This window comes from Gasterosteus aculeatus, chromosome 5 (assembly GCF_964276395.1).
Source record: "Gasterosteus aculeatus chromosome 5, fGasAcu3.hap1.1, whole genome shotgun sequence".
Classification (NCBI taxonomy): Eukaryota; Metazoa; Chordata; class Actinopteri; order Perciformes; family Gasterosteidae; genus Gasterosteus; species Gasterosteus aculeatus.
Window position 1 is genome coordinate 13,778,451 of NC_135692.1, and position 65,109 is coordinate 13,843,559.

Consider the following 65,109-nt stretch of genomic DNA (forward strand, 5'->3'; position numbering starts at 1 on the left):
ACGCTCTGCCACGTCCCGCCTCAACAGGGCGTCTAAGCACCTGCCCGACCTGCCAATCACATGCTGAAACACGCTGGTTTGGCTGTTAGCAAGTGTCCACTTGGTGGCTTTTTAAGGGGTTTGATTTTTAACGCCCGTTGTTGAAGCCGTTTGCGCTGTTTAGTTTTACTCGTCGGGCCTCTTGCCTGCGTTTCGCCCTCGTTTGTTGTGACGTCCCGACAATCCTGTTCACTTTCACTCCGGCAGTGAGCACTCGGGCTCTCAGCGCTGTCAGGTTTGAAAGGCGACGTTGATGGAAAGCCGCCGTGTGCCCGACGTGCATGCGCATACTTTTAAAAAAACGAAAGCGTGGGTCAGCGTTGGATCCTGGCTGGACATGGAAGGCCCATGCATAATTCACGCATTGCTGCCGCGTAAGTGGTTAATGCACCTATTGATTGTCACAATAACGTGATTTGAAAACGCTGACTGCGCTCACATTGGACAATAATGGGCAGTTCAACTCACATGCATGCGCGCACACAGGCAATGACACACACACACACACATACACACAAAGACTGGATTCATCCCGTCGCACCTGCCAGCAGTCATAATCACATACGCTCACTCATCGCTAAGCCACAAACCCACTCACACTGACACACTTACCGTTTTAATCTTCTATTTCATTTCTTACTTTCATTCTGCTTCATTAGCGCATTATTAATGCTCTTCTGGTATGTTTAACTACCATGAAAATTATATCAAAATAGAGATTTAGTAGAAGAAGCGGGATTTCATTCAAAATCTACGCAGTCAAGACCCAATTATTTCAACACCGTGTCTCTTGTCCCAAACTAAACAAGGTGTAAGCCAGGATTAGAAGGACTAAACCGTCCGCGCATGCAAAGGAAACCTCCACAAAGTCCCCAAAGGGATTTAAATGCATTTGTGTTGCTTTACAGAACTTATGCTAGTCAGTGTGTGTAGATTAAGTCGCAGCGGCGGCATGTTGGGGGCTCCGGGCCGCGGAACAAAACGCCCCCATGCGTTCATTTCGTTTCACTGGGTGAGTTACAATTTCGTTTAGAATTCTTCCACCTGCGAAGTCACGTAGGAGTTGAGACCAAGTGGACCATAAAAGCGCCATATCCATATATGAATGAATGGACACATGGATGGAAAAGTGGATGAATCCATTTAGTAACCGCGTTGCTAAAACAAAGTTGGTTCTTTACCACAGCGTTACCACAGCGTGGAATTTTTTATTATTTATTCATTTCATTACGTTATTATTATGGATGCTTTGGGATTTAGGATTGTTCTGAAACCTTATTTGGCGCGGCTTCAGCTTATCGCCGGGTCCACAGATGTTGAGGAGCACGGGGGCATTAAAGCGTCGGCACAAAAAACCCTTTTCTGCTGCTCGTTGCTGCAGTGCGCTCCAAGATTTTACCATTAATACCACTTTCAATTACTGTACCCAACAGTCCCTCATGCCAAGTCAAAGACAGAGCAAAACACCTTTAAAAAAGCTGTTGCCCTCGCACACACACACACACACACACACACAGACACACAATGCTTAGTCAGACTGAATATGTTTAATCATTCATGAGTCTGTGGAACTGCTAATGCAAACTGCACACCGATACCCACTCAATAATTGAAGCCTGTTATTGATGGGGGAGTTGCTGGTGTTGAGGGACGTTATTCAGTCCGGCTGCTGATAATAAGACCGTTGATTCGCTCCAATAAAACCAGCTGTAATTTAAAGGGTAAATGAAGAGGAAGGAGGAGGAAAAAGGAGGGAATGAAAGGACGCCGGCAGGGAGCTGGAAGACAGCGGACGTCGGGGGGATCGACGGGGAGCCTGCGACAGAGAGACGGAGTGAGACAAATTTTAATGGCACACGGTTTGATCACACACCAAACGTCATAGAGACATTCGGGAAGCTCAACGTGCAGGAGGAGGCCGCCGTGCTACGCGGTGGTTTTTGGATCGGTTCTAAGAACAAAGTTCTTTGTGGTTTCAGCATGACATTTATTTGATCTTCAAGTGTAATATAACTGTTGACAATTTAAACAGAAATGTAATGGTTTGAATAAAGTGTCATTTGAGTGAAGATAATTGGAACCTAATGGTGGGAAGCCATGTGAAAGCATCCCTTTAAACATTCTATCTTATATCCATTTTGACCACCGTTGTTTTATTTAAAGTCTCTCAAGACATTAAGTACTAATGCGAAATACATCTGCTTAAGTATTCATGGCTGCTTAGGATGAAAGCAATCAGACCAGAACAGATGAAACTGATCACATTCGGGCAAACATTGGAAAACAATGTAAGCTTCAACGCAAACGGCTGTTTTAACTTGATGCTAAACCATCTGAATCTTTTTCTAGCCCTTAGTACAAATTTAAAATTCGAAACAATTTAGCCTTTTTAATTACATTTACATTTTGAGAGGACCGTTACAAAACAGTTAACATTGTTCAGATATTTGATATTAACGTATGCGTGAATGCCAGTTCTGACTATTTGTCGCCACATGAAACAGATTACATCTGCCCAAATTCCCAGTGCACTGATCCAAATACAGTACCTCCTCCTGTGTTCAGGCCAGCCGGCTGGTGTGACGTGTTCACATGCACTAATATAAAGCAGCAACGTGAAAAGCTCAGACTGCAACACACTACACACAATAAACTGGGACTGACCTCACCATCCACAAGGTGTTTAGATGTGTGCATCCAGTCTTAAATACTCATCTTAAATAGACATTTTTCCATCTTGTTGCATCTTCTCCAAGGAGGCCGGTCAGTTAAAATATTCAGAGAGAACGTCTGACTCCAGATGTGACATGCACAGCGTCATCACGTGGCCCTGATGCTGACGTTTGCAGATGTGTTATCACATTAAAACACCCACTGAGCTACTGTGCACAATAACGGTTCCTTTAACATGACATGATATCAGCGGCATCAACATCCGTGCTCTTAAATCAAGCAATCAATAAACGTAATTTGGTTTTAATTAAACAGGCCATCTTGCAATGGCATCACATCAGACCAGAGGTGCAACGGACCAGTGCACCTCTGGTCCAGTGTCGATCCGCACGGATCCTTCCTCATGGGACTCTTACATCGATAACACTACAGATAAGTGTAACAAAGTAACAGCACTACATTCCAAATGTGTCTGTTGCTTTTGCAGAATTTGGAACCGTTGGATTGATCTTTAGGACAATGACAAAATCAAATGACTTCCTGCTTATAGACCAGCTGTGGAAATTAAACAACAAGTGGTCCAGATCTGCCAATATCATTCATTCTTCCATTCGGCACAAACCACACCCATCTTTAAACTCTGCAACCCTAATAAAAAAAAGAAAAAAAAGAAAACGTCTAAAATGTGTTGTTCTAAAGTTCCATCTGAGGCTTCTGCTTCCCGGCAAAGACGTCGTCCATCAGCATTGTTGACTCACCGTATTGGAGGATATCATTTACCCAGAACTGCTCTCCTTGACTGCACGCACTCGGTTGAAAGTGTTTCTTTAGGGGGCCTTTTCTTGGTCGTGAAGTTGACTCCGCCGCCCCGGTTCGGTTCCCGAGTGCAAACTGAAATAACGGAGCGCCGCCTGGACGATTCTCACCCGGCCGCGTCGCACAATTTGTCACTTCCCACTTCGTTTACACATGTGGGCGCACACAATGTATAGATCACGCAGCGCTGACACATATAGCTGCACCTCTGGAAGTGACATCACTCACGTTCGGCCCTTAACGGCCCCTCTTCATCATCTGAGACCTCCTTGTCTTTTCCCGTCGCCGCTCGAGTGTCGAGGAGCCGTCGGTCAGTTACACACACGCGGAAAACACAAATGTGGCAGAAAAGACGTGGCCGGATATAAATCTGCTGATGTTATTAAGAAAGACATTTGGGTGGACAGACTGCATGTGGATGGGAAAAAATGTTCTTTTGCCAAACAGACAGACAGACGTATTGTGAGAATGTGAGAGTAAACGTGTGTGTGTGTGTGTGTGGGTGTGTGTGTGTGTGTGCGTGTGCCTGGTGGCATTAAAATCAAAGCAGAACTCATGAAACCAGTCTGTTTGCCTTCAAGTCAAAAGAAGATGAGGTTATAGATTTTCGTCGACTGGGCCATCTGTCTCCAAAATATCAAGGCCACATGTGCAAGCCTGCGCACACACACACACACACAGAGACACACACACACTTTTTTGTTTGGTTCAGCCACAATAAAATAAAAAAATGACTAATAGGAAGGTGTAACTGACTTCGACTGAGTAATTGATCAGGATCATGGAGAGCACACAGTGTAAAATACAAAGCCGCCGGGGTAAAACCTCCTTTTTGTAGATTTCCGACAAACAAATTGAATGTCAATCCACTACAACGACTAACGGTACCGGTATGGCAAATATTATAAACATTTATAATTCAGGCCAAGCATTTGGTCGAAGTGGCAACGTAATTACACATTTTCATACATTTGCAGTCGCAGTTAACATAAATCCACCAATCCAAAGCAATCCGGGTTCACTCTGGGAAACGTATTGGATTGAAGACCTGTTTCGACCCGTTCACCGTCTGAGCTTTTGATCCCGATACGCTGGGTATCAGGAAGGCGGGGGGCCCGGCCGCGGTCTAAGGCCTGCTGGATCACTGTCACCGCAGATATTCAGCGTCCGGGATCTCGCTGAGGTGCTGGAGACGCTCTGACCTTTCGGTGGCCACTTAAAACTTTTAGCCGAGGAGCTTATACGCTGTCAGCGGTGATTTATGTTAGAAAAAATGGAGTGGGGAGGAGGAGAGGAGCTGAGGAAAAGGTAATGACAAATTGACATGTTGTCGCTTTTCTTTTATGGTAAAAAGAAAAAGGAAATAAAGCGTTAAAGCTGCGTTAAAATGGGTTCTCATGGTGGCCTTCAACATCGAGGCAGTTCAAAGTATGCAACACATGACAGACAGGCATTAAGAAAGTATTCAAAGTATACAAAAGAGAAAATTCTGTGCGAAAACAAAAAAGTGGGAGGAGCAAGAGAGTAAACTAAAACCAATAAGAAGACAAATTATGAAATAGAACAGAATGAAAATAATCAAAAAGTAGAATACAACTAACATTTCAGCTGGAGTGCCAAATATGAATATATATATATATATTCCCAAGTTAATTGCTAGGAAGAAGCAGAATTTTTTAAGCGGTAATGAGCAGATCTCCAGCAATTGTTTGTTTGTTACATGTTTGGTTCTGACTCCAGGGACAGTAAACAGACCTGTCACCGACCATCACCTCTCCCTGTAATTACTTTTCACAAGTAGCCTAATGGCCGACATGTGGGAAATGACTTGAGTGAAGAAATGTTGAAGATTTGCAGAAGATCTGAGGCAGTGCAGCAGGGGAGGGATTTCCGATGCAACCCGTTCTCCCTCCGAATGCAGCGACTCTGACACCCGGGGAAACGTGTTTGCCATCGGCCTGCCTCCACGTCCGATGCCAAACACAGTAGTGTCCTCATCACACGCTCAGAGCACATGACGTAGTTCACACTGGCCGGTGGTTTATGGGTCAAACAAACACAGTTTGTGTCCTGCGCTGCACTAAAAGTGTCCGCTGATGATTTCTAGTGACGAACACGAACGTTCAACCATTCGTTTATTCAATTTTGGTATTCTGATGTGCGTTTTGCTTGTTGTTGTTTTCTTTCTTGAAACCCTTCCGGGATAAGAAACTTAACTTACTTCCATAAAACCCACCGGACCTTTTGAAAGGCTTTGCAGTAGAGCGAACTGCTGCGGCCGTTAAAGGGGAAACATGACGCACAAACAAATCTTTAAAAACGACTTCCCGTGGACTTATTTTTGGGGCGGGAGGGGGGGGATACATCTTCGTGAAAAAGAGAAACATAAACGTGCCGCTTTAATGTCTGTGTGAGTCCTGCACGTGCTGCAGGTGAAGGTTTTCTCCTCTTCATCTTTCCCTTCAGGGGGCAGCAGAGAGCAGAACGGCCTTTGGATTGAGTTTTCTTTATGAGACAGACGAGGCCCGACTGACGCAACGCGCTAACAGAAGGTTAGTCATGAACGCAAAGTGAAGCTTTATTGCTGCGGCTGTCGGCCTCTCTCTCTCTCTCTCTCTCTCTCTCTGACTCCAGGTCCAGGTTTCTATGCGATGCACTAAGAAGTCCACCAAAGAGCAACTTCCTTCCCTTTGCCTCAGATGTTGTGCTCGTTGCAACACACTGTAAGCCGGGGCTTTTTCCTTAGATGTCGTCTCATAGCTCCGGCGTGTAGAAAGACTTTGATTGCAACATCAGAAATTCAGCAGGGACATTTTTTGTTTGGTTGTATCCTTAAAGTTATGCTGTTGAAATGGGTCGTAAACTACATTTGTCACAGTCTCCTGTCTTCCTCTCATCCTCCGGGTTGCTGACTGATTTTTATCTGTCATATATGTTTACCTACCTTTTTGGTTGCAATTATTCTCTTTCATTAATCTTTAATGAAACTTTCCTGAAGGCATTGAAACAGGTTTTATCTCATCTCTTCGTCTCTTTGACCCCAGTGAAGGGATTTCCTGAGCCAATATACTAAGGATCACTATCAGGGCCGATTTGGGTTTAACGGATCGGTACCGGCTTAATGTCTGGCCTGAATGTCTGACTGTTTCAGGTGGGTATGGTGTTGCCGATGTGTTCGGGAGAAAGAAGGAGAACAAATCAATGCAACGTGCATAGCTGCACAAATAAATAGGATCTTACCAGTGGCAGCTGGAGACGGGAGGACGGCAGTCAGGCTGGCGTCATGGTGTTTTTACACTTGTTGGCTAATTGACACTACTTTCTTTAAGTGCAATGAAAAGTTAAGCCTGCAAAACCACGGCTTTACAGGATTTATTGAAAAGGATCCCAGTGGGCTCTGAACATTGAATTAAATTGCTAAAATCCCCAAATTCCAACAATTTTCAGAGCAGGAAAAAGTCACAGACCCCTGAAATGATAAAAGCCGTGTTTGCAACCACTGCCTTCCCCGACGTGTCGGCTCCAAGCAGCGTCGTGTCTCTCTTCGTGTCGGCAGCTTCTCTCCAACCGTTTCCACCTCGTCTGACTCACTCGGTATTTTCCAGAACCTTTCAGAGTCTCTTTAATTCTCTTTCTTGCCGCGTCCCCATTGAGATTAGTCTCCTCCCACTTATTCTCTCTGTTCTGGTGGTGATTGTTCTACACTTGTCTGAACCTTCCCTGAGACTCCCCGCAGGATGGGCGGTGGGTAAACGTGTGCACAAACACACCCTCGACACACACACACACATGCATTTCCGCGGATGCTTTGTGTACGTAGTAAACACAATAAAACACAAGCGCTGGTGCTCTCACATGCACTCTCAAGCTTACTTAAACTTTCAGGAGTGCAGGTCTTTACGGATGACACACACAAACATTCAATAACACACACACACACACACACACACACAAAGATGCGCCTGAAGTTGTCCTGACATTTGTAATAAATGGCATAATGGAATTTCCTGTCCTGGTCAGAAATGGATTGAAATGCCACTGAAGGCATGATTACAAATCAATAAACTATTCTAAAAGCTGCCATTTGTGTGTGTGTGTGTGTGTGTGTGTGTGTGTGTGTGTGTGTGTGTGTGTGTGTGTGTGTGTGTGTGTGTGTGTGAGTGTGTGTGTGTGTGTGTGTGTGTGTGTGTGTGTGTGTATGTGTGTGTGTGTGTGTTTGCACCTTTTTTTCAGGTCACAACTTTGGAAATGTTCTTCTACCTTTCATTTTGTTTCTTGTTCCCTTAAATGGACCCACACTCTGCTAATGAGATGAAATGTGTTGATCCGGGGTCGGGGAAACTGCAGCGGCAAAGAAAAATCTTAAAAATTAAATTAAAATGCATTGAAGTGTCTTCCCTGGTTCCCCACGTGTTAGCATTGTAAATTCTTAAATCCTCGTAGGACAATGCCATCCAATTGTTAAAGTGAGATATATATTGACTTCCAGTGAAGCCTGAAAGATGCAGCCTATAAAATAAAACCCATGTTTGCTGTTACATTTCCACCCGCGTGCCGGCTATAATCTCGCTCCAATTTTGTTCTTTTACGCATTCTCACCCGTATCATGTTGTGAGAATGAGTGTTATCGTCGTCTGGAGACAGGAATAAATAAGTGAGGGAATTCAGAAAGATCAGTAATGATACGGTAGAAATGTGCAGCGGGGCCAAGGATTACGGCGGTAATCTGATTTATTTAAGGTAAATCCGCACCGCTTTACTGCCTTCGCGATGCCTTTCTGGCTTAAATGTTTGACCCTCTTAAATTTCCACACGCTTAGTCCACGTTGTGGTGATTCTCCTGTGATCACGGTTATTATGCAAGACACTAAACCCTTTCTTAACATTATCTTCATGTTATGAGGTTGATTTATTTGCGGTGTTAAGTCATCCATAAATGGGTCTGGTCAATGTGATAAATTACTGATACTATCATTTACATTTCTTTAACTAATTGTTTACGTGGATAACCTTATCGCATGTGTTTTACTAAACAGCCTTTATTCCTTAATCATTTCATTTAAATATTAGTTTTGTCTCAGAGCTAACTGTATCTTTTACATTTTACATTTTTGGAGCCAGAATTGCTTTTTTTTTTTTGTTGGGCTCAGTTTCGTTTTTTAACAGCTGTGGGTCTTTTTCTTGCCATTCAATTAGACCTTTTCACATCCAGCATCCCGCACACTACGTGTAACTCTGACACGCGTTGCGTACGGAGCAATCGTCCACAGAGCCGCGTTTGCATCATTACGCTACAACCCGACTTCCTCCCGCTGAAGAGTCGGGATGTTTCTAGAATGTTGAACCCGCCCGATCCATTCAAAACCACTTGAGTGCACAGGTGACGTAACAGTAATGGCTTTCGGATGCTCCTGCCAGCAGAATTAGGCAGGAGCGAAGCCCTTTGGGCAACTTCCTGAGTGTGTGGGTTGTAATGTGGGAATCCTTTGTGCAAAATGTTACAACGGAATGGTGAAAATGTACTTCTTTTCAGCGGGCGGAAGCGGCTCCGTGAGTGAGATGTCAGGAGCGAGACGAGGCCGAGCAGGAGAGGAAAGAGAATCAAGCGCTCGAGGGGGAAAAGGCAGAGGAGGAATCTGCTCGGCCTGCCCACCTTTTTTCTACATCAACAACCGCACGCACACACTGAATGTCCAACTCATTTTAAGTTCATGGCCGAAAAGTTTGTGGAAGAGTGATTCACGTGTTTCACACACACACACACACACACACACACACACACACAGCCGTGCACGCCGTAACAAGCCGCTCACTGACCCCGTTTCAATCGCTGGTAGGAAAAACCAATCGGGTCCGATGACTATTCAAAACTCTCTCCCTTTGCCGGCACCACAAACGCCGGCCTGCTCCTCTCCGCTGTTGGAGGTCGCCTCCACCAGCCATGTGCATTACGTCTTTTCAGAATACAGTTCAATCTTCTCAAAGTTTAGGAGTGGAGGATGTTTGACAAATATGGAGCAGGATTCACGCGACTACGACTTACCGGACTTATGACTGTGGTAAAACTTTTTATTCATCGTTTTTTTGCTCGGGAACCAAGTGTCAATCAGTTACTGTCCTTGATGGCCGACAACAACGACTCAGGCCTCACAGCATGAGGCGAACCAGCCTAATGTTGAGTAAAATCCTCTCTGCCAAATGTAGATGTCTAAAGTGTCCAACCTGCAATGCGATGTGGCTCATTTTCTTCACTGCTGCAGCCGGCAACCTTTCAGATTTGTAACCTTCTCGGGGGTGACATGTCTTTTGAAACTCTTCTGTGCCGTTCTCAGAGGAGGCCAGTGAGACCTGTCGGATCTCCGTCTGTGGGCTTTCCAGTGACCTCAACGTCTTTTCAGGTGTTTCCGCCGTGCAAGTGTTGTTTTTTTTAAACTGCACGTTTTATTCAGTGTGAATCCTTTAACTCTTGGAGATGCTTCATGGCTCCGTTTGTGCTGCCAGAGGCAAACTGCAGCTTTATATGCAAAAGCATTCCACTCAAAATCATCTTGCATTGACTATGAAAAAAAACCTTGAGGCCTTGAGAAATATTTCCGTAGTAATTCATCTGAGTAAGGTCTTCATCTCTTGAGTCATGAATGAAGCTGATTTAAGAGGCAAAGTCAATTGGGGATTGGAGCCTTGACCCCGATTGACATTTGTAAATCTACTTCACGGTGAGGAGGATGTACGCCATTTGATATTATGAACAAATGCACATGCCGATTTCTGTCCAGCCCTCGCTCTTACACTGTGTGTCTGTCGCGCACGAGCACCAACCTGCCTAACTCGCAGTCAATTATCTGTGTGTGCGGGTGTTTGCGTGTTTCTGCTGGTGAGTTGGAAAGAGTGAACACCCGCTGACAAATGGCACTGTCAACCATTTCCCATCTGCGGCTTTGTTTTTTGAAAACGTGGGTGCGTTTGTCAGCCCTGTTATACGTCTAATACTGTATTTCTGTATCTTCCCACATCATTTTGTGTATTATGTAGGTTCCGGCGGATGTTGCTGCACGTGTGTGTGTGTGTGTGAATACATCCTGTTGTCTGCTGGGATAAAAAAGGATGAAAAAGTAAAGACCTCAGGACCAGCTTTATTCTCGGTAAGAAGTAGTTGTATTACTATATATCACGGTGTGTTATTCAGGTTATCTATGTCCTTATATCTGATTTTGAGACCAAAATGCAGAGCAAGCCGAGTTCATTCGTTTCTCACCAATAGATTACAGTGATTCTATTTTCCTCAATATGCTTTTCTTTCAATCACTGATGCAATTGCTTTTGATACACAACCGCAATCACACCAACAAGCATTCTGTTCTGTACATGAAAAAATACTTATTTTCTCACTGGTGGTCACTTGGCTACTACGTTTCCCAATGAAAGCGGAAACAAGTTTACACAACTGGCATTTATACAACTCTATTCGCTGCGGATCAGGCAGCCTGGGACGCAACGACCCCAATCAATCGTCGTCCATTTGCTACGCTACGCACCGTGCACGTTTTCATTTTAAGTTGGCCTTTTATTTCCACGTTGTAACACACGCACACACACGCACACACTTAGTTATATTCATACACATAGTATACAATGATACAGAAAGGCCATTGTATAGATATGAGATTCACAACAGGTGGTCCTTCATTGTGATGCAGAGCACTCTACAAATGCTCGGCGGGAAAGCTTTGGCGTCCAACCTGATTCACAGTATGAAGTCATTTTCCTCTGCTCCCCCCCCCCCCCCTCTAGAATAATGCCTTAGAAACCAATCTCTCATTTCTATGGCGACGCATTAATCAATCGCCTTACTCCAATCCCATCGTCTCTGCCAGCCGGCCTACCGAGCGTTGCCAGTCTCCCCATGCACAGTGCGTGTGCGTCTTTCCTGTACCTGTTCACATCCACATGCGCGCGTGTGCACGCCTTTGTGTTCGCGTGTATGCATGTGTGCTATTGCGTGCCATTTCATCCTCTCACCCAGACACTGAGCGCTCTTTTAAAAGGGGTGGTAACATTGCAAGTCTGTCAGTCCATCAGTCGTTCTGCTGTCTCAATTACTGGATTGTCATGAAATGTTCGACAGAAATAAAAAAAAAAAGGCCCCAAAGTGTGATTCCTAATGACCGTGGTGACATTTTCATCGGCAAATTTTCCCCGTGATCGACACCTCGGTTCATAACAAGACACTCAAAACACTGATAAGCATGTTCCCATTAGAAATTAGTACCAAGTTAAAGGTTTGACTTGACTTGACTTGACTTTACCATTAGCATGATAGTAGCGTCCCAATATGCACACCTCAGAATGTGTATTAAGATGCATCCTTTGGATTTGAATGACCTCCAGCACTAACAGAGAAAACCGCCACATTACGTCTGAATATATTCATTCGTTTGATGAGAAAATCAGGTCTGTTTTGTTTATTTTCTTAAACTCTTTCATGGACTCACCTTTTCTATTGGCGGCATTTATGAAAAGCATTGAAAAAAACAACAATAGAAAACATTTTACAAGAACATGTCATTCTCGACAAGAAGCCATTCATTTGGATTGAATGTGCCATTTGAACACATTTTCTTTGACCGCCTCCTCCAGATTCAATCATATCAACTTCAGTTTTGGAAAGTAAAATTAAAGACAATTAAAATGCGATGCATTTCCATTCAACGCTGTTGTTTTCCTTTGAAAGAGTGCCTTTGTTTGCCTCGGGGATTTCCGCGTACGTTGTTCAGTCTGGAGCAAAGTCTTTCGTTAGTTCTCTTTTCACAAAGTCGCGCTACATGTCGAAGCTAAAAAATGCTAAAAGCTAATGTTCTGGCCAACCAAAAGAATGCAATGTGAGCTCCTCTGCTGGCCGTGGTGTTCAGATGTGCAGAGCTCTGTCTGTCACTACGTGGTGGTTTCCTCCGCCCCCATTTCCTGCAGCTCCACCTCCTCCAGAACTCAATAACAAGCGTCCCGCCGGGGCCCCCGAAGTGCTTGAAGGAGCGAGGGCCCAATCATTGCTGCTTGCAGCTTTAATATCTATCTGTTTGTTCTGACCTCCCCGCTCTCTCCGTTTCTCCCCCGTGTGGGAAACTGAGCTGATGTCTCTTCACCGCCACCTGTCTTTGTGTGTGTTGCTTGTCTCCCCCCCCCCCCCCAATTGCAGTAAGTATGTTTGCATCCACAAATAAACAATAACAAGAAGCTCTCATTGAGGTGGGCGCATTTAGGCATACAAACCGACGCACACAGTGATGTGTGGAAGGACATGCAGAGTACTGCAGAATCATTTGTGCTTCACACACACACACACACACACACACACGCAAAACCAACAGGATCCTGTTAATTGTCTTATTATTTTCCAAAAAAAGGAAAATGGAATTGTAAAGCTCGGCTGGTGAGTGACTTGAGCATCACAGCTAATGATTTTAAAACTCTTTTATTGATTCCTCTCTTCAACTCCTGTCTTTATTTATTCAGTTCCAAAAAGTACATCTTGGGTGAAATTCAAACGTAAGAACCACGCAATCCAAACGAGATCAAACCCACGTTGTTATCTTAAACAAACTTGTGCGTCTGGCCCCGAGGTTTCCCTGAAGGATGCGATCATGCTTAGTTTTTCAACCGAGATTGAAGGTTGATGTAAGAACAGATTTTGGCAAGTAACAGATTGACAGGATTACAGTAAACTTTTGAAAAAAGAGGATTAATTGTGGTGATCTGTGGGATGGTTTTTGAAAAAACTGGGCGGCGAAAATGGCAACAAAAGGGGGGGAAAGAGGAATTTCTTAAGCGTTGCATCTTATGTCAAGACTGGTTGTGATGAAATATGGATGAAATAGTGTCCCAACTGGAGCCAAACTGTTTTCTGAACCAACAGATTGACCTGCTGTCAGAGTGAAAATTGATTTCCTTCAAGCCTCAACTTTTCTTCCTTCACACCCGTCAAAAACGGACTCCTCATCCTCAGTTTGCTCACCAGCTCATTTAAATGAGTTAGAAAATGATTCTGGAGGTATTGGTGTATTTATAACACCCTTCCCATAAACAGACTTGTCACAAAGTTTTGGAGAACAAAGGATTGCAAGTGAAGGTTTGTATGCAGAGACGGGAGGGACAGCACAAGAAATAGAACAATACCGAATGCGAAAATGGGATGGAACGATGTTGCTGGCCGGTTTTAGTTTGCACAGCGATCGAATGAAGTAAGTGCCTGTTTTTGCATTTATTCCAATTCCATTCCACATGAAGTGCATTGCAAACAATCAGCTCGGGAAAGTAATTACAGCCAACAGCCAATAAATGCTAGCAAATGTGACGGCGGTTGTTAAGCTTTGTCTACTTCTTCTATACCCTCATCAGCATATGTAAGGTTGACTTAACGCACAAAATTAGTCGGGCTGCTAGAATAATGGATGTGTCTGATGAAGATTGGGATGCACAGACCACGGGGAGAACGGGGACAATCCAAAAGAGGATTTGCTTTCCGCACCGAACACAACCGAGTGGAGAGTTTCGTTGCATAAATAGGAACAGCGTATGCATGCTATACGGTGGTTTGGTCTCACAATGAAAACGTTGCAGGGGAGTTTTTAGCCTTGAAAACAAAGTGGGGACTCACACAAATGAATGCAAAAGTAAATGACCATCTGGACAGATATGAGACATCAAACTTTTCATCAAGCTTTTGGCAAGAAAGCTAAAAAGTGTATTTCCATGAATGCCAGATGTTTGGAAGTCAGTGCACTAAATTGTGCACTGCTTTTCTTTCGTTAACTTTCGTCACTGACTGACCGAGCTGCCATAAGGATCAACGTGATTTAGAAGCGGAAAATACAGAATTTTAAATGCATTTGGAGTGAAATGTGTATTTCGGATCACAGTCAAACGTATGTACTGTACTTGCAAGTGACCAAATATTTAGGACGTCTCTGAGCTCAAAGGAAGCCCATGAGTGTTTATAGGCGTTGCACTCTGAAGACGTTCCTGGGCTCTTCTTTTCTTCTTGACAGCAGTTTGGATGCGAAAAAAAAAAAATATCAATCCACACGTCTCAGTCGTTTAATGTGAAAACACAGCGGTGCCCTCTCATTGTACCGTGATTTATTGTGGCCTCATTCCTTGGCAGTGTTTTTTTTCTTTTTTTTTTAAACGATACACGATTGTGTTCTGCAGCTGTCAGGAAGGCGGCACCAGCGGGCCTGAAGTGACAGGCCACGTTCCCCCGTGAGAGAACATAAAAACCCGGCTCTCACATGGGGGCTCTGATTCAGGGTGCCATGAGATCCCCAGATGTTTCCATGAAATCCCCTGATACCAAACACCTGCCCTGTCCCAGTTAAGTCCTCCTTATTTAAGCCAAAAACCTGTGTTTGATGCCCTCAGTTTGTGCTTTATATTTACATGTTGGGTAGGCTCCTCCCACAGGCGGCGTCAGGCTTTCATCTCAGTAATTGTATCTATGGGTGAAATGTTACTTAGATCAAATAGGCATTGAAGCTCTTTCCCGTTATAATTTCCTAATCGGCTTATTTCTTGAATGTCAATATTAATCATTGCGTGGTCTTTCCGTTTATTTTTATTCCATTCATTTCATGTCAAATGCTAAAATGTTGAATTTACTTGATGCACAAGAGGTTGGTATTGAATACCACAATATGCCGTAAAACTGCTCCCATAAATACACGTCACTCAAACTTAGGAAGGCAATGCATTCACTTATATCTTCAGTCAATACTCAACCCCCGACTCCAGTGGAGTTAAGCCCAAACCGTGAGTCCTTGAAGATGTCCTAAAGATGGATTTCAGTGCAGAGTTTCATTTTGTGAGAGATTTTTGGAGGTTTAAAAATAGCCTTATTTTTACAATATGTGTATTGATAAATTGATAAACAGTTTCAGGAATTGCGTTCAAACTATTTGAAACTTTGAAACTGCTCAGTACAACATAGTGAGCTTCACGTGTTCTGTAACCGGCCACAAGGGGGCGACAGACATGTTCTGTCTTTGCTTCTGGGAAGCTGTAACGTCTCCAGGGGTTTTAAACATGTGGAGTGTAACATTTGGCGGCATCTTACGTTAATGTTGGACGTTACGACAAACACAAACAAACGTTCATTTCCACGCCGATAAACCTCCCAAAATGCAACACACTGCCCCTTCGAGAGCAGTCAAGGATGACGAAGTAACTACGTGTTTCATTTGATTGCTGTGCCCTGCTTGTCCTTGATGGGATTTATTTTTTTCTCAGCTGAGGTCATTGTCGTTTTTTGAAAGATAAAAGATGGATAAAGTGTGCCGGTGGATTATTTTCTGTTACATTCCTTTGCAGGAATTGATCAAGCGATCGAGGCAGAGCGGCACGTAGAAAAGGGTGAGATTGAGAGGTAATGATTATTATTGTAAACTCAGTGTTTTGAAAGTGCAAACGTATGGTGGACAGAACGACGGACAGAAATGACAGGTTGGCAACAACACAGCCGGCCAGCTTCTGTACGGAAAGCTAGACCTCTTCAACAAAATCAACATCCAAGCAGCATCTGGGATTCTTCTGTTGAAAGGATTTTGATTAGGACCCAGAAGGACCAGGAATGCGCTAATCCCACAGTGAGGGAAGAGACTGGCGCCGCCTCGTAATGCTACAGCATGAAGTTCTTTCGCTGTCAAAACAACAAGGAGTGCAATGGTTGTTTTACTGATACATAGAAGACTGTGTGTTCATGTGAAAATCTAAAGTTTTTAAAGTTGTGAGCCCATCAAGGTGAGTGACATGTGACGGACTGTGTACCTCCTCCCCCCCAGTGTTGAAGTGTCTCCTCAACCTATTCGACCAACAAGTACTTTGTGATTCTTTTCTTCTGTGTTGTCCTTTATTGTCCTCATGGTAAATAAGAAACAACTAGATGGAGAAACAGAAGAAAAAAAGGAAACAAACTGGCCCATTAACAACGGGAGCTTTGCAGTTATTATTTGGACCAAATGTAAAAGAGGAAACATCTTTGTTGATGGGCTGATCCCTCTTATGCACTCATTAAAAATATTATATAAATTGAGATTGTGACATTATTTGTCAGTCACGACTGTCGAGAAGAATCAAGGTTGGTTCGCGCGCATTAAGTGAGGGGGAAGGAGACAAGGACGCGACAACAGGCTGAAAGAGAAATCTGAGACACAGCGAGTTGAGAGAGACGGAAAGACAAGAGTCGGCAGAGGGGGGAGAGAGAGAGAGAGAGAGAGAGAGATGCAGAGACCCTCTCTCATTCATCCAATCTCACAAACAACAGAGTCAGCGGCACCGAGACAGACGAGGGAGACGGGGGAAGAAGAAGAAGAGAAAGCCAGGAGGATCTCGTTCAGTAGCGGGATCACAGTGACACAGATCTATTTACAGATTAGTAATGGTTCTGTCGGTTGGTGTGTGGAGGGCGATGGAGGGTGAGGTGGGGGCAGCAGAACATAATCACACTCACAATTACACACACAGGGCCTCACATGCCCTGAGCAGCATGCAACACGTTTCATCTACAAAATGACATGCATGAAGATGTTGGCGAGGTAAAGAGAAATGCATCCCGTGAACCGATGAGTAACGTTCTGTCTCCTCGGCCTCTTCAATCTCTATCTGCTCCTCACATCGGGGAGCTTTAATGTCGCTTTATTCTGAAGAATGAGGGAATCTCAGAGATCCCAATTGCACACAGGACCCTGATTGATTAGCTCTGGATCACACGGCTAAAGCCTATTTAGAGGGTTTTTAACAAGGTGCCGTCAGAGGAAACATCAGAGAAAACCATTAGAGAACGCAGAGAAAACCTGATGCCCTCCTTTGTGTAATGGATGCAGCCAGGAGCTTAACCAGCTCCTCTGTTTGTTCATAAAATCCTCTCTTCTTGGTGATGAGGATGTTTTCAATACCCCAAAATGCTGGAGTCCGATCCATGATTTACATAAAATAATGACGTGTCATCAAATAAATTCTCACCCTTTCTTGGCCAAACAACTGCAACTGCTGGAAACAAACAGCACCGAGCATTTTGAACACTTTCATCTAGTATGAAGTCTGTTTAAGAGTTGTATTGATTCACCCAAGTATTTCAATATTAGCCAATATTTGTCCAAATTCTACGCTGGCGGCCATAGAATAACACAATGATGAAAATAGTTCAACTAGATTCCTATGATTCATATGATTAATCGCGATACATATGATACAAGTATCAAAGTATCGCGATTAATCACACTATGTTGACATATATTCAGTTTCTCTGACACGACCAGATAGCAGTGTGGAGCATGACAGTAATCAGTTGGACTGAAACCTTGGATACGTTCAAAATGAATTCCCTACCTTCACAACAAATGGGTGAACACTTTTCCCCCCACAAGCTAACATGTGGAACATTGAGGTCTTTTTAGAAGTAAAAATACAGATAAAACATAAGAGAAATAAATACTAAATATCGAGATGGACTCATCTGGTATTTGAGGCTGCATCATCTTACCAGAGAATGTACATGATGCTCAATGCAAGAACAATTAATACAGCCGGGCAAAAGCTACTGGACCTGATTTCTGTAACACGTGATCCTGATTTCATGCAAATCTGCTTATTTACTTACAGTAATAAATAGATGCCTGGATGATCAAAGGGCTAAAGATGCAACCTTTTAGCCATCATGCATCATGCAAAAGTAGCCAGCATGACAAGATAACAGTGGGATTATCTGTGAAAATGAATGAAATGTGTCCGTTTAACAACAGCTCTGTCATTCCGATGTACATAAAAATGGACAAAAACGTGACAATAAACCTGTGCTCAAACTGCGTGGTCAGTGTGAACATACTGCGCATTGCACTGAACACAGCCGATGATTATCAAGTCCACTAGAGACACAAAGTTCTGGACCAAGTGCTGACTTTTAAGTGGAAGACTTTATGGGAACTCTGCAATTAGAAAACTTCAACCAATTAAATCTGCTGCTGGGATCAAGCTGCTGTACCGCTTTAATCTGCTGCAGTGCTCCATCCAGCAGTTGCCTGACAAATGAAGACCGTGAGAAGTTTGTTTAATTGTTTGGTTTTATTATCTGTCTAACTGGGTGTGGAGCGGGGTTGGGTGACTGAGGCGGCAGCTCTCCTCCCAGCGCTGCTCGCCGAGATAAGAGCTGAAAAAACCCACAGACGCGCTGGAAAACCCCCCGATTCACCTTCCAAGGACTCACTCGCACTCATTCACGATGGCCGACTCCAACCTGCTGTAAGTACGACAGTATCCGCAGTGCTCGGCTTCTTCACTTGGTAGGAAACCAGCATACAACAACGAAAATGTCTTCCAGTGATAAGGAGCTGACAGAGGACGAGAGACTAAAAGGGGGCAAAAAGAAGCAAAAGAAGGAGGATGCTTGGAAACCGGAGGGCCCCAAGGATCCGTTTGCTCTGGTTCGTATCTTCTCAAGTGTGAGTGCATACAGTGTGCGCTCATGTACGATGTATGTGTGCTGGTTTCAGTTTGTCACAACGAGAATACCGATAAAATTCGCCTGTGAATTCTGGCTGGTGTTGGTGTTCGCGTCATGGGGGTCAAAACGCCAAACTCCTTGAGGCAGAGGTGGTAGTAATCTGTCCTCGCTGGTCTGGTTCGGCTGCAGCTGAAGAGCCTTCCAGAGACAAAGCAGCAGGAGATCCAGAGGGCCCTCCATCTCTTCTCCGTCGGCCCGAGTCTCCCAAAGACCCTGCAGCAGGCCAGAACACACACTTACCGCTTCTGGGACTCGCAGCCGGTCCCCAAACTGGGTAAGACGTTATTTCTTTTAACAAAGCACTCTTTCTACAGGAGATTACCGCTCATGCAATAAATACAGGCCCTGCGTAGCTAGCAGACGGTCAGCATAGCTTAGCATAAAGGCTGGAAACGTGCCAGCTAGCCGGGCTCAGTACAATCCACCAGCACCTCTAAAGCTCATCAGCTGACAGATTAACAAAGTCGAAGGGCATCAGAAACCCAGAGGACCCCTTGAGCGTCTGTCTACGTCGTACCAGACCATCAACGACTGCCACAACCCTCCCGCACACAGGCTGTGGTGTACTGACGTAGAGTAACGCTCCTGAGGGACTGGTATGGGTGGATGGTATGGACGGTGTAAAGGTCAATTTACTGATTTACTTGTGATGGGATATAATTGACGAGATTATTAAATGGCCCTGAGCAGACACTTTCCACACGCTATGATGTATTAGCATGCATATTTACCAAAAGACTGAACCCTTCATTTTAATATCAAAAATATGTGCTTCTCACTCCGCAGGAAGTCAAAAGAATCCTGCGTTTCATCGTTTTATTACCGCCATTGTTTACGGAAACACTCAAGCTGCTTCCACCCATTTATTGGCACAACCCTGCGTTTTACAGCACATTAGCACCGAGATCTGTGGGCAGACGTGTGATCTTATTCCCCCTCGGGTTGTGCGTGTCTGCACGGCACCTGAGGGTATAAAGCTGGCAAGAGAACCTGACGTGAAAAATAGATGCTCATCAAAACATTCCTCCGGATACTTTTAACTCCGCCGGTGATTACAGCCTCTCTGCCGCTTCACTAATTTCATGGACTTTAAATAGATACATAGATGCACGCCTAATTTATACTCAGAAATGAAGCTCTGTAATCCTATTTCGTCGTGTGATTGTTACACAGCTTCCATTTAAACGAGCTGCCTCACCGTATTTGCGACACGGCTCGACGTATTGAGCTTCTATTTGTATCCTCAGGTGACAGTTCGGTGACTCACGGGCCAATAGTCGAGGGCGAAGCCGCTGTGCGGAAGGAACCCTACTCTTTACCATCGGGCTTCGTCTGGGACACTCCGGACCTCAGCAGCCCGACTGTGGTGAGTCACTTAACTGTGGGTTAATCTATGGACATTATTAGAAACTCAATTCCCTTTTCAGAGGTGAGGAACGGCGCTTTTAATAGTGTGAATCTCATGGAAACGCTTCCTCGCATCCAGGCGAAAATACCCAGTTTCCGTTTATCGTTGCAGATGAAAGAGCTTTGCACTCTGCTCAGCGAGAACTTCGAGGACGAGGACGACAACACCGTCAGGCGCGACTTCTCGCCGGAGTATCTGCAATGGTATAAGCGTCGCACCTGCACATTTAGTCGCTTTTGCTGTTGTTTTGTTAACCCCACATCCATTCGAGGCCCCCGGAGCTGCACCGCGGGAATGACAAAAAAAAGGGACGACAGCGTTTTCCACTTTTCAGCCTGACCCTCCGACAAAACCATTATCAGTTACAAGCCGGGCCGCTCTAATCACTTCCCCCTTTTTGCTGCCTTTTCCCTTTGTGAGGCATAAACGGTCTGCGGTGTGGTTAACTCACTTTGATGTGAATAGTTACCATTTGCATTCAAGGAACTTCCTCGGCCTTGAGGTTAAAGGAAGCTGTGGTATTTCCTCAGCTGAGTCATCTCACGCTCAATTCTTTCATCAAACATTTTCCTCAATCGGGGTTTATTGAACCACCCTGGCATGTCTCTTCACAAAGCCACATTGCAGATCATATCCTTCTCTTCCTCTTAAGGGCTCTGCAGCCACCTAACTGGCTGCCCCAGTGGAACTGTGGCGTGCGAGTGCACAGCAACAACAAGTTGGTCGGCTTCATTGCCGCACTTCCCGCCGATGTCCGCGTGTATGAGACGTGAGTAGCTCATGAGCGTGGATGTGTGTTTGTGTAAAGTCTGATGAGCTGCATTGAACTGTCCTGTGCAATTCTCTCAAAGTAAACCCGCTGCCTTGCAGGCAGAAGCGGATGGCAGCGGTCAAGTTCCTGTGCGTCCATAAGAAGCTCCGCCTCAAGCGGATGACTCCGGTCCTGATCCGAGAGCTCACCAGACGGGTCCACCAGCAGGGCCTCAGCCAGGCGGTCTACTCAGCTGGAATAGTGCTGCCCACACCGATAAGCTCCTGCAGGTAGAAGACGGGGTTGATTCTCATTTGTTTTAAAGGCAAAGAGAGAAGCCACAAGTGCTGCTGTAAAAATGAGGGATGGGTTCTGCCACTTTGGTCATTTTGACAGGAGTTTTGTTTTTGTCTTTGCTTTGTTCACTCGTTGGGAGCAGCAGATTGCATTTGGAGGAAGGTGCCAGACGACAGTTAATCAAACATGATCAAACCACAGAAGCAGATTGGCTTAGTTTTTGAGTGTGAAACCCAAACTTTGACTTGGTATTAATGGAATATTTAGTCATGAATGTCCCGTTATGGCAAAAATACACTTTCAGGGACAGGGACACCATGAATAGTTTAACGTAGTATTCAACTTTTGGTCCAACTATCGTTTCTGTAATTGGCAAACATGCAGTCTTTGTTTATCGGCACAGTTCGATTGCGATTTCCTCAAAACAAGCGTGTTATAATGGGGAGTCTTATCTTATCGTGGGAATTTCTCTTATTTCCCCCTCCGGTATCCTTACCAAATTCACAATATAAATATTTCAGGTACTGGCATCGCCCTCTGAGTCCCCGAAAGCTGACAGAGGTGAGCTACCCGGGTCTGAGACAGAACATGAACCTGCCGAGAGCTCTCAAATTCTACCGTTTGCCCGAGGTTAGTTTGTGCCGCCACCTTGAGGCTCAAACCCATCAGTGACATTATAATCTGATGTGGCATACCTGACCAAAAGGATGCATCAAAAATGTTTATATGCTCCCTCCTCTCTCTCCCTCTCTCTCCCCCCGACCCAGACCACAAAGACCCCGGGTCTGCGCCCTCTGACTGAAGCCGACGTGGTGGGGGTGCACTCGCTCCTGCAGGCAAACCAGCTCAGGTTTCACCTCAGCTCCGCGATGTCTCTGCAGGAAGCAGAGCACTGGCTGTCACCCAGAGAGAATGTGGTCGACACCTACGTGGTAGAGGTGTGGCCCAGCTGATCACTTACCGCAGATGTTTTCATTTCTCTTGACAGAGGAGAGGAAGTGCTCCTCGCCCTTTTACGTTGAGAGTTCACTCCCTTCCTCACACGCAGGGTGAAGCTGGCACCCTGACGGACGTGGTGAGTTTCTACAGCGTCTCCTCCAGCGTGCTGAACCACCCGGTCCACACGGGCCTCAGGGCTGCTCGTCTGCTTTACGCAGCCGGCACTGCCACAGACCCAGCTGACCTCATGGAGGACACACTGGTCCTGGCTAAATCTGTGAGTAAAGAAAACATCGGACGACTTAAGACCTTTCCCTCCTACATGCAGGCAGTTGCATAGTCTACGTACCTGAGTTATATGCATATCTTTTGTTTTAAATGTGCAGTTAGATAATAACACGTATGCTCCCTTTCCGCACTGACAGAAAGGTTTTGACGTCTTCTGTGCCCTCGACGTGATGGATAACAAGAGTTTCTTTGAAAACCTCAAGTTCAACATCATGGACAAGAGTGTTCGTTATTACCTGTACAACTGGATGTGTCCTGACATGAGCCCGGACAAGGTAAGGAATACTTTAATATCTCCTCCATGCGCTGACATGCACTGCCCAAAGTCACCCACAGCGTTCCTCTGTGCAGAAAAACATCTGAAGTTCATCATATGGTATTTCATAAAAGCAGAATTAAATTCTTGTCTATCAATATTTCTTATACATAAATATGTGTCATTAAGGTATTATTGAGTGCTTATACTATAGATTGGAGAATGGTAATACACACATTGAATCATTTGTCGTTGAAGCAGTTATTTTAATTGCAACAAACTAAAGCATACAGAGAATTACCTTGCAGAAAACACGTTTAAGAGTTTGAGCCATTATTACTTTATTATTTTCTAGTGGAAATGATTTCATCACAGCAGTGAACCTCACTCTGACATTAGCAGCAAATTCTGTATTTCAAATCTGTAACGCTTTGGGGGTCAAATGAATATGAATACGAATACGAATATGAATACATAAATACAAAAACAAGCAGATACAGTTCTGCATAATAAGTCCTTGATTCCACACTTGTAGCTTAATATACAGGTGAGGGTTATAGGTAGTACAGGTATATAAGTAGAGATGATGGATGTGTTGGCTGTGTGTTCTACAGGTGGGCCTGGTGTTCCCCAGCTAACCTAAGAAGTGTCGAGGATGAAGATGCCATAGTGGTTGGCAGCATCGAACTTCATCAGCACCAGCACACATTTAGATGAAAATACATTAAAAGTGACAACCAGCACACTCACAAACCCATAAAAAAATTTAGACAGTTTCAGCCATCGTCTGGATGTCCTTTCTTTCATTCAGCGTTTCTACAGGAAATTATGGATATGGAGGATGTGTGTGTGTGTGTGTGTGTGTGTATGTATGTGTGCGTGTGTGTGTGCTTGTGTGTGTGACTATGTGAGTTTATGTCTTCTGGTACTTCAACAGGGAGTTTTCCATAATCTCTGGTGACATCAGATGGATTTTCTAGGAACATTGTTTTCAAATGAAAGACAGAAACATGTAAACGTGCCACTTAAAGGCGAATCAATCATACAAATTTAAGTCCACAAACCCCATGAGCAGCTTCTTAAGGGTGTACGGAGACACAGTTTCAATGTTCAGAAAGGGATTATTGATTGGTTAATGGTAACAATATGTGTAGACCATGCAGCATCTTCTGATAAGTAGATTTACAATCGCAAGGTACATGCAATGTCTAAATATGAACAGCAGGGGGCACTGCGACATTAACATTACAGTGAGCCTTCTCTCGTGACCAAACGTTAGGGAGTGCATGTGCAGACATCAACTGCCTTGCATTTAATTGTTAAAATCTCACATAAAACTCAGATGTGTGTTTACGTGGTTTTAGGTGTGATAAGTATCACACCCAAAGATACAGAGAAGCACAGAGGATGTCAACGGAGCTGTGTGATGCATTCATGTGCAGTAAACCAATAATAAGCACAAGGTTAGCGGGATGTTACAATGAGGAAAAATACCCAACCTCAGTGCTAGTAACACAATTATATATAATTGCAAGAACAAAAGAAAATATAAACAATTTCCTGTTTAGTTTTTGGCTACACGCTAACTTCATTACTTCACAAAACTAAAAAAAATAAGTTTCTGGTCCGAGGAGCCCACATTCACCGGAGGTACGTGAAAGCATCACGGCGCTGACTCACCGGCCAATCAGAGTCGAGTGAGCATTTTGAGTTTTTAAAGCCAGACCTCCTGACAGCGACCGTCGCCGCCGCCGCCTCTTCTGCACCCTGCTCGGGCATGACAAGAGTCCCCCCCCCCCTGCTCTCCCCCCGTCAGCTCGCGGTGGAGGACGAGCGCAGGAAGCACAACTTCTTTTTTACTCGTCGGTCGAACGTCGCTGCGGTGACCTGCTTGACGGTTACCGTTAGCATCGTCGGAAACATCTCCACCCCCCCAAAAAAAAAACACCCCAGCCAGCGTGCACGCGCAGCGGTGCGGGTCCTGTTTGCACAGCTGCTTCTCGAGAGGTCCCTCTGCCAACACGTCTCCAGCAGGTAAAGGTAAGGCATGTTGTAGCCGTTGCATTCCACGTCGAGTTACGCAGTTTCATTTGGTCGCACTCAGCGTAGTTTCCTTCCTTTTTTTAAATCCTAAAACTCAGGTTGTCACGGTGACAGAACCCCCCCCCCCCCCCCCCCCCCCGGCAGGGGAAGTGTGTTTTAACGTCGCACTTTAAAAACCGGCACGTTCAAAAACCACCTGTAAAGACAACGGAATCAGAAAGCCTGTGTGTCACTTTTTTATTATCCGTTGCAGCCTTCCTGTGGGGTTACCATGGTTACGTCATTGATCACGCACAACGTGGTTTGTAATCAAAGTCATGTTTATCTGTGTCAGGCTGCCATGGCTGTGCAAATACCTGCGAGCTGCCTGCTGCAATGTGTGTGTGTTTGTGTGTGTGTGTGTGTGTGTGTGTGTGTGTGTGTGTGTGTGTGTGTGTGTGTGTGTGTGTGTGCGTGTGTACTTTGGGATGGATAAGACCTGCCGCTGTTTATTTCAGTGAGCATTACTTGTCACCAGGCAGTGACTCCAGAAGTTTTTGCATGTATCTTAAATACGTCAATATGCAGTTCAATTGTTGAACGTATTCTCCTCTAGTTCCTCCCAGAATTCAACCAAATGGAGGCTCCGTATCCGACGGCGATGGTATTCGAAGCATTCCGGGTTGTACATGTTTCCCCCTGTGCGGCGTCCCGGGGGGGGGGGGGGGGGGGGGGGCTCTGTCCCAACAGGTTCGCCGAGACGTGGCTCAGCCAGCTGGTGTTGAGCAACGCAGAAAGGCAACGGGTGTGTAAGCGGTCCCGCTTCTCGAGGCTGCACATTTGCTCGGGGGTCCTTTTTTGACTAATTAACAACGGCCGCTTCGCATCACTGATGTTCTGTTGAGAAAGCATACTGCAGTGAAAGTTGTCCGGGCGGCGGAGTGGCACCTGAGGGGCCCCGAACAAAGAGACAGAGCCTCCATAGTTGTTAAGCAGGTGTGTGTGGTTGTGGTAAGTTTAAACATTCACCTGAAGGCCCCGTATCGGCCTGTTGGGGACTGTGGCGTTTCTCCTGCGGGGATCTCATTACTCAACAATGGGGCCGAGGGCTTCAGGCTTCCTGCTGCAGAGGCCTGTCTGGTTCTGCGCCGTAACATCAACCTGTGATTCTTTTGCTCTACGGGAGTGAAACTTGTAACTTTCAATTCCTCAATAGCTCACGTTCTCACACACACGCGCACAAAAAAAAGCGTAGTTGATGGTCTCACCGGGCTTTTATTTTGTTAAAATGTTCTGTTTTTGCCCAAGCTTGTCATGAAGGTGTAAGATGGAGTGTGCCTCCCACACACAGCTGCTTGGCCGAGAAGTAATTTAAGGGGTGTAAACAACCCCCCTGTTGAATCAGGATCGTAATTCGGGTTTTCAACTAGGATTGACGAGGGAAAGACGGCACAACGGTTCACTCGTGGGCCCGGATCGCTTCGATATGGACATTTTTTTTTTAACACTGTCAGTAAGTATTTTCAGCCTTAAGCTTCACCTACTTGTGTTACCCAACAGTTAAATATCCCCCCCGCCCCACCCATCTGAAGGGTTTGATGCCGGCTGCACAGCCAAGAACTTCTGCTGTCCAAATATTTACACGAGGCAGAGCGGCTCCGCGACAAAGTGAGCAACAGTAACCGTTCCCCCCCCCCCCCCCACGCTGATCTCCCCCCGAGACATATTTATAAACGCAGCCAGCAGTTTGGGTGGACGGCGTCCAGCTCCGTCACCGAGACGCTAACTGTGTTTGTCCTGCGGCAGCGCAGCCGAAGGCCCACTTCACCGACCGTCCCCTATTAACCGGCGTGATGTTTGCGCTGCGCACGAAACACATGGTTGTACTTCGGGCTTTCGTTCGGGGTCTGCGCTCCGGTAATAGTTTCCATGTGCGTCGCTTCTCTCCGAGGCTACATCTTTGTTTTAGCTTCGACACCATCGTCAGCTGGGGGGGGGGAGGAAAAAAAAGGGAAAATCCTTGAAGGAAAGTTTTGAGTCTGCGTTCAAAACGAGTGAGTCCACGGGCAGCCTTTCGTGCGCGGGGCCACCGGGGTTTTATTGCCTTTGTGTGGGAGAGCGTGGGCGATAGTCGCCACGTGACGTCCATTAATAAACGGCCACAAGGAAATTAATCTTTCTCAACCATGTGGAGGGGTACAGTCCACGCAAATGCATCTTTTAAAGGACGAGTTTGCAAAGAGTGTTTACATAATAATCCCTTTGTTCAGCTTATTATGCCGGTAAATGGGGTATTTTAGCATGTTTTTAAGCACCGTGGAATGTGATATTTCCATTATGACGACACTAGAAGCCAATGATCCCTCCAACGGCCACCTCTTCACCTGAAAGGGTTTAGCTGGCATTACAGGGTCCATACCAGTACCCCTTAACGCGCCATTTCTCAACCATAGAGGCCCATCCGCCCTGCCCCCTGCAAGGACCCCTTCAACCCCCCCACACCCCTCCCGCTTAGGGGCATTCCAGCTGGCCAGATGGTGTCTGCTCTGCACAGTGGACACCAGAGAGAGAGAGAAACCCCACTGGCAGGATCCACCGGATGAGACGTCCCAACCCGCTTAACGCAAAACTCAAGCCACCGTCAGAACAAGCATGTAAACTACATGCATGCATGGAAACTACATGCATGGAAACTACATGCATGCATGGAAACTGCATGCACGTTATCATGAGGGGAAATAAATGATGAACTACACATACGCGTTGAACAGCGCAGCAGCAGCTCTGCTCGAGGTAACCGGCCTCGTTCAAGCTTTTCAAATAGTTGGAATCACCTTTTTTGAGTGAAGGAATTGGCAACTTTAAGGCCCCCGCGGGCTGCTCGGGTGAGGCAATGCTTTGGGCATGCGAGAGTGCAACAAAGGGTAGCGATCGGTCTGAGGGGGGGGAGGCTTTAACTTTAGCTAGTACAGTACATCTGTCCCATTAAAAACCCTGTGTGGGTGTTGGTTTGAGGCCGACTTTAACTCCTGAAAGGGATCCAACGTAGCGGCGTGTGTGCGTGTGTGCGTGTGTGCGTGTGTGTGTGTGTGTGTGTGTGTGTGTGTGTGTGTGTGTGTGTGTGCGCAGCCATGCATGCGATCCCCAAGGAAGATAAAGCCCCGCCCTTCCCTCTCCAGCTTCCATTATTGCAGCCTCGTTGTCTGCGTGTGTGTGTGTCCGTCGGCCTGTGATTCTCCAGTTGTGTGTGTGTTTCTGTGTGTGCTTGTTTGCCTTCCCGTACGTCACGTTTAATGGCCCCTTTTTGAATGCGGCCGATGGAGCCGGAAGGCTCGGACAAAGAGCTCGCCTGTAGAAGTACAAAGTAAAGGGAGGAAAACGCAGAATGTCCTCCGCGGTAAAGGGAATTGCTTCATGGTGTTTGAAGGACACGTGCTGTCGTTGTCCCCCTTGAGATAATAAAAGGTCTCGGGCAGGGACGGCAGCACGCTGTCTTTGCCAAACGGGGACAATGGCCGCTCCGCCTCAAGCGGGTCAGTACAGTTTGTACAGTGTCAGTTACTCAGGCAAAGCAGAGGGCAGACACGAGTACCCGGGGGGGGGGTGTTATGTCAACTGCCTCTCGGGCGACTGGCTACACTCAGCGGGACTTCTGGTAAAAGGGATTTGAGGGAGTCTGTGTGAGAAAGACGGGGGGGTGGGGAGGGATGGATTAGTCTCCGGCCCAGGCATTTGCCCCATCCTCCTCCTCCCCCTCCACCCCCCTACCACGAGACTGGGGCCCCTCGGCACCCCGGAGACACTTGCCCTACAAAGCGATCACATCCACCCCCACAAAAGCCCGTTCAGCCCCCGAATCCTTTCAATCTTCTCTCCTCTTTTCCCCGTCCGCTGGTCTTTGCACTTCTTTGTCGTATACCCACCTTTCTCTTTCCTTCCTCTGGTCGTCCTCCATCCTTCTCCACGGTGCTCTACGGCAGTGTTTACAAAACCTTTTTTTCTGGGGATCCGGTTTTTAAGAATGACAAACCACCGCGACGCAATTCTCTTTGTAACCGGAGAGTGGCAGATCTGTGTTTGAATAAATGATGATGATCTGGAACCAGTAAACCAGATATTTGCATGTATTGATGAAAACATTTAAACCAAATAAATAAAGGTGTGCCAGCTTTTCATTATGTTTTCAATGTTAGACAAGGGATACAATACAAAACTTGTATGCTCCCCCTTGTGGCTCAAAGTTGTACTGCAAATATAAAGCTTCACAAAAAACAATGGAAGAAAATCTGCCAATCCTGCAACCCAAATGTGGGTCCCGACTCAGCTTACGGGACTGACTGGAACTGGTATTGTTAATTACCCCCCCCCCCCCCCCCCCCCGCCTCCCTCCTCTCCCTCCCTCGCAGTTCAAATTCAGGGAGAGTTGAGTCATGTGAATGAGGGGCTTTGGCGGCGTTCGGCAAACACGCCCCTCCTGTCGGAATCATCCTTTTTAAAGCTCTCGGTCAGGCGAGGCGAGGCCCACGTCGAGCGGACGGAAGGCCGCCGCCATTGCAATTAAAACTTCACTCTGCCAGAGTGTTCGGCCAAAGCACTTAAACCATGTGATGAATGATTGCTTTTTAATGCGAAACACTCTGGCCACTCAGTATGTGGTTGATTGCTCTATGATGGTGGCTTAAAGACTGGGTGACACGCCCCGGTGGGCTGCAACAGAAACCGGCCCCTCGGAGGGGGTGGGCGAACCGCTGTCTGGATTGTAACCTTTTCGGATGCACAGATATTCCCCCCGACCAAACCTCAAAGCAAGCGAACAACTCTTTTCTCCGGGCCCTGACCTCGCGGGTGAAACACGTTTTCACTCCGCACCCTCTTCCCTTCCGACTGAATGCGTTCTGTCTTAAACCTCCTCCCCTCTGTTTGCAGAGCGCATGAAGGAAAGCCGATGTTTGCTGGAAGTTAATGTGGATTTTATTTCCATTGAGTTATTCAACACGCAAGCTTTCATGCACATTCCTTTTGGGCCGGGCCGACGAGGTGACCGGGCCGTCGCTTTTTGTCTGTCCAGGCTTCCCCTGAAGAGAAAGCGTTTTCATTCAGTCAAAAGAAAGCCCCCCCCCCCGCTTTCAATGCAACTCCACCGTCGGGTGTTCCTGCCTGCATTCCTGCTCTGTCCTCCTGTGTGGACATGTGAATTCTGAGGACAGGCCTCAGAGGACCTCTGCTCTGTGTGTGACAGGTGCTCCCTTCCCATAATAAGCCTGTCACTGGGTGGATAAGGACATCAGTGGGCTGTGGGTAGATATGGAGGCAACGGACGTTTTGAGCCGACTCACCTTTTTGCAAATGTTCCTATGAATTGAGACACAGAACATGAGGACACCAGAGAGGTGTGAGACGGGAAACCGCAAGGTTCACAACACGTCAACGATCCTCCTCGCGCATTTCAGAATGTCTTCCAACTGCCGGTGGCGAACTTCTGCTTTTGTGGTGCACTGCGTTTGTCAGCAGGCCTGTTATGTAATCCAAAGGAACCGCTTATAATCACTGGAGGTCTTTGCGGAGAAGTAAATATTTAAAAAGGGGGCCCTTATGGAGCGCTTAGGCTTATTAGAGGAAACGAGGACACTAAATCTACTGTTTTGATAGCAAACGGGATGTCTAACGTTTTCTCACTGCCCCCCCAAACATCCCGCCCCTCGAGGGTTCTGGATAATTGCCGGTTTTGCGAGTTACAGAACTGTGGTCAGGAAGTGACACATGTGGCCTCGGTGTTGATTCTTCTTCCTCTCGTCCCGAGGAAGCGACGCCCCGAAGGTCAGAGGGAGCCTTTGTTTACGTGGCCTAGAGGAGCAGAAATCACGATTCAGCAGGAAGGAGCGGCGCAACCGCACGACGAGCCAGACCGGCGCTCGCTCCTCGGAGAAAACCAAAGCATCGCGACGAGTGTTCGTCTTCCTCCTCCTTGTTATTATCGCTGAGGGAATCGATACGAGCACATCAGTGCATCCGCAGCCGCCTCGTTGCGTTTCTGAAACGAATGACCATAAGCAGGTAAAGACCCTAACCCCCCCTCCTAAAACCAGTCCCCCTTGTCAGATAAGGAGTATAATTGTTCTCGTGTGACTAATAACTGTGTTGCTTCAAATAACACGAGCTGCTTCCAAACAAAGCATGCTCCATGTTCTGTGTCTCCACGGAGCAGCTTCAGCGCCGTTTAGAAGCTCCTTTTATAGGTAGTGACCCGGGCAAATTATTCAAGCGTGTGCAGAGCAGCGAAATCAACATCTCTGCTCGGGGGTAGTTTTTTTTTTTTTTTTTGCCTTCATAAGGCAATTCATAGAGCGCGACGGGACAGGCGGTATAAAAAAAAAAAAGTCAGGTTAAACATGTCTGCGTTTGCTTGTGATGTTTTGTTTCACGTAACGCACAACCAAAGCAGACCTCGAACGTAATGCAACTTCAATGACATCATCTTCTTTAGGCCGGTTTGTTGCCACCCGTTGATTTTAGCTGCATATTCGATTGGCCATTCGCTTTTTCATGCCGTACGGGGACTTCCTCTCTGGAAGCGTTAACATCTGATCCTGGTTTATTATGTTCTGGCTCAGTTTTATTGGCCATGGATACTTGTGACTGCACTACCTGGGATAGTTTTGTGCTCGGTGCTCTTTTGTTATTTTAACAAACAGATGGAGAATTTATTTCCCACTCTTTCCCCCCGTCTCCGGGCTCAAACCGGGAGAGGACGGCGTGTAATTGTCCTGCAGAGTTCCGTTTTATGGTCTGACTAAATTTAAACCTACACAAGGGAGGCACCGTTTAGCCAAACACTATTATGTTAGGTGGAGGAGGGATGGTGGAGGTCAAGGTGAGGACTGACACACACACACACACACGTTGTTTCCTGGCCGTTAGTTCTATGACCCAGCAGGCGGTCGGTTCAGGACTTTTACAGTGGTTCAAATTCATTCCACCTGAATCTCTTTCTATTCCCGCTTTGTCTTCTCCTTCCCTCGTTCTTCCCTCGTCGCTAACGTTGTCTAGACGCTGCACTTTTCATTTATATTCCTCCCCTACTGCTGTTCCCGGCCATAAATGTGAGACATGTGATGTGCTAAAGGTCCCGTCATGTCGAGGGTCTTCTTCAAACCCGCCCCTCGCTAGTGTAAATATGCCTCCTTGTATCATTTCTGACCTTGGACCAAAGCATCAGAGAAATGTACATGGAAAAGCGCCTGCGTTTGGTTCGGTGCAGCCAGACAGGTTGGACGCGTATTTTATTATTGCCGCTGACAGCCGGCCATTCTTTTATGCCTCCGAGCCATATGTGTGGTTTTTCTGCTCTGTGTGAATACTTAATGGAACAAAAATGAGCTCAACTTCCCTGATTTTTTAAAAATTTTTAAATACATTTTTTACCTGCTAAATTGTATTTGAAAAGTTTATTAGTTATATAAAGTTATATTTAAAAGTTCACCTTGTTTTATGGGGCTGGGTATGGACAGGGAAGCAGAAGCTGTCCCAGCATGCATTGGACCCATAAGTCCATCCGTGGGCTAACGCATATCATAACAATCCACAATTTAAAGTTTCTGGTGCTTTTGTTCGTGGTAAAACATCCCACCCTCCTGAGGTGGGATTATGCTGGAGAGGTGATTGGCCGTGGCACTAAGCCTCTAATAAGTCCGGAATCAAATGGGATGAAGATGTTATTTGACCTGCTTTTCACTTCTCCTCCTCCCTCTTTCGCGTCGGGGAAACGGAGCTTATGCGAGAGTCTCGCCGCGGTGGTCGGCTGTCTTTGAGCTGGGCTGACATCATTCTCACAGTGTGTGTGTGTGTGTGTTTATGTGGTGGTGGTAGTGGGGGGGGGGGGGGGGGAGAAGGGCTTGGCTTGCGGCTCCACAGCTGAGCCATTTTCCTATGAAAGCTGGAGAAGTGTAAGCATGGCTCTGCACACAGTTTCTCGCCGGTTTCCAGTGCCTGTCATCCGATATTGTCCTCTGAGTGACGCATTAACGATGTCTCTCTCTCTGCCTCTCTGGTTCGCAGCACTGGGATGATTTTAACGGAGTGAGACGCCGCCGTCGAGTGAGATCTGCAAGGACGCCGACCCACATCTCCGGTTCGGGGGGGCGGCTGACGTAGCAACTTGGAAGCCTTTCTCGCCCGCGTTCGAACCCTGAGCCCAATAGAACCTCGAAATGGATGGAATAGGTGCGCTGCAGAGTTCGGCCCCCGAGAACAAGGCCGAGCGGATCGCCAGGTACAAGGCGGAGAGGAGGAGGGAGCTCGCCGAGCGCTACGGCACCACGGACGAGGCCGCCTCCAAGTACGTCCGCAGGGACCGGAAGGTGGGGGACGCGGCGGAAACGCCGTCTTGGGAGAGCAAAGCAAAGGCGAGCCATGAGGATAACGGATCCGAGCAGGCGTACTCCAGGAGGGGCTGCAGGAACAGAGAGCCGGAATCCGTGGAGGAGCAGCCTACCCGCGAGCCCGCCCGCTCCCAAGCGGACGCAATTCTCTCCGGCAAAACGGCAGCGAGGGAGTCCACTCCTCTGAGGTGAGTTCATCAAAGACGCGGTGCACTTGTGAGTCCTCAATGGGACTGGAACACAAAGCTGCCCGGGCAGAGAGACTCCCAAGGCCGGTAGAAGTAGATCCGGGGCTTAAATGGCAATAAATGTAATTATTCTCATACTCTCAGTCTGGATTGCAGCATTCGTACAGGACTAAGCCAGTTTAAACTGGGCCCACAATGTTTCCATCCCAACAACTGTGTTTAGAGTGCATGTCCAGTCTAGCTGCTAGGCTCCTCATGGGAGAAGAGGAGGCAACAAGCCTGCTCCTTCGGAGAACACTTTCTGTCCTCCGTTTGAAGTAAACACGGCCGTTAGCATTTCCAAAATTGGCCATGTGTGCTCCGCAGGGGACGGCCTCGCTTATTTTGTTTTGCTGGGATGACATCCTGCTTTTGGTTCACCTAAAACCTGACGCCCGGGAGCCCCTCGGTGTCCTCTCTCAGCGGTTGTCCAGGAATGTTCATCTGAGATCTTTGTGCATAAAAAAAATCAGCAAAAGAAACTTGTTTGAGCTGTAATCCAGCCGGGGATCTTGCCGCAAACAGCCAGACGTGTTCGCTCTCGGAAAAACACCTTCAGGGCATTGGCGACGGAGAGGGGAAGAACTCTGAGATGGACGGAGTGCCGGGAGGTGGAGACAGCTGTGAGTGAAGGCTGGTTGGGTGTTCTGGACCAATCGTTTCCTAAGCTGGGGGGTGTGGGGGGGGTGAAAGCATGTGTTGCAAGTGCAAAAATGTAGTACCGAAATTGTCTCATTAGAGAATATGTCAAAGCTTTGTCTGTTTTTTGTTTAATGTTGTGCACAAAACTGCCTTGGCAAAATGCAGTCACGCACAAAGTTCTGCAGAGTATTTGTAATCACGGAGAAGGCGGGGGAGAGACAGGTCGGCATGTGGGCGTCGCGCTCGCTCCTAATCTCCCTGCGTGTCAGCGTCCAGCTGTGAGCTCATCATATTAAATTATGTTTGTTTTTTTTGTCTTATGTTTCACCTTCAATTCTAGAAGGAAGTTTGAGTTGTCTTTACAGATAGTCGTGGAGCGCTTTACGACCAAACCGCTTCGCGCATGTTCACCGGCCTCGTAGGCGCGTCTCTGTTACAGGGTTGCGAAATAGGAAACTGGAGCTCAGCGGCTGCATCGGTAATGAAAACAGTCACAGGTGAAGGGGGGACGTTCCAAAACCAACACTTCCAAATAATCACACTTAAAAGTGCAGGTTTGTTTTACTATGCAATGTTACATAACTTGTTACCCGTGGAGGAAAGTCTGTGGGGGGAACTTTTTAGGAAACAATCCTTAAATAAGTAATGTTTGTATTTCATTACTTTAATTACTCGCCACATGCAAATACAATAAATACCGCGTCGTGTCATTTCTTTTAGGATCATCTCTATTTCACAAAGCTGTTGACCAAGTGACCAAGACCAAAATGTATTTATAGTAAAATACTGATTTTGTAGAAATTACTTTTCAACACTGGTTTTGAGACTCAAACGTTAAAAAAAGCCCAAACCACTGCGTCCGATCCAATTAATTCTAGTAGGTTTTCCAATACAATGCAGCCTGCACAGTCCAGTCTAAAGGGTCCAGGTTTCTCCATTGAATAGCTTCATTCCAGTGCAATGAAGCTATTAAAACATCTGCTTAATATGTTTCTCAGCTGAATAACTTGATGCATTGCAGCTTCAATTCATGTTTGTGTAAGATTTGATGCCCTGCTGTCTTCATAAATATGCTCATTCATCCTCCATAATCCATAAATCACTGACTCACACCGCTGCGTGATTGCTTTTGATAGATGACAGTAAAGGATTGGTCGATCTGACTGTCCAGCCAATACAGAGCCTTGAAAAAAAAGACTTCCAGGAACCATTCAGTGATCATTTAAGCGGGTCTAATTTTCCCAATTAGTCATTTTCAAACCGGCTCGATGTCAATCTGCTCCTGAGTGGAACATAACGAAAATTGGTTTTAGGGTTTTAAGGTGAAATCTGACATTGGCTAACCTCTAGCCCAGACGCCCCAAACAGCTTGGGGTCAGCTCCCCCTGCTTCAGTGACCTCTGACCCCCCACCCCCCCAGATGTCCACCCGGAGTCTCCATTGTGTTTAAAAGCCGGTCTGTTACATCATCGCTTCGACCCCACAGGCAGCTGCTGTCCCCAGCCTCACTTAACACCCATTACTCAGTGGCGAGGGGCCGCTGTTATATATCGTTGGCGACGTAGGACTGATTGTTGGAAGACGCAGGACACGCGCGGCGCAGCGAGGGTCCGTCTGCAGCTCTGCTGCTAGTTTTATTTCAGCGTTTAACATCTGGGGATTTTGGGATCGTAGTCGTGTAGGTGAGACATAATACTCTAATTTTTCTGTCATCACCTCACCGTGTTAGAGAGTGACCTCATTTGTCTCTCTCTCTCTCTCCCTCCCCCCTCTCTCCCCTAGTCTGCTGGAAACCGATGACCCGGAGGAACCAAAGGGTAAGACGACCTCTCCACTTTCACTCACTCAAGCTCTCTGTGTTACTTCGCGTTGGATGCTCAATACGCCGCCACTGAGGGGGAGGCAAAGGGATCCTGAAGGGGACGAAATGTTGGATCGCATGCCAAATGCACTGGAAGCTTGTGTCAGCCGGCTAGCGCCGCGCGCTCACTCTGGGATTCCGTGGTTACGTTTCACACACTGCCCACCGGCTGCTTTTCCCCCTCTCATTCAGCCACCTGAGCCCACATCCGGAGTCTGCCAGTCTTCCCGTCGCCAGTCTTTCTGTTCCGCGGCCTCGTGCAGTCACGCCCGTTTGGTTTGCCTGCTCTGCTGAGTCTGCCTCCCTTCTTACGTCTGCGCGTGTGAACCCTCGACTGCAATAGAAACCGAAAGAGCGAGGTCACAGGAAGGTCGGGGGTTTCGGAAACTCTGGACGTGTGTGTGTGTGTGTAAACAATGTAAACGTGACCTACTCAGTAGATCAGGAAGTGTGTTGGATCACGTCTAAGTGATTCTCACATTTAAGCAAAACCCGTGTGTGTGTGTATTCATGCAGAGGGACGGTGAAGCGGATCTGCTGTCCCGCTAGTTAATATTAAAATGTTGCATTTTGAACAGAGACTTTCTCCATGTTCGATACGTGTGCACAGTAAGTATCAGTAGAATAGCAGAGCCAAATCATGATTATTTCATTTGAGTGCTTACTCTTACTACTGTCTTATGGGAACGGCATCGGTTTTACCCTCTTCTCTGTAAACTGGGTCCGATCTATAATAAGGGAATATGAAATATAAAACACAAACATACAGGAACGAAATGAAGTGAAGTAGAAGCCACGTGATGACTCGACTTATTTGGACAAAGAACATCAAACAAAACCGTCCCGATTAGTTGTGCTTTGAATGATTGGATACCCTCTCGTCATGGCCGGCGTGTTTCTCCGATCGGAAGAAGAGATTAAAACATTGTACTAGAAAAGAGGAACAAAGAGCCGTCAGTGTTCATCTGTAATTGAGGTGTGTGTGTGTGTGTGTGTGTGTGTGTGTGTGTGTGTGTGTGTGTGTGTGTGTGTGCGCGCATATTCACACGGCTGGTGAGCTTCCGCCGTCAGACGATCCAGTGCTGTCAGCCAGAACGCCTCTCGTGGCGACAGCGAGGGTTTCCCCCGACGACTCGGCTCTCCCCGACCCGCGATACAAACACTCAATTGGTTAGACGAGAACATTCTGTAACTCGCGTCAGCTGTGAAGTACACACAGAATGACTTCACTTCAATCGCCTCCGTCTACTTTGAAACATCGTGCTCAAAGGCTGCTGGCTAATATTCCCAAGGGCCATTTGGGTCAAACACTTAAGCAAAGTCATTGAACATAAGTGTCTCTTTTTTTTTCTTTTTTTTTTTTCTTTTTCTATCGGACATTTGGATGGATGCTGATGTGAAAAAGTTTGGAGTCGAGTCAAACGTAAAGCGAGTGCAGTCTGCGGGGAATCCGCGTCTGCAATGTGTCACCATCTGAACTAAATCGCGTTGAACAGTGAGAGCAGAAGGAGCTCAGCTCTTTTTCTATTGGAAACTGGAAGACTTTCTAGATTCCTTTGCTAGTTTTCTTTAGAGGTGGAGCGATGTTTGCAAGTAATGTCTCATTGTCCAAGCAGTAAAAGCCGGGTTAGTGGGGATTTCAGTGTGCTGACTTAAGAAATTTGTGTTGTTTTGGAAAATCATTCGATTTAATTGTGTCATTTTGTGCGGGTTGGATTATATTCGCTGGGCTGTTCTTGATCAGACAACTCGTCATAAAAGTTTTTCGGATTTCTTCATCTCAAAACTTTTAACTCTTGACTCACTGATGATTGAACTTTACCTTCATGTTGGAATGCACCCCCGGGGAGCCGAGGGAAACGTCATTTCTACATTCCTTTTTTATTTTTCTGATCCAGAGGAAGCCGCACCGTTGAAGCCAAAACTAAACCCTCTCAGTTTTTCCCCCTCTAACACGTCTTCTGTGTGTAACACTATCCTGTATTTAGAGAAAGCAGGCGTATTGTTTGTCTGAGCTCACCGAACGCAGACGGTCAGCCTTGAAATGCTCCTTCTAAGGCGACTCGGCGACTGGTCTTACGATGCTAAAATTCAAAAACGTCCTCTCACCGCCGGGTCCTTTGTCAACCATTCATGTGTCTCTCCTTTGCAGCTGACGAGAAGCCCGTGGACTCCGTCACGAGGACTCCCAAGATGTCTCTTTACAAGGTACGGTATTTTAGGTTCGTCCTCTAATTGCCTTCACCCGAGTGTTTCGTATAGTAGATCGTGTGTGTGCAACTCATGAGGGATAATTTTCTTCAGTTTCCCGTTAAGTCTTTCCAGATGATTTATTCCCAGCAGCTGGTGTTTGCTTCACACACTGGATCTTTGCTCCATTAATAACAAATCGATGTGTTCCACACAGCACCGAGCTCCACCGGTGTGGAGGCCACACTAGGCCAAAGTCATGACTTCACACACGTAGCTTGCGGAGGTCTCAAAGCGACTGTGTGGAAGCGGCGGTCAGCTGGAGCTCGACCCTGGTGGGAGATGCACACGTTTGCTCAGAAAATGAATCGGCCTTTCCCAGGCCGCTGAAGTTCCAGAGGCGGTTAGGGTTCGTGACATCTGATGCGAATAGCTGATCTAACTTGGCCTCCTCAGGACAGCAGCACTGCCGAGGTTGGCCAAGTGAACCCAGATGGCAGCAAAACCTGCTGGGAAAACAAGTTCCCACAATTGCACCACTTTTACTGATTCATGAGTCCTTTTTTTGTTTAGCAAAGAGCTTTTTTTTCACTCTGGTTCACCTGATAGTCATCGGCGGTGACAGATGGCCCTTCGCTGTCTTCCCTTATCACTCATTTCTCCCCCTCCGATCCCTGTCGACAGCCGGTGAGTCAGAGTCTCTGGCACCAAGGGGAGGGGGGGGGGTGGCCGGTTGCACAATGTCTGCTCTCCAGCAGAGATTAACGGCAATAAAACGCGTACATGTCGACTTCTGGAGAAAGACGAAGCCCAGGTGTGTCCTAAATGTCCCGGGGACATAAAATCATTGGGGTTTTCCTCTTTCCAGAAGCCGATGCCTTTCTGCCGGGGTGGACAACGAAGTCCCTCCTCGATAATCTGAGAGCGTGAGTGCGTTTTTGAAAGAGGCCCCTGTAGTTCTGAGCTTTGCTGTGTCACTTTGTGAGAGGCGAGCAGCTGGATCCCGGGTCCTCTTATCTTCAGGTCGCACCGGGTTCCTCGGTTAAGTCTTCGCTGACACGCGTCTCACACAGCTGGACGGTTTGCAGACTACATGTTTGAAAAAGTGCGACGTTGAAAGCCTACAGCGCGCCGGCGCTGAGGGTGGACAAACTACGGCGTTGGCAGGAACTCAGCCGAGCATTTCAGGGGTTAAGTGCTCTGCTTAAGTGTGTGTGGGCGGAGCCCCATTCTTTCATCCACTCCCCCTTATCAAGGTTTGTCTTTTCACAGCGAGTGTAGGGAGTTTCTTGCAAACACAATCCCAACCTTTTAGGCCACGGCTGCCCTTCTCTCTGCCCGTAGGAGCGGGAGGCGTCGGAGGATGGAAGCGACGGGCGACGCGCCACCGTCAAGATGAAGTGTCAGCCGACGAGCAGCGACGAAGACGACTCCTCCGCCAGGTGAGCTTTCAGCTGGGAACGGGCTCCTCGCTGTTCACACATTGGTCTGCGGTACAATACGTATGCTACAACGCGAGCAGATAGAACAAACCAATTAAAATCCACAGACAAACACAGACAGCGTGCAGCCCACAGGTTGCTACACACCAATTGTCAAATGTGAACAGCTGCAGAGATAAACCAGACAAACCTGCAGAGCTTTCCCTTTAATAGCACACAATCTCTTTCGCTCACACCTATATATGCACACACCCACACCCACACACACACACACACAAGTAGGGCTACACAGGTAGCCTTGGTGACGCAAACCAAACCAGGCTGAAGTTAAGTGCTGCAGCAGTGAGAGAGCGAGCCTTCACGTTGCACCCAAACCACTGGAGAGAGTCATATGTTTGATCATCTATTGAAAATGCCCCCATAGCATGAGTTCATTGGGATCTTGTTTGGACTTTTGACCTGACCGATAAACTGCTTTCAGTTTAGAGCTCCGAGTCAACAGTGATGTCAGTGCATTTGACTATTTGCAAAAGGGCTTCGCCTTCTACAAAAGGAGGATGATGGCATAATGAAAAACAACATTGCTCTGAGAAATGAGGCGCAGGCTCGGCAGAGGCGGTCGTGTCCAAGCGCCGCTGCCTTTCAGAGGTCAAATGCACCGAGATGATTGTGGTTACTTGGCAGGTTCAGTGTCTTTACCGTTCTGCTGGATTAGTCCATAAAGGTGACGAGTCGGCGACGCTTCTTTACTTTGGCAGCGTCCTTTGTGTTTGTGATGATCAAGGAAAACACATTTTCTGCAGTTGTGTGGATGTGTACTTTGGCAGGAGCGTTCCTCAAATACCCTCATGAAGACAAATGGTGCTGTTGTGCGCCTGATTACTAGTGATATATTAATAATAGACGACGTGGTGGTGAAACAGAGTAATGAGTGTTACATGTGTTTGTGGTTTGCGTTCACCTTGCAGCCAGCTCTTTGCTGAAATCCCATTATGTTCTTACTGAATCGTGTTTACATCAAATATGCGAGAGAAATATATATTTTTTTCCCCTCGTTCTGTTTCATCTTCTTGTCGCTCATATTTCAGCCTTCTCAAAAGTGAAAGCAAGTTGATGGATGGGAAAGAAGCCCCAGATGAAGCTCCGTGCAGCGAGCCGCATGAAAACGCTTCCACCGTCGAAGAAAAGGTCTGTATTTTTGTTTCCATTGGATGCATTACGTTTTCTGTTTTCTTTTTAATGGCCCATAAGTTATGGTTTCCATAACTCAATAGGCTGAAATATAAAAGTCATCTCTCCTGGATCGTATCCAGGAAAGATTATAATTTTGAACCGCGTGCGAGCCGATTCCAAAACGCTTGCCCACCTTAACGTTGGCTCTCTTACCTCTGCGTCTGGTTTACATTAGATTAATATATATATTTCTTTTTAAGTACAGTACAAGTTGACTTTCAGAATGTATTTCATGTCCCTGATGTACAGTTGCGATGCAAACGCACACGCACACCATTTTTACTTATCTGGATGAAATGTGATTTTGTCACTTAGATCTTCACAAGGCATTAAAATGTGTTCACTTATTTCATACCGAACACCGTTGCCTGTGTGCTCTTGTAGCTTCCGCGGTCTTTTAGTTTATGAGGACCACCTCGTTGCGTCACCCTCACAAACCCAGCTGGCCGACGAACCGCTTCTTCCTTCATCTCCCCCTAAATCAGCACTCCCGTGTGACCTTTGACCCGTTGTCAGTAGGACGTCTGCCGTTGCTCCAGCTGCTGCCGCATCTTCTTAGCAGCATTTTGCACACAACAAAGGGTGTGTTTAGATGTGCCTTTAGGGTGCGTGATGCTTTTTAAATGCGTTGTGACAGCCTTAAAACCGGCAGCTCAGGCTATTAGAAGCTTGTGTCTCAACATTACAGCACCGCTTGTTTCTTAGAAAAAACCCAAACATGAGATTTATTGGCAAATTCTTTGCTTTTTTTTCCATTTAGTTCTACTTCCAGTCCATGAGTGTGTGTGACATGTTTTTCTCTGTTTTGTGTGGAAACTTTAAAGCCGCTGACGTTGGTCTGGTCAGAGAGCATCAGACGCCATAATCGAGGGCTATTGAATACGCTGACCGTGTCCCTGACACTTTAATCCGCTTTCACCGCTCTTATGAATTTTATGGCCGATGGTTAAGAAGGAAAAAAAAAAAAAAAGAATTTTCTCTCTCCCTCCCACATCAGCCGCCCGGTCTGCTCGCCGACGGAGCTCTCCCCCACAGCGAGACCAGAGACGCCTCTCCGCCTCCCTCTCCTCCCTGCCAGCTCGCCTCGCTGCAGCGCCAGGACTCTCGGGGCATCAGGGGAATCCTAAAGAAAAGCCGCTCCACCAGCATGGAGTCGGACCACAGCGAGGGCTCGGCGCCGGATTGCGCGCCAGCCCGACTAACCGGAGTCACCCTCAGCCACCCAGAGAGTGAGGAGGAGGAGGAGGATGAAGAGATTGAGGAGGAGGAGGAGGAGGAGGAGGAGGAAAATGAGGAGGTCAATGGGGAAAATGACGGAGAGGATGAGTCCTTAACAGACGGAGGGTGCTTCAGCATCGGCCGACGACAGGAAGAGGAAAGCGGCGGCGGCAGCAGCAGCAGCAGCGGGAGCTTCGAGGCGATGCGGAGTCCATCGCCCGACGAGAGCCTCGGGAAGACGTCCTCGGTGTCCGAGGACGTGGAGGAACTGGAGAGCAGTCTGGATGGAAGCCAGGGCTCCTCGCTCAAACAGAGGTCATTGAATGTACACAAACACATTTTGATGCGTTATAAGCAGCAATATTTGTTTCCAAACAAATACAATTTACCAAAACTATTGAATGTGTATGCAAAACAAGAAGCCCACTTTAAGTCTGTGTGACGTCCGGACTCAAAGCTCCACTTGTGTGTCTGAAATGCACGGCAAAAGTAGGTGTGACAGTTTGTCTCCGGGGGGAAAGAACTAACGTTTCTCTTGCCTTCTTCAGACTGGCAGAATTCTCTGGTGAAGGTGAGAAGAAGGACGGACCGAAGACGGCCAAGACATCCGACTTGGTCCACACTCCACTGGCCGATCGCTTCGACAAGCTGCAGCACGCTGAAAACGCCTGGATGAAAAAGGTATAGGCCTCCGCTTATCAAGCAGGCTCTTTGCTTTTGTTGTGGCGTTGAGTGTTTTGTTTCGAGAGTTGTTTCGTTAGTACGAATAGCAGCTTTACGATAGCAGACAACGATTTGGCTGCAGACGCATTTCTCCCCCTGCTGAATCAGCTTATTTCCTCGGACTTGTTGCCATTAGGATGTGAGGTTAGGAGGGCTTGTGGGGGGGAGGGGGGGCAGCAGATTTGGGAGCGGTGACGGCTGAGCCCAGAGATCCAGGGCTTAGCCGGCCTCCCAAAGACAAAGCGACACGCCTTTTTACCCCTGTGAAAATAAAACCCTACACCGTGACCAAACACCTGCAAACCTTCCGCGCTAATGCCTGCTTTCCTTTTGGTTTGTTTCTGCCCGCTCTCCTCCCCCCCCCCCCCCCCCCCCGTCCGCAGAGTACGAACAACAAGCAATTGTTCCTTTATAGACTTGCACAGACTCGTATAAACACCCAGGGGTCAACATGCAGGGGGTTTAATGTTTAACACTAAGATAACCGATGCGTTTTGAAGTGGTGAGAGAAGCGCATGCCGGCTTCTTCATGCTGTTCAAACAACTCTGGCTGAGTCTTTTTGGCTGGAAAAACAGCATAATAACCAATGAGTGTCACATGGATCTCCCCAAAGCCGTCAATACTGCACCCACAGTTTGACGGCATGTCATGTTTATTTATGTGCTGGTTTTGATGTCAGTCCAGATCGATGATCCTCTTGGGGGATTTCTGGTTTTGGGGCTCATCCTTCGGCCAAGGATGAGCTAACCTCCCAATAAATCCACTCTTAGTTTAAATGTCTTTTTCCAGACTAAGTACAGACAAGACAGCAATTTGAAAAAAATCCCCACTCAATTAAATACCGAGACCGGACGTCCTTTCCGTTTGAGTGCGTTCTTCGCTAAAGTCACCCGGAGTCCAAACTGGGGCCTAATCGCTCGCAGGCAGGAAAGACGCCGAGCTGGTGTCCAAAACGTCTGCGGACTTCTTCTAGAACCTCAGAGCTGTCGATAATTCAGAGAGCTTTTTCTTTCTTCCATGCGTCTATTCTCGTCACGTCTCTCGAGGGAAAAAGGCCCGGTCGGTTTGGCATTTGATCTCGTACTCGGCCAATCCGCAGCAGATGTTGTTGCCGCTTGGTTGATACGTGGGAGACCAGGGAATGTAACGTGCACGGTGCACACACCACACCAATCAACCCGCTCCAGATGTTTCCTGTTGGGCCCGCTTAGCTGTTCTCTGCATCACAGCTGCGTTGTAAAGCGAGACCTCGTTGTGCATTAAATTTGAAGAGGGTCGGTTTTGTTTTTAAATGATTATTGTTCATTGTAATGATCATCAATCAAATCACAGAAAACTGCTGCTTTGTTCGTTTTAAACTGAGATAATTAAACACTTGGGAGTGAAGGATGTCTTGCGTGTAACTTTCATTATGAGAAATCAAGCTTTTTGTTTAAAATCCACCAACAGAGGTAGAAATGTTCTATTCTTACTAAACCATGAGGCGAGTTTCATACTGTGATGCGTTTAATATTTGCTGTTTTCCTTTTCCTTCTTCCTGTCTCTCCCATCCTCCCAAACTTGGTGCCAGGCTTTAAATGACCCGTCTCATCATTAGTCTTCCAGCTGTTCCTACTACTCCCCCCCCCTCCTCCTTTTAAACCCTCCTTTCCAGTCTTCCTCTGTCCTCCCCTGCGGACTATACCCCTTTCTTTGACTTTGCCACCCGCTTGTCGGCCTTTCCCAGCCCCTTCAGGTGAGTGACTGAGTGTGTCTGTGTGTGTGTGTGCGCATTTGTTCATTCTGTGCCTCATTGCACGGCCTTCACTGCTCCGCCTGAGCTCTGGACAACTTCTCACACACTCTGGCAATTCCCACTGATGAACCCGAGCTGTCAACGGCCTCTGCCGTTGGTACGTGAATGTGGTTCGCCGGCCCCCAGCTGGTCGATATCCGTGTCAGAGGTTTGGCTGAAGCGCTGAAATGGTTTCCTGTGGGGCTCCTCGCTCTCCTCCCCCCCTTCCCCTCTGATCGACTCCAGAGATGAGCTGCTAGCTAAAGGGGCCGAGTCGCCCCGTCAGCGGGCGAGAATGCTTTTTGACCGCTTGGGATGACGGATGTTTGCGTTTGAGAATTCATAGTTTAAAGCACTAAAAAGAGGCTCTGCATGTCGGATAACGTTTCATTCTCGTATGTTGTGAAGTCTGCTGGTGCTCGGTCCGCTGTTCCGACCCAGTGAGCCGTCTCTGTGTGGACGCCAGTGGGATTAAATGCATTTCTTTGAACTTTTGTCTCGTGCCAGGCTGATGTTTGACCCCCGTCTGTGCGACGTGTTTCACATTAAAGTACAAAGTAAACTAACTGCGAGTGCAGAGAGTGTTCTATGCCACTGCATGGGTTAACAACTTAAAGCCCCCCTACACCTCCTCTTCAGGTAAACGAGAAAGAAACGTGACGCTAATGTAGACGGCCAATACAGGCCTGAAGGCTCGTGTGGAATGTTTTGTACAATAACTTCTCTTCATGCTGAACAGATAACATTATCTGCTCTGCGGGGGAGTCCTACAGTCTGCCTGTGCGAGACACTCCTGTGTGCATATCGTGGCGCGTTACACTCGGTGAATTGCTCATTACCAGTGAAGGGATAAGGGGTGGCAGCCAGCAAAAGCTCTGCCAGGGCTGTAAAACGCTTAAAATATTTATTAGTGGAATATCATTAGTTGCTTTAAAACCTCCCGGGGTCCAGTGGGGCGGGGGGGGGGGGGGGGGGACTGTAAAGCTCTGCTAATTTATTTTTAATGGTGGAGTTCAGGTGCAAAAATGGCCACAGGAGTAAATCACGTAAGGAAAGCTCTAGTGAATCGCTGTTGATCGATGGCTTCAGCACACTTTTCTCTTTTTATTGTCAGTAAGTCCACATTCTTTGTGTTTTTTTTGGATCGAGGAACCTTCTTGGAGCGTGTTCTTTTTGGGAGAAGCCACGCTCTTCTAGAAATAATAAGAAACCAATTATACATTTCAAAACCTCCTCAAATGAATTTCTCGTTCCTTTACCGTCTGCCTTCAGCATCACTCATAGTCTCTGCAACCATTTTGTCCTCACGATCACTTCACTGTGTCCTCGTAGCGGTTACACATCAGGAATCCGGAACATTTATGGCCGAAATATGTTCAACATACGAGGAATTTGACATGGCGGCTGGTGCATAACGTCAGGCAGTGAGAAGTGCATAAGCCGTAGTGTGCTTCCTTTTTTAAAATAAAATGTCCCAACAGAAATCCAGCGTGGAGGTGGGGGCCAAGACGTCCCTGGCAGACCGCATGAAGGTCCTCAAGGACAAGGAGGAGCAGTGGAAGAGCAAAGGCAAAGGAGCCGCCAACGACTCTGTCCAGTTCACTGTGGCTGGACGCATGGCCAGGAAAGGTGTGTCCACTCTGTGCCAACTGACGACGTTTTCACATTTAGAGTGCATTTCTCGTAATGCACAACCATCCTGAATGATAATGAAGGTGATTGTGAGTTACAGCCCTAATTGGTCCTCCTGTCTACCTGCAGGTCTCGTTACAGAAACCGGAAAGGAAGAGTCGACTCTTATCCCCCTCAAGAAGTGTAATGCGACGCCCGTGAAGCCGCTGGAAGGTAGAAGTTGTTCAATCAGTGTGCGAATCATTCAGTTAATTAGTTACAAAGTCCAGATGACTGATTTAAATCTTTCTGCTAACTTTAAAGGAATTGTATACCCTGTTTTTTAATCACGTTTTGGAATGTATCCTCCCTTTGTCACCGCTGGATAGAAATCTCCAGTAGAAACGATGTCAAGGTGGAAGGAGATAAAAGGCTCGACAAGCTGGAGTCTTTCCTCAACAAGCTACACAATAAAGGTACTATACCCCCGTTTGTTGCTGCACACAAGACAATATTTGGATAAATATTACACTATTGAAGAGGATCTGTTACACTCGTCTGTATAACAACTTGTTAAATTTCACTATTTTGCTGACTCATAGACATAGTGGATACTTGACAGTACAGATGAGCATTTAGTAGATGAGCTCACAGGATATCCTAAAACATTTTACACATGTTTGAGTCACCTCTTCACCTTCCTGCCGCGGCGTTCAGGCGTGAGCAAAAGCAAGACTTCCACCGTGGAGGTGACGGCCGAGACGGAGAAAGAGGTGATGACCCTGGACGACGAGGAGACCTTCGGTAACTTCTACAAATCCATGTCCCCGGCGACGCTGCAGGACTCCGGTGTGGTTTTGACGGAAGAGGACCTCAGCCAGATTTCTGCCGACTCACCAAAGTTGGTTCACATAAGTGAATGCACAACGAATGCTTAAATCTCTTAGGTTGCTTTTAATTAAAAAAAAAAAAAAAAAAAAAAACGTCCACTGTGTTGTGCGTCTCTAGACTCACCTCATCGGTAGCGGAACACAAGCGAGCGGTACGACCAAACCGAAGGAACCAGGGCTCCAGGAACCCTCTGCGTGCTCTGGCCGCCCGCAACGACCTGCGGCAGGTCTACACTGAGCAGAGGCTCAACGTGGCCTCGCTGGAGACCAAGAGGATCCAAGTGGAGAGGAGTAAGACTGCTCACACTGACTCTGGTTGAAGTTGAATCCAGATAATCCAAATAACAGCATGTATGAGATTGCCGTGGTGACATAATGGCTTAGTCTGCTACTAAATCTGAGCTGGCCGATTACATCAACAAATCGGAATGATCGATGTGTCGATTCAACTGTGTTCCTACATTAATGTCCCCGGTCCTCTCCGTTTTCTCTCCCTCAAAGTGGCAAAACATTCCAAAACCAACCTGGCTGACGTGGCCTTGGCGGGCCTCGCGAGCAAGGAGAACTTCCGCAAGATCAACCTGCGCGACGTGAAATCCACCGATGTTGTGACCAACAACAGCACGCTGCCTTTCAACAAGCTCATGCTCATTCGCGTCAAAGGTCAGCCGCACGTGCGAGTTGGTGTTTGTTTTCTGTAAATATTTGCGCAATGGGGGGGTTTGGTGTGCGGGCGCTCTCGAAAAAACCGTCAAGTGACATGATGTGTGCGCTGCTTTGTCCCCGTCTCCAGGTCGCCGGCACATCCAGGTGCGCCTGGTGGAGCCGACGGCGCGCTCCTTAAACAGCGGCGACTGCTTCCTGCTCATAACGCCGAAGCACTGCTACATGTGGAGCGGCGAGTTCGCCAACGTGATCGAGAAAGCCAAGGTGAAGAAGCCCTCGCGCACAGAACCACCGGGAGCAGCTGTTGGATTTTTGTGCAACGTGGTGTTAACGTTCGTGTGTATCCAGGCGTCGGAGATGGCGGCGTTTGTCCAGGCCAAGAGGGACCTCGGCTGCAAGGCCTCCCAGGTGACTGTGCTGGAGGAGGGCATCAACACCGACAGCAGATGGGCCAAAGAGTTCTGGAGCCTGCTTGGCGGACAAACCCAATACAGAGGTTCGCGCTCGTGAATCGTTTCCCGTCTCTCCGGCGTTGTGACGCGCGTTTTTTTCGACGCCGCGAACATATGCTCAGTCTGCTTTTTGTGTCGTGCTGTGTGCGCGTGTCACAGGTGCAGGGGAGCCAGAGGAGGACGAGCTGTATGAGAGTGGAGTTCTGGACTCTAACGGGGTGTACAGACTCCACGGGGAGAAGCTGGTGCCTCATGAAGACGCCTGGGCCTCCATGCCAAGTGTCACCTTGCTGGATTCTAAAGAGGTGACGCCCTCTGCTCTAAATTCTGGGACCTGCCTAGAAAGAGATGAATGAAATATGCAAAAAGCACCCGTGATAGTCCAAACTGACATTTGCATGCACATCATATTTGTTTTTTTTGCATGTAGTACTTACTACTTTCCATTTCCTCTTCCTGCCACCACCAGGTCCTAGTGTTTGATTTCGGCGGCGAAGTGTACGTTTGGCACGGGAAGGACGTGCCTTTGGGTGACCGGAAGGTTGCCGTGAAACTGGGCAAGCAGCTTTACGGCGGCAGCTACGACTACAGCAACTGCAGGGTGAACCCTTTAGACGCCTCCTTCACCACTTCGGATGTGCCTCAGTGAGTATTGGAGATTAGTGGTTGCGTTGTCGTAGCCCCTAGTGGTTGTTTCTCGCCGGTACAGCTTCATGGAGGAGACGTTTTTGTGTGATTTCCAGGCAAGGGGAGGGTCGTCCGAGCTGGACTCTGTTTGGCCGGCTGTCGGAGCACAACGAGACGTCCCTGTTCAGAGAGAAGTTCCTGGACTGGGCCGACAGGAAGAAGGAGGAAGCGGCTCAAGCGGATGAAGTCAAGGTAGAAGAGATTGGTCCTCTGCTTTTTGACTTGGCAGGGATTCTGCGCTCGTGTAATGTGTGAATCGGTGTTATTTCTTCGCTGCCCGTTGATCTTCAGGCCTCTGACAAACCTGTCGCCAAAGGAATTAAGATGCTCGTGAAGCTGTTAAATCCGCCAACATCCCGACCAATGCAACACCTTTGTTTGCTCAGAGCCCGATCCGCTCCGTCGAGCGGCCCTCGCTTGAACTGGAGCTGCAGCCGTGCGACGCCAAGGCCCTGCTGGACCACGAGCCGGAGCCCGTGAAGACGGTGCTGGAGGGGGTGAACGTCCAGCGGGGCCACGGCCTGGTGAGGGCCGACGACGGGCGCCAGGCGGAGCTGGCCACCGTCGAAGTCGACGCCTGGCACATCAAAGAGCACGGAGAGGAGGAGCTGCCTAAAGAGAGCCTGGGCCAGCTGCACCAGGGCGACGCCTACATCGTCCGCTGGAAGTACTCCGTCACCACGCTCGGTGAGTCGCGGGTTTGGAACTCGGGGGGGGGGGGTGTGGCGGGGGGTTGAGTTCGTTCGGAACTGGAAGCAGGAATTCGGCTTGTACCCGCTGGGTTCACTCTCGTTTTGTTCCGTCAGTGGGTAAGCGGCAGAAACCCGGGGAGCTCAGTGCCGGCGCTCCGGGGAGAGAGAGGACCGCCTGCTTTTTCTGGCAAGGCAGCCAGTCCAGCATCAGTGAGAAGGGAACTTCTGCTCTGATGACAGTGGAGCTGGGCAGCCACAGGGGCTCACAAGTGGGTATCGGTTCATCACAGACGCACAACAAAATGTCCTTTTTTAATGGTGAAGTTCAAGCTCATAGTCAACTTGTGTTCCAAGTAGCACGTGTGTGTGTGTGTGTGTGTCTCTGCATCTGTTGTATCTGATTGTCTGTCCAGGTGTTGGTGAGTGAGGGAAAAGAGCCTCCGTGCTTCCTGCAGCTCTTCCAGGGCGGTTTGATCATCCACAAGGGCAGTAGAGAAGATTACGCCAACAAGACAGGTTAAAAAAACAATCTTCATTGTTTTCAATTTACTGCGACTTAATCATCATTCTTAATCTCAAATAAACACTAAATTATTGCAACGATTTCCCTCAGCTGGCTGGCGGTTGTTCTGCGTCCGGGGGGAGGAGGAGGTGGAGGCCTCTCTGGTGGAGGTAGATTGCCAGCACGCCAGTCTGCGCTCTCGTGCCAGCCTGGTGCTTCTGAACGCCCAGAAAGGCCTCCTGTTCTTGTGGCACGGCTGTAAAGCCCACGCCGGCGCCAGGCGGGTGGCCAGAAGAGCTGCGGACAGAGTCACCCAGAGGTGAGGAGAAGGCAGACAAAGATAAATGGATGGCCGGCCGCCGGGTGGACGCGATGTTGCGGACCGACGGTGTTTCTGTGTTCGCCTTCTTCCAGGTGTCCCTCTGAGTTGGGTCTGAGCAGCAGCAACAGCAGCGTGGAAGTGGAGGAGGTGGAGGAGGGATCTGAGCCCGCCGAGTTCCAGAAGGCTCTGGGCCCGCAGGACACGAAGGCCTACGACTGTATGCTGCAAGGCGAGTCGGCTTATATGCACCGGATGGATGGAGTTATTCTTCATTGGCTGCTCGCGTTCGGTGTGTGACGAGATCTGTGTGGGTGTGTGTGTTGTCTCCAGATCCAGGAAAGTACAACTTCACACCACGGCTGTTCCGGCTGAGCGCCAGCTCCGGGCTGTTCGAAGGGGAGGAGCGCCTGTATCCTGCCAGAGTGACGGAGGGCGTCATGGCGATGCCCTTCCTGCAGGAGAACCTCTACTCCTCACAGCAGCCAGGTACTATTCACACCTTTTGAGAAATGTTCCATTTTCACTGAGTCGCATCTTTATTATTTGTCTGATGCATTCCATGAAGATAGAAGTTCTAAATAATCAAGATTAAATAGCCAGTCAGAGTTTGGGTTGTCACCTGACGACAGAAAAAAGCACGACAAACCAATCTCCGACCGATAAACTCTCCGAGGCTCCTCTGTTGGTGGATGTGTCGTGTACTGTAACCTTTTTGCCTCTCCAGCCCTGTTCCTGCTGGATAACCGGATGGAGGTGTACCTGTGGCAGGGCTGGCAGCCCGACGACACGCAGTGTACCGGCTCGGCCAAGATGCGCTGGAACAGCGAGAGGAAGTGTGCCATGGAGACCGTGCTGCATTACTGCAAAGGTCACAGTTCGTCTGTGTGTTCCATTATTGATCCACTAGGAGCCCAACTCCTGTTTTTCATATCTTCCTCGCTGTGGTTTGATTTATAGAGAAGAACCCTCGGCGCCCCCCTCTGGCGTATCTGGTCCTAGCAGGCTGTGAACCGCTCACATTCACCAATATCTTCCCATACTGGGAGAAGGACACCAGCATCATAAAGGTGGGGAAATCATTTTTAATCATTTTTTTTATATATATAGTGATGTCTCTGATCCAAATCATCCAACAGATACAGTAAAGTCAGGCAAGAAAATAAAAAGGTATTTAACAGACGACAGTGAAATATGAAAGGAAAGTAATGTTAAGTCTCTGTAGCAAGCGGCCTTAAATTCACCATCTTGGATTGAGGCCAATGTCACGTCAGCGAACTCCAGAGTGCCGTATTATTATTTGCACATATTTTGATTTAAGACGCTTTCCACAAATCGAGTCATGGAAACTGCAGCGCTTCCGTCTCGTGTGCGCAGACGCAGAGCTCCAAGAACAAGGTGATGTTGGTGAAGGAGGCGCTCGCTCAGCTCAGCAAGCTGCAGTACTCCATCGAGGAGCTGACCAGCAAACTGCTGCCGGAGGGAGTGGACCCTCTGCGGCTGGAGGACTACCTGTCCGACCAGGACTTCAAGGTGGGGAACACGCACAAAAAAACAAATCTTGTTCTCCTGACAAATGACTTCATTGCGGCTGATTGTCCATCGAGAGTTTGGATTAACGAGAGTACCAGCCAGCATACACGCATGTACACACACTTCTCTCGTATAGAAATCTACCCGTGTGGACATAAACGTTATCGCGTAATTGTTATTACATCAGGCCTCTTGTGACGTTTGTCGTCCTGTTCCTTGATGTTTTTCAGACGCTTCTTGGGATGAGTCGAGTTGAGTTCAACGCTCTGCCAAACTGGAAGCAAAAGAATCTGAAGAAAAGCAAAGCCCTGTTTTAAAACTTTCTTTTTGTACTAAAATGTTTGTTTTTAATGTTCCTGCAGCTTTTATAACATTTGAGAGAGAATTATATCCTCATTTCGTAATGTACAAGAACAGCAGACATATAATTTTGTTGAAATATTGATCTATTTCATGTGTCTCTGAAATATTTTAGCCGATCATTATGTGCAATTATTAACCTTTTTGATGGCAAGATGTTTTCCCTGTATGGCCTAAATAGTTACACTCACATTATAAATATGTAATATACTATAAATGAATGTGTTTTTACGTAATGACACCACACTGTGTCAACCTTCACGTGAGAGTGTGTTTGTATCAGAATTGCCAATGTTGTTACAATGTAGGGACTTATTCATTGTAAAAGACAGCTGTGTGCAACTGGATTAAATCCTCTAGCAAAAGAAGCAAATCAAGTCAAAGTTCGGAGAACAATCCCCACGACCTGTGAAAGCAACGCAGTGCATTAGGATTGAACTCCTGACGTCTGACTCGCATGGATATAAATGCAAATATGTATTTTAACCGTAAATGTATTCCGAAAGTAAACTCTGAGATCCCAAAGAAAACGGAGACAACCCGTCGCATGGCGGAGACTCGCTGCCGTCGGCTCCCCTGAAACTGGCCAATGACTTTTAGTTTGTTTGGTACTGAATACTTTGTGGTTCTCATGAGTATCCGCCCGTGTGTCAGTAATGTCAGCCCTCATCAAGTGGTTGCTAGGGACCAAATCAAATCGTTTTGTCGTGCGAGCGTGCGAGCGTGCGTGCGTGCGTGTGTGTGTGTGTGTGGAGCGAGAGTATCTGGAGTATAAACTGCCTTTTTATAGCTGGAGCTGACACCACAAGCATGTGATGCAAATGTGATGCGAGGGTATGTTATGCATAAAAAATACTGCCTGTGATTTCTGATTACGGAGAAGAAGAATTGCGTAACAATTGTGTTTTCATCTTTTTTGTGATACATAAACTCGTCACTGCGTGTGGAGACGGCTTCCAGAGTATTTCTTGTATTTCATGGCACATTAATGGTCAACATCGGTGGTGGGGAAATGAGATATTGATGCTCAAGATTTCCCTTTTAAATAAAGTATTGTAAAAAATATTTGGTTGTGATCGTTTTTTTTAAAAGCTTGTTGTCTCTCGAAGAGATCTTTAACTTTCTTCATAGTGACACCTTTTTGTTTTTAAGCTCCGGCGAGTAATAAACTAGTTTATCTGAGCTTGGACACTGACACTATTTATGTTAGGAGGAACACCTGTGCCCGACAGGTCAAAATGTTAACTAGGAGAAGGTGTCTGCTGCTGATGCTTGGATATATTTCTTCTAAATCTTGAATGTATTAATACTAAAATACTCCAGCAGTCATATCTGACTGCTGTTCGCTCAGCAGGCCCGTTTTTTCACATCCTATTGTACTACGGATTTTAGAAATACTGAGGATTGGCCAACAGGATGTGCACACGGATGCCTTTCCAACGTGTGTCATCGTCTTTCCCAAAATACTGCAGTCTGCATTTAAAATGTCACTTTTTTTTTAGTTATCTGCTAAACATTATGTTGAAATGTCGAAATACACATCACAATATTCCTTGACAACCTACCTAAATTCCTGTTTTATTTTTTATTCACCGATTACTTCCTGTCTTTGTCTATTGGTCCCTCACCTGTTTTCAGTATCATCACTATTTAAGCCCCAGATATTTGCCCACCTGCTGCCACAATATAATGAAGGACAACTGGTAGGATGCAGAATGACCTTTAATGAAATTTGAATATCAATTTATAGCATTAAAGTTCAGGTCGACTCCAAGGCCTCACTTTATTCTCCAGTATGAATCATCTGATGGACCTTCAAACTGCCTCTTTGATGGAAACTCCTTCCACATTGCTCACAGGTGGAGGGCTTCTCTCCAGTATGAATCATCTGGTGTCTCTTAAAACTGCCTCTTTGATTGAAACTCCTCCCACACTGCTCACAGGTGAAGGGCTTCTCTCCAGTATGAATCATCTGGTGGGCCTTCAAACTGCCTCTTTGATTGAAACTCCTCCCACACTGCTCACAGGTGGAGGGCTTCTCTCCAGTATGAATCATCTGATGGGCCTTCAAACTGCCTCTTTGATTGAAACTCCTCCCACACTGCTCACAGGTGAAGGGCTTCTCTCCAGTATGAATCATCTGGTGTCTCTTAAAATTGCCACGGTAACTGAAACTCCTCCCACACTGCTCACAGGTGAAGGGCTTCTCTCCAGTATGAATCATCTGATGGACCTTCAAACTGCCTCTTTGATTGAAACTCCTCCCACACTGCTCACAGGTGAAGGGCTTCTCTCCAGTATGAATCATCTGATGGGCCTTCAAACTGCCTCTTTGATTGAAACTCCTCCCACACTGCTCACAGGTGAAGGGCTTCTCTCCAGTATGAATCATCTGGTGTCTCTTAAAATTGCCACGGTAACTGAAACTCCTCCCACACTGCTCACAGGTGAAGGGCTTCTCTCCAGTATGAATCATCTGATGGACCTTCAAACTGCCTCTTTGATTGAAACTCCTCCCACACTGCTCACAGGTGAAGGGCTTCTCTCCAGTAGGGGGGACACAGGTGGACGGGCCTCCTCCGACATCTTCTGAGGAGGTCGCGGCGCCGCAGGGTGGTTCCTCCACAGCGTCGGGACCCTGACGTGGATCCACCTGCTCCCCGGTGAAGCTCTCCTCACCCTCCCCACGGGGTCCTGCTGGTTTTGTGGACGTCTGTTGTGAAGGAAAAATATTTCAGACAAAAAAAGAGGGTCATAGGATATTCATTGGTAGATCCCGTTAATTGTACCCCACAATACATATTTCACATTACATTTATATTAAAGGACACCGAACATGTTCACGTCCAGGTGCATACTCATTTTTTGGGGTTTCTTCTAAAAAAAAGTATATAATAGGATGTATGTCGGAAAGTCTCTGTTTGGGCTCTTTCAGCAGTGGGTTGCTAGGCAACGGCTTCGTTTCATATTTTAATTCTTGTCAGCTGACTTTTTTTTTTTTTTTACTTTAAGTAACCCATTTGTAAAAACCTTTGGCTCGCATGTCAACAAAATGAAGCATGTATTTTACCTCTGATGAGCTCATCGCGGCGGTCATCTTTTCTTCTACATGTCCCTCCATCTGAGAGTTCCTCCTGAGATCGTGAAGTGAAGACATTAAGAGAACATGAATGAACAAGTGAGCAAGAGCAAGATCATCCAAGTCAGACACACACAACTCCGAAAGAGACCTCACAGGCTTCGTTGCCTGCATGTTTATACTGTGCATCTTTTAAATAACCACAGTCCAACAATGAATTAGATCACGTCAACTACGTCTACAAAGAATCTGTGACATCGTTTTCAATGAAATATATTCAACGGCCTCTGACAAGTCTTTGATATTTATTTCTATCATACAAAGAGAAGAGTTTACAATAACAACTGTATCACGTGCGAACATATCAAAAGAAATGTGCTTGTTATCAATAAAGCAATAAGTTTGATGAATCCGCCGCTCATCGAGAGAAAAAGCACAGAGAGAACAATCACGACTGAAGGAAACTCGTTTCTGCTCTTACCGTTTTTCTGAGTTGACAAACTTTAACCTGCCAGGTAATCTGGTGTCTTTTCCTCACTGAGACTCAAAGATGCATTGATGGTTTCCATGGTAACCGCTGGCAATAGTTGACTCAAAATGGAAAAAAAAATTTTCAAAAATAAACATAACACATAAACAACTAATATAAAGATCCCTAACCTACTGAAAATCCCTAGCATATACAGTATATTATACCTGTCAATCAAAACTGAATAAATGTTGACACTCAGATGTATTTTTATATTGCAGAACAATGTACACTTTTTTAAGCAAAAAATAATGTGTGTAAATTGTGGTATTGCTCCAGTGTTGCGGTGGTCGAGTCAGTGTTTTTTCCCTGTTTCCCTTTTGAAAATATGTTTTATTATTCTTTGAATTCACGCACAAACTATTTGATCACACCTGAGCTGTTGACTTCCCCTTTGACTCCGTTTCATAACTTAATTTTGACATTTGCATTATGCATTGGTTCTTATGCATCATAAAATTCCAACAAATCTTCATATCTTCATATTCAGACGTATGGGTGTTATGATGATATTTAGTCTTCTATTCTGACTTTCCTTCATGATTACTGAATTGTTGTCCAATACGCATCACGTTAAGTGTTTCTCAACCTCACCAAACAAAACCTTAAAGAAATGAAACCCAGCTTCACGGTAAAGAAAAAGAGGAGCAGGGATCGTTTTCTTATTTTTACTGCGACCAGAGCGAACGGTGTCGTCAACAAAGAATGACCTACAGGATCAGGATTTAGAAAGAAACAATGCTTTATTTTTGGAAAAGATCAATAATCCCCATAGAAAAATCCACATAGCGATCAAACTGCTGTTGCCTTTATTTGGTCAGATTTAGAGAGAACTCACTTTTACAAACGTTAATATTCTTGGGCCTTTAAAACGGAAATATCTTTAAAAATCTAAAGGGATGTTTCATTGTCATTGTTATACAGCACTATTATATAAATATAATGGTAGAATAGTCACAAGACTCTCTGTTATTATTGATTCATTGGTTCGATGCCTCTCTTCTTCTCTCTGACCCGCGGCCGTCCTCTCGGGCTCTGTTTGGGGCTGAGGGGGTCAAAGGTCACTCTGGTGTTCACTCCCGCGGTGTTTTCCCTGTTGACACATGACAGGGGCCGAGTGTGTGAGTCTGTTGGATTCCATAATCATATTTCTACGACCAGCACAACATTTCCTATCTATCGATCCAAACATGTGGCTTGTGGCAATGCTGGCAAAATAGAAATATTTTCTTTTCTGAAGCTCCTCTCCAAGGTTCAACCAGGTATTCGTTATTAATACATTTGTTCATTCATTTTTAAAGATAAAAATAAATAAAAATATGTGACAATCTAGAAAAGAAAAACCTTTATTGTTTAACTTTAATGCTTCTTATTAAGCGAACAGTGGTGCTCGTGTTTAACCACCAGGGGGCGCTGTCAGTCCATCCTCCAACGGTGCATTCTGTGAGGCTCTCCCTTTACAGCTCTGCTGCCTTTTGGGCCATACATGATCAATGAGTGACGAGCGGAAAATCAAACATATGAAACAAACAAAAACTAAATCAGCTTCTTTTTCCCAAACACACAACAAAAAGGAAAATAAAAAACGCATCACATCTGTGCATCACCAGGGATCACTGACACACTGTTAATCAACACAAGTGTGTATTAAGCGTGTATTATTCATAAAAGAAACACACATTAAAACTTAAAAAGGTCTCTTATTGTGCAGATTCTCGTGTCAACAAGCAGCACAGTTATTCCCACAACAGATGGCAGGAGGCAGCCGCTCCCTCGAACGGCGACTGAGTGGCTTGTTTGTTCATTTTTTATCTACCTCTCTTGTTTGTTCATTTATTATATAATTCTCTGTCCTTCAAACCTTAATCACCTGCATCGCTCTGCCTTCTGGATCAGGTGAAACAGCGGCCCACGGTGAAAGCTGACATGCAGGCAAACAATGAAGCTGCCACTGCCCTGCGGACCACGTTGAGTATAACTGTGGATATAAGAGGATGAGGATGATTATTCGCCAATTATTCGCCAGTGAAAGGTGGGGAGCGTCTTTGTGCTGACGTAAACACTTTTAAACTGACAAACCGAGAAAATACGAATCAAGATTAAATCCGATTTGTGTTTTGATTTTGTTCAAATTTAAATCCTGAAAGATGGGATGAGGTCACAGTTGCCAGGTAGATCAAGAGAAAAGTGCATAAGGCCACATCCAACAGAGTTATAGGAGAATTGATTAGCTCACAGGAGGAAAACGAATTACTGTTCTTCTTTGTGAGCTCTCTTTCAGTGCATGATGTTTATTAGCCGGGGCAGCAGAGATTAACGAGGCTTTGAAGAAGGAAGGTGAGTCCTTCAGATTCTCAGAATTCACAAAGCAACAATGCTGGCTTGATTCGAAAGGGAAAAAAAACAAGTTCTTACGACCTTGAACAAAGCATCGTACGCAGCTGCCAATATTGAACTGAACCCCACCAGCAAAAGCCTTAGACGGCCATAGATATAGCCTTAGCTAGTCTTAGATATAACCATAGTTTTAACCTTAGATATAACCTTAGATATAACCTTAGATATAACCATAGATATAACCTTAGATATAGCCTTAGATATAACCTTAGATATAACCTTAGATATAACCATAGATATAACCTTAGATATAGCCTTAGATATAACCATAGATATAACCATAGATATAGTCTTAGATATAGTCTTAGATATAGTCTTAGATATAGCCTTAGATATAACCTTAGATATAGCCTTAGATATAACCATAGATATAACCTTAGATATAGTCTTAGATATAACCATAGATATAACCTTAGATATAGCCTTAGATATAACCTTAGATATAACCTTAGATATAGTCTTAGATATAGCCTTAGATATAACCTTAGATATAGTCTTAGATATAACCATAGATATAACCTTAGATATAGTCTTAGATATAGTCTTAGATATAACCATAGATATGTCTTAGATATAGCCTTAGATATAACCTTAGATATAGTCTTAGATATAGTTTTGGATAGTCTTAGATAGTCTTAGATATAGTCTTATATAGTCTTAGATAGTTTTGGATATAGTCTTAGATATAACCATAGATATGTCTTAGATATAGCCTTAGATATAACCTTAGATATAGTCTTAGATATAGTTTTGGATAGTCTTAGATAGTCTTAGATATAGTCTCAGAAATAGTCTTAGAAAGTTTTGGATAGTCTTAGATAGTCTTAGATATAGTCTCAGAAATAGTCTTAGATAGTTTTGGATAGTCTTAGATAGTCTCAGATATAGTCTCAGAAATAGTCTTAGATAGTTTTGGATAGTCTTAGATAGTCTCAGATATAGTCTCAGAAATAGTCTTAGATATAGTCTTATATAGTCTTAGATATAGTCTTAGAAAGTTTTGGATAGTCTTAGATAGTCTTAGATATAGTCTTAGAAAGTTTTGGATAGTCTTAGATAGTCTTAGATATAGTCTCAGAAATAGTCTTAGATAGTTTTGGATAGTCTTAGATAGTCTCAGATATAGTCTCAGAAATAGTCTTAGATATAGTCTTATATAGTCTTAGATATAGTCTTAGAAAGTTTTGGATAGTCTTATATAGTCTTAGATATAACCATAGATATAACCTTAGATATAGTCTTAGATAGTCTCAGATATAGTCTCAGAAATAGTCTTAGATATAGTCTTATATAGTCTTAGATATAGCCTTAGACGGTCGTGCCTATGAGTGCATCGGTAGGAATAAAATGGTATAATGTTGCTAATCAGTGACGCTCTGGATTCCTGCTGTCAATGAACTTAAATAGTAAGGTGCAGCCTTTAGTATTAAGTTATTTGGTGTATTCTTAAATGCAACAGTTCTTCTTGAGTTTCTTTAAGAAATTAGCCTTGTTTGTGTATCTGTGTGTGTCTGTGATCATGGTAAAATGACCGATTTGGTAAGTACAGTAGCGTAGCCGCCGGGCTAGAAGCTGTTACGAAACCCTACAGGTGTGTAGTTGGGATCCTAATGAAAGACAAGTCGGAAGATGAGTGCAGTCGACTCGAGGAAGGCAGGTGGGCAGGAAGTGTGGAAGGAGCCATTAAATGATTTGGGCGTGATGCCACAACTGTACTTTCATCCCCAGTTGACAAATATGTAAATAGACTTTTTTTTTTTTTACAGCATTTTGACTTCAAGTAGGAAAAGTGACTAAAAACATGAACTACAGCAATAGAACAAGCAAACACGTGCATGGCACACCCGTTAAGGGTCAGGGCAGCGGCTCCCACTGACACGACTGCTGAAGTGACCATTTATACTGTGTGATGTGTGATGTCAGCCGGGGGTTTCTAGGCAGCAGATGGTGACACACACACACACACACACACACGGCTCCACCGCATCAACAACAAGTTAGGACCAACAAATCCACAACCTTCCCATTCCTAGACCACCCTCTGACAAAAGGTACTGTACACCATATGCATGCATCAACACACACACACACACACACACACACACACACACACACACACACACACATCTCCCTGTGACAAAAGCCTGACTGTATCGACCGTGACATCAGTCCCTGCTTCCTGCGGATGAGAGGAGAACTGCGGATGACTGATTGATTGAGAGATCTTCCTCCTTCACACGTCCCTCGTTTCAGCCCGTTCATCATCGTCCGACAGAGAGAGAGAGAGAGAGACCAGCACTGACCCTCGAGTCACCCAGAGGGGTTTTAGACCACGTAGCGCTGTGGTCCTGGCGTTAGGACTCATGCACAGGGCAAGAGGAAGTTGGTTGGCTTGACTTAAAAGTAATTGTTAGATGACCTTGTCACTCTGAATATCCAGGTAGCAGTGGAGCTGCTGGACAAGAAAATGGCAAAAGTTCTTGATTTTTGCCAATTTGTTAAGCAATTACAAGCAGGTCCTTTTTTTTTTCTCGCCTCTCAATTTTGTGTGTTTTGTCCACGGTGTGCTCCTGTGCACGGTGTGCACGGTGTGCTCCTGTGCACGATGTGCTCCTGTGCACGGTGGACCTTTGCTCCGATCCCCCCTGCCATCCCGAACAGGATAACAGTGAAAGGTCTGACGGTTGGATTGATTTCTGCACCACTTAATATACATGTATACTTCAAGTACAAATAGTATACCTTCAACTTCACTACATGCATTTGACTATATTAGTTACTTATAAGGCAACATTTTAGATTCTTGCTAAGAAATATTATTAATAATAATAATAATACATTCATTTATTGTATTTGATCAAGTATGTCAGTAGTTACATTAGCAGAACCTTTACCAGCTGCAACAATAAAGTGATTAAGCCAATGAACACATTAATAATAATAATCATTATTATTAATATAGGCCTGTTGTAGTAAATTGAAACAGGCCCTGTATTCAAGTATACTTGAATGCAGACTTTTTTACGCTGTGCTCCGGTGACTAATGTTCACATACGAACGGTGGCGACGCGCAGCGTGGTAAACGGCACGCGGCCAGTGTTTCGGGTGGATTGCTGATCTCCCCGGGCAACAATCGTGCCGGGAACAGGTGGCCCCTGTCAGAGAGAGGAGTGCCGGGGGCCCCAGGAAGCGCGGCGGTGCGGATGAGGGGTGCTGTGAAGCGGAACCACTGCCGAGGAAATATGCACTGAGATATTCGGTATTCAGTTTCATGAAACTGTACAAAATAGGCTCAGAGAGTCTGTAACTGACGGGAAATCGCTGTAAATCACCGAGCCGCTCATCCCACCAGCCCTGATGTGCAAAGTGTGATAATATATGATTGTAGTAAATATGAAAAGGCCTTGATAAAGAAAGCCCAGTTAGAGTTTAAAGCAAGATGGGTACGAAGCAAAATAAATGTGTAAAAAAGAGTTACAAGTTATAAGTTATAAGTGGCCTATGCCAGTTTATAAGAAAGACTCGTTAATGTGACCTCCGGAAGGAAATATTGCTTTTTATATACAAGGCTGCATCAAGGTCTTCTGGGGAAAAAAAACACAAAAGAAAGGAAGTAACACGACTCATCTCATTAGGCGGATATTTACAAAAACTCAAAATTTGATTTGAGTAGATTTGAGTGAAGAGAAAATAGAAAAAAAAAGAAAAAAATCAATTCAAAAAGAGTAGATAGATAAAAGAGATTAGTCATTTGTACGGTCCGTTTTTGTACATTGTCTTTCTTTGATTTCAATTTCTGCCTGTAATGATTCTCATTGAAGATCACATCTCATTTAATTATTTAAATCCACTTTCAAAACCTAAAACTTCAGGTTATAAACGTCAAATAATAAACAGAATCAAGGCTGCGAGAAAAGCGCCTCCGTCCTGCCGGAGTTATTCTCCTTCTTCCTCACCCACCAATCCATATAAAACTTCCTGTCCAGGCTTTTTATAATAACTGATTTGCTCCAAAATGGCAATTTCACCGTTATCTGACTCAACCTCAATCTGAGCAAATGTCTCAAAATTACAAAATTGCGGCAATTTTTTTGGATCTCAGTGTCCCTTTTTGTACATTTTGTTTCTTTGAATTCAATTTCTACCTATAATGTTTTCTTCAAATGTCTGCAAAAAAAAATCATTCTTTTAACTTGCAGCAAGAAATTGAATTAGTGAAACTCTCCTTCAACTTCTTTTAAGCACGGCAATACTTGTGATACATATTTGACTCTAATTATCACCACCTATTCTACATGTCTACTCTTTTGTACCCACATTTCACCACTATTCCACACCCTTCAAATCCAATTCCACTGAACCTCTCCACAAAACCCATCTGCACCTGAGGGTCTGACGAGGGGCTCACACTGCAGCTCCCATCGAGGTCACTGACACCCAGTGTCGCGCTGGTGACACCCGGTGTGGAGGGAGCGCCCTGAGGCGGCGTGGGCAGCGAAGCTGTCGAGTTGCTCGTGTGAGGTGAGGACTTTGGTCGTCGGTCATCTCTTGATTAATCTCAAGCTGCGATACACATTTCTTGTGAAAAAAAGATCCCAGATATGTCTGGAGTCCACTTGGCCTTGAAAATGTGTTGATTAGGTTTTTTTTCTTTTGTGCTCAATGACATGTGACCCCTGCTGTTTTGGGTGTGTTTTGCCTGGGATGCTTCCTGCACACATGAACACAAATATATGTATGCGTTTTTCAATCAGTATCTTTAGAGATGGATTTTAGTGTCCCTGCAGGTGTTTTTTGGTGCAGCAGGTCGGTATACGTATCGTTTAAATTCCCTCCATGTCTGTGTTTTTATGCGTTATTTCTCTTTCTCTCCACAACGCCCCTCTCCTCCATCTCTTTTAAATCTGCGACCGTCGGGATTAAACGGGATTAAAGGGGTGGTGCGACACTGATTGGCTTCCCCCTGGAACCGAATGCTTGTCAGACGGATTGCATAGGTTTATTGTTTATTTATGATCATTATCTCTAAGCGGTTCAAATGATTTCCCTTAAATGGCTTTCCCCCGTTTCAGGAAATGCACCTGCAGCAGGGCGGGATCAAGGATCGCAATTTGCAGCACTTCTGCAGTCGTTTAAAAAAAACGACGGCGACTGTGTGATTGTGAGTGGCGTCGCGTGTCAGTGTGAGTGCTTCTGATAAACACCAGCCTCTGTGCAAGCTGCGAGTTTATTACGCCGGAAATAAATCCCCCATGATCCCTCCATGTCCCCCCCTCGCTAGCATGTGTCACCCACAACAGCACCCACGCACCCATGACATGTTTGTAAGATCGATTGGTTTCTTGACCCCAAGAGGTGACGAGCTAAACACTTTTACAGCCTCCTCAATGACTTCGGCCTGCTGGCGGCGTTCGCTGTGTGGCCTCAATCCGTCTCAGCATGACCCCGAGGTCCTCTTGTCGTGTAACAGTGACAGAGTCATAAAAGAAGCCCAATCGGTGTGTTGGTTTGAGCTCAGTTAGGGTACCTTACTTTTCCATCGCCTGTTTTTTAGAACTCACATTCTAAAATACTAATATTGCTCACTTTTTTTACCCTTTACCCTTTTTTCACTGTAATGATACTACATGGGGTTCTGGATTGGGCTGTAAAGAAAAGTGTAAGTGATTATAAGCGCATGCCCATCAATTCACCATCAAATGAGGAGTGTGCTTCTGCACGAGCCATATATCTTTGGTACCCATGTGCCAATCTGCATTCCAGCCCTGCTGAGAGGGGTCAGAGGTCAGCCCTTCGGCACTTTTTTCCTCAACTGGGCCCCTTCCTTCCAGACTGCTTGGGGCTTAAAGGGAGTTTTTATCCATGTACACAATAACAGCTTCTGTCTCTTCTCCTGTGTCCTGTTTTCCGTCTGTGTTAACTGAGTCGATCCATTAAATGTCACCTGCTCATGCATAAAATGCGATCATGCTGTATTTTACTGACAGCTCTCATGGACACCTCATCCCCTGTGGTCAGCCACCGATTCAGCCACGGGAGGTTCAGTCCTGCGACAACGCGCACACACACACACACACTCTACGAAATACACAAAGCACACTTCACTGAACACTTCACCTCCTGCGTGGTTCTCCGCTGAGACTTCTGCTATCCTCCTCATGCTGAGATGCGCACAAGCACTCACACACACATTGATGCAACTAGAGACATTTGCCGCATTTAAATAGTGCAAAAGCTCACACATTCTCACACATGCTATAGTGTACTGTTTAAAAATGCATGCACGTCTGCTCTACAGTTCTGTGACTCTGCAGATACGCTACAGTAGCTCCGTCGGTTGTGGGTGGGGGGGGCGGGGGGGGTTTAAAGAAATATGCTGTTTTAAAAGCATCGGCCCATTACCTCAGCTTACAGATAGATAGACGGATAGATGGGTGGGCAGAGTTGTGTGGTTTTAGGCGTGCCAGCAGTTTGAGGGATGGCTTTGTTGTTTGGTGCAAACTGAAATATGTCACCAACTGTTGGACGGATGTCAAACAAATTTGATAAAGAGATTCATGAACAGGCAACAGATTTACGTGTTACAGTATCTGATGTGTCTGTGTGTGCGCGCGCGTGTGTGTGTGTGCTTGAAGCGTGTCAGGGTGATGGACCCTCACATGAACAC

At 46.2% G+C, this 65,109-nt stretch overlaps 3 protein-coding genes across 8 annotated transcripts; 2 read left to right on the forward strand and 1 right to left on the reverse strand.

Annotated features, from left to right (window-relative positions):
* Positions 1 to 14,733: 14,733 nt before the first annotated feature.
* LOC120819220 (glycylpeptide N-tetradecanoyltransferase 2) lies at positions 14,734 to 23,793 on the forward strand. Of its 2 annotated transcripts, none has more exons than XM_040176415.2 (12): positions 14,734 to 18,813; positions 18,893 to 18,995; positions 19,205 to 19,349; positions 20,323 to 20,441; positions 20,595 to 20,686; positions 21,136 to 21,252; positions 21,354 to 21,524; positions 22,053 to 22,161; positions 22,299 to 22,469; positions 22,580 to 22,747; positions 22,896 to 23,033; positions 23,629 to 23,793. In XM_040176415.2, the coding sequence occupies exons 1-12, from the start codon at positions 18,794 to 18,796 to the stop codon at positions 23,650 to 23,652; spliced, it is 1,377 nt and encodes a 458-aa protein (XP_040032349.2). In that variant the 5' UTR covers positions 14,734 to 18,793; the 3' UTR covers positions 23,653 to 23,793. The 2 variants fall into 2 exon arrangements, with proteins under 2 accessions (XP_040032349.2, XP_040032348.2); XM_040176414.2 differs by having other exon boundaries at positions 17,356 to 18,813; positions 18,893 to 19,013.
* A 910-nt stretch (positions 23,794 to 24,703) lies between these two features.
* svild (supervillin d) lies at positions 24,704 to 53,502 on the forward strand. Of its 4 annotated transcripts, none has more exons than XM_040176412.2 (29): positions 24,704 to 25,048; positions 33,092 to 33,602; positions 36,066 to 36,100; positions 38,297 to 38,352; positions 39,679 to 39,776; positions 40,865 to 40,964; positions 42,007 to 42,542; positions 42,776 to 42,908; positions 46,207 to 46,354; positions 46,487 to 46,570; positions 46,726 to 46,812; positions 47,054 to 47,237; positions 47,345 to 47,517; positions 47,728 to 47,889; positions 48,020 to 48,156; positions 48,241 to 48,388; positions 48,504 to 48,649; positions 48,814 to 48,989; positions 49,088 to 49,223; positions 49,418 to 49,718; positions 49,838 to 49,992; positions 50,137 to 50,239; positions 50,337 to 50,544; positions 50,640 to 50,776; positions 50,878 to 51,033; positions 51,272 to 51,415; positions 51,505 to 51,614; positions 51,922 to 52,077; positions 52,308 to 53,502. In XM_040176412.2, the coding sequence occupies exons 2-29, from the start codon at positions 33,244 to 33,246 to the stop codon at positions 52,392 to 52,394; spliced, it is 4,455 nt and encodes a 1,484-aa protein (XP_040032346.2). In that variant the 5' UTR covers positions 24,704 to 25,048; positions 33,092 to 33,243; the 3' UTR covers positions 52,395 to 53,502. The 4 variants fall into 4 exon arrangements, with proteins under 4 accessions (XP_040032346.2, XP_040032345.2, XP_040032347.2 ...); XM_040176411.2 differs by having other exon boundaries at positions 24,713 to 25,054; XM_040176413.2 differs by lacking the exon at positions 24,704 to 25,048 and adding an exon at positions 30,555 to 31,090.
* A 639-nt stretch (positions 53,503 to 54,141) lies between these two features.
* Positions 54,142 to 56,330, reverse strand: LOC120819155 (uncharacterized). Of its 2 annotated transcripts, XM_078103595.1 has the most exons (3): positions 55,998 to 56,330; positions 55,508 to 55,571; positions 54,142 to 55,150 (listed from the first exon to the last, which is right to left on the reverse strand). In XM_078103595.1, exons 2-3 carry the CDS (start codon positions 55,556 to 55,558, stop codon positions 54,221 to 54,223), a joined length of 981 nt encoding a protein of 326 aa, XP_077959721.1. In that variant the 5' UTR covers positions 55,559 to 55,571; positions 55,998 to 56,330; the 3' UTR covers positions 54,142 to 54,220. The 2 variants fall into 2 exon arrangements, with proteins under 2 accessions (XP_077959721.1, XP_077959720.1); XM_078103594.1 differs by lacking the exon at positions 55,998 to 56,330 and having other exon boundaries at positions 55,508 to 55,712.
* Between the last annotated feature and the right edge of the window lie 8,779 nt (positions 56,331 to 65,109).

What these genes read in the sequence shown, in the direction of transcription:
- svild (XM_040176412.2), top strand. Translation starts at nt 33,244, where the DNA reads ATGGATGGAATAGGTGCGCTGCAGAGTTCGGCCCCCGAGAACAAGGCC. An exon ending in ACGTGATCGAGAAAGCCAAG is followed by an intron (nt 48,157 to 48,240) that starts GTGAAGAAGCCC and finishes GTGTGTATCCAG; the next exon opens with GCGTCGGAGATGGCGGCGTT. An exon ending in GTACTCCGTCACCACGCTCG is followed by an intron (nt 49,719 to 49,837) that starts GTGAGTCGCGGG and finishes TTGTTCCGTCAG; the next exon opens with TGGGTAAGCGGCAGAAACCC.
- LOC120819220 (XM_040176414.2), top strand. Translation starts at nt 18,794, where the DNA reads ATGGCCGACTCCAACCTGCT. An exon ending in TGGTTCGTATCTTCTCAAGT is followed by an intron (nt 19,014 to 19,204) that starts GTGAGTGCATAC and finishes GTTCGGCTGCAG; the next exon opens with CTGAAGAGCCTTCCAGAGAC. An exon ending in TCGCCGGAGTATCTGCAATG is followed by an intron (nt 20,687 to 21,135) that starts GTATAAGCGTCG and finishes CTTCCTCTTAAG; the next exon opens with GGCTCTGCAGCCACCTAACT.
- LOC120819155 (XM_078103594.1), bottom strand. Translation starts at nt 55,705, where the DNA reads ATGCACAGTATAAACATGCAGGCAACGAAGCCTGTGAGGTCTCTTTCG. An exon ending in CCGCGATGAGCTCATCAGAG is followed by an intron (nt 55,151 to 55,507) that starts GTAAAATACATG and finishes CCTTCACAACAG; the next exon opens with ACGTCCACAAAACCAGCAGG.